The sequence below is a fragment of the Zea mays genome, chromosome 5 (genome assembly GCF_902167145.1).
Source record: "Zea mays cultivar B73 chromosome 5, Zm-B73-REFERENCE-NAM-5.0, whole genome shotgun sequence".
Classification (NCBI taxonomy): domain Eukaryota; kingdom Viridiplantae; phylum Streptophyta; class Magnoliopsida; order Poales; family Poaceae; genus Zea; species Zea mays.
The window spans coordinates 30,406,693-30,478,781 of NC_050100.1; the positions used below are offsets into that span (position 1 = coordinate 30,406,693).

Consider the following 72,089-nt stretch of genomic DNA (forward strand, 5'->3'; position numbering starts at 1 on the left):
GTCGGCCACAAGTGCCTCATGGCAAAGGACGGCAAAAAGACGGTAAAATCTAGAGCCTCTACTAAATATACAACATCTAGTGATGAGGATAACTCTAGTGATGATGAGGATAATTTGCTTGTTCTTTTTGCGAACCTCAACATGCAACAAAAGGAAAAATTAAATGAATTAATAGGAGCTATTCATGAGAAGGATGAACTCTTGGATAGCCAAGAGGACTTCCTAATTAAATAAAATAAGAAGCATGTTAAGGTTAAAAATGCTTATGCTCAGGAAGTAGAAAAGTGTGAAAATTTGACTAGTGAGCTAAGCACTTGCCATGATGTTATCTCAAACCTTAGAAATGAAAATGCAAAATTAATTGCTAAGGTTGAGAAGTTAAATATTTGTGATGATTCAATTGTTAGTCTTAAAAATGATAATGATAGCTTGATTACTAAGATTGACAAATTGAATGCATCTCTCTCTAGCCTTAAAATTGAGAATGAAAAATTAATTGCTAAGGCTAAAGAATTAAATGTTTGCAATGATGTTATTTCCAATCTTAGAAATGAAAATGTCATGTTACATGCTAAGATTGATGAATTAAATGTTTGCAAACCCTCTACATCTACCATTGAGCATGTTACTATTTGTACTAGATGTAGAGATATTAAAGTTGATGCTATTCATGATCACCTAGCTTTAATTAAACAACAAAATGATCATATAGCTCAACTTAGTGCTAAGATTAATGAGCATGACTTAGAAAATAAAAATTTAAATTTGCCATAAGACATACTCACCAAGTTTGGGATGAAGGATGCCAAGTCCATCAAGACACCAATGGGAACCAATGGGCATCTCGACCTCGACACGGGAGGTAAATCTGTAGATCAAAAGATATACCGGTCGATGATAGAATCTTTACTCTATTTATGTGCATCTCGACCGGATATTATGCTTTCCGTATGCATGTGTGCAAGATTCCAAGCCGATCCTAAAGAAGTTCACCTTAGGGCCGTAAAACGAATCTTGAGATATTTAGTTCATACTCCTAAGTTTGGTCTTTGGTACCCCAAGGGATCCATTTTTGATTTGATTGGTTATTCAGATGCTGATTGGGCAGGGTGTAAAATTGATAGAAAGAGCACATCAGGGACTTGTCAGTTCTTGGGAAGATCCCTGGTGTCTTGGGCTTCAAAGAAACAAAATTATGTACCTCTTTCTACCGCCGAAGCCGAGTACACTGCTACAGGCCATTGTTGCGTGCAATTGCTTTGGATGAGGCAAACCCTTAGGGACTATGGTTACAAATTAACCAAAGTTCCTCTCCTATGTGATAATGAGAGTGTAATCCGCATGGCAGATAATCCCGTTGAACACAGTCGCACTAAGCACATAGCCATTCGGTATCACTTTTTGAGGGACCACCAACAAAGGGGGGATATCGAGATTGCATATATTAGCACCAAAGAACAATTAGCCGATATCTTTACCAAGCCATTAGATGAGAAAACTTTTACCAAACTTAGGCATGAGCTAAACATTCTTGATTCTAGGGATTTTGATTGATATTTTGCACACACAGATCATTTATATACCTTTGATCATCTCTCTTTCATGTGTTATGACTAATGTGGTTTTCAAGTGTATTACATGCTAAGTCATAGATTGAAAGGGAAATGGATTCTTCGGCGAAGACAAGGCTTCCACTCCACTCCATTGAATTATTCATCCTTCGTCGTCACTCTGCACCGCTCTCCAAAATTGGTATAATCCTCCACTCATATATTATTTGCCAAAAGGGAGAGAGTTTGAAAAGGGGCTTATATTTCACTCACAAGTATCTGTTTTTGGCGATTCATGCCAAAGGGGGAGAAAGTATTAGCCCAAAGCAAAAGGACCGCACCACCACCAATTTCAAAAATTATGTTCTTTCAATTTGTATTAAAGAAGTTTTTCAAATGGGTATCTTATTTTTTATATAATTTCAAATTGGTATGACCCCTTTCAAAATTAGTATCTAAAACCCTCTTGAACACTAAGAGGAGAATTTCATTGAGGGGGAGTTTTGTTTAGTCAATGGAAAAGCATTTGAAACAGGGGGCGACAATTTCAAATCTTGAAAATGCTTCTCGAAATCTTATTCATATACCTTTGACTATTTGAAAAAGAATTTCCAAAAGATCTTGTAAAAACAAAACAAGTGGTGCAAGTGTGTTCCAAAATGTTAAATATGAAGAAAGCAATCCATGCATATCTTATGAAATTAAACCAATTTAATTCCAAGCAACCTTTGCACTTACCTTATGCAAACTAGTTCAATTACTGCACTTATATATTTGCTTTGGTTTGTGTTGGCGTCAATCACCAAAAAGGGGGAGATTGAAAGGGAAATAGGCTCACACCTTTTCCTAAATGATTTTGGTGGTTGAATTGCCCAACACAAATAATTGGAATAACTAGTTTGCTCTAGATTATAAGTTCTACAGGTGCCAAAGGTTCAACACAAACCAATAAAAAGTCCAAGAAAGGGTTCAAATAAAAAGAGCAAAAGACAACCGAAGGCAGCCCTAGTCTGGCGCACCGGACTGTCCGGTGTGCCACTGGACAGTGTCTGGTGCACCACCGGACAGTGTGTGGTGCACTAGGGAGATCAACTCCAAACTTGCCACCTTTGGGTTTCTGGGATTGCCTCTTCGTTATAATTCACCGGACTGTCCGGTGTGCCAGCGGAGTAACGGCTAACAGCGCCAACGGTCGTCTGCAAAAGGTGAACTGTGAGCTACAGTGCGCGGATTGCACGCGCAGAGTCAGAGCAGGCGCCAGAAGGCGCACCGGATAGTGAACAGTGACTGTCCGGTGCACCACCGGACTGTCCGGTGGCCCCACATGTCAGAGCTCCAACGGTCGAACCCTAACGGTTGGGTGACGTGGCTGGCGCACCGGTCCGGTGCGCCCTTCGACAGCAGCCTTCCCCAACGGCCACTTTGGTGGTTGGGGCTATAAATACCCCCAACCACCACACTTCAAGGCATCCAAGTTTTCAGCCAACGCATTTAATACAAGAGCTAGTGCATTCAATACAAGACACAATTAGAGTGAATCAAAATCTCTCCAAGTCCCAATTCCACTCAAAGCAATAGTGACTAGAAGAGAGAGTTTTGCCATGTTCTTTTGAGCTCTCGCGCTTGGATCGCTTTTCTTCTTCCTCTATTCTTGTTCCCAAGTTCTTTGTAATCAAAGCAAGAGACACCAATTGTGTGGTGGTCCTTGTGGGGACTAAGTGTCCCAAATGATTGAGAAGAGAAGCTCACTTGGTCTAAGTGATCGTTTGAGAGAGGGAAAGGGTTGAAAGAGACCCGGTCTTTGTGACCACCTCAATAGGGAGTAGGTTTGCAAGAACCGAACCTCGGTGAAACAAATCACCGTGTCACACTCTTCATTTGCTTGTGATTTTTTTCGCCCTCTCTTTCGGACTCGACTTTATTTCTAACGCTAACCCCGACTTGTAGTTGTGCTTAAAGTTTATAAATTTCAGATTTGCCTATTCACCCCCCCTCTAGGCGACTTTCAACTATGCACTTATGAAAGCATGTTGGAAACATTTTAAGCAATTACCCTTAAGGATTTCAAAGGGACTTAAGGACCCTCCACCTTTGAAACAAAGGTAGCTTATCCTCGTTACAAGGTTAAGCTTTAAGCTCTTTGACAATAAAATCACTTCACCTAGTTTTAACAAAAATGCATTAATGCTGGAATGAAATGTTTGAGAGGTTAAACTAGGTATGGAGCAGGGATATGCATAGACATGCTTTCTCTTCCTTTTATACAAGATATACAAGGAATGTATAGAAGATGAAGATTTAGGTACATGTGTAAATGAGAGAAAGTAGTTTTACCCTTTTGTACCTTCACATAGAGATGCTCTCTTCATTGTGCTTTTGTCCTTAGTCTTAGTTACTTAAGACCTATATTCAAGACAATGTATGGAAATATTTTGCACAAGAGAGGGTTCTACAACTAGTGATCCTTTTCTAAGTCATTGTTATTATATATCAAGTAGATCACAAATTGCATAAATGTATCATGAATTCTCCTTTTAACTTAGTGCATATCAAGAGAGATATCGATTGAAATTATATGAGGCACTAAGAAACATAAGTGTTAATTGAAGTTATTCAATGATCAAACAAATAACAAATGCGATCAAAAGAACAACATATGCATTAGATTATCAAACAAGCTTAAATTAGGATAATCCAGTAAATATGCTACTTTAACAGTGAAATTTACAATCCTTGATAAAGGTGACATTACTTAACCAAGTTGGATTGAAATGGATAGGGAGAAGCATTATTCATCTTGATCAAAGCTTATAAAATTTGCAATAAACAACTTATGCCTAGTATTCTCACAATGAAAAAGATTTAGAATGCTTACAACCACACCATTGATTGTTTTTAAGATCTTATTGTCCAAGTAGGTGTTGTTGTTCTTGATGTCTTCCTCTTTCATTTGAGTGTCCTCCCTTTGTAGTTGTCTCTTTTTCCTTCCAAACTTATTGAAAATACTCAAGAGAGATGTTAATAGCACAAGGGAGTATATGATGAACGATGATTTCTTTAGAAATATAAACAATTCATCATCCATAAGTTACACAGACATGAAGTAAAATCCTTAACATTAGTGCACATCATTAGAAAAGAGGAATATGCACCTTTAAAACATTTTGATCAATCATAGGAAATTTACTTCTTCATATTGAATTTATTATCACAGCTTAAAAGCATATCAATATGAGAACAGATATAGCAAAGGCATGAATTAGATTCTAATGGACAAGTGCATTTATGAGAACGAGATTGAATGCACATCTAGCTAATTTAAGTCCAATAAAGAATATATTCTTCACATAGGTAGAATATGATAAGTTAGAGTAAATAACCATTGATGGGAACTATATTTGTTTAAGAAGATGAGTTCCCATACCTTTGCTTTTACCTTTCTTCCTTTGGGTGAAGAGTAACTCTTGAGGCTTGTGGCTTGCACTTACTCTCTTGTAGATTTTCATAAGTAAGCTCAAGAGATATGTCATTAGTAACACAAGCACTAGTTTCCCTTTTTGTAATCATTTTTTACAAGGAATGAAAAGTGGATTACTGAAGCACAAAAACTTTATAATAAGAACTAGATTATTCCATGATGTATGCTCAGTTTTAACTTATAAAACAAGCATAGTTAATTTTTTAAGATTATGAGAATAAATCTAATTCATAACATGGAGAGCGATTAATGTAGAAGAATCATATCCAATTTAAGCAAGAGGCAAAACAACATTAATCATTGGATTGATTTTCTTTGACATGTTGGATTACACATTACCATAGAGAAACTTATTCTCTATATGTGAGACTATTTAGATCAATTGGGAAAAAGCATTAGTCTCATTATTCTAGTTATAAAGAGAGATTCCCATTATAAGTGTCCTAAGGATTTGAATTCCTTACATGACACCTTATTCTTTTAAGAGCTTGGAATATCTCTCTATATCTAGAACAAGGCAATAATAGGATAATTAGTGTAAAGCATGCCATGAGGTACTTACAATAATTTAAAGCATGTAGATTGCCATAGTATAGAAATGATGAATATGCAATCTACCATATGAGAGGAATTTCTTCAAAGAATGGTGACATAATTTAAAAACATTTGGAGTGCTTCCTTTTTCTATGTGACTACACAAGACACATATGAAATGATAATTTAAGATACTTGCACTTAAAAGCATAAATGTTACCATCCTTTGGCTTTCCTCCATGTTGTAGGCCTTGATTTTTCCGCACATGATAATTCTTTATTTCCTACAACATCAATATCTTCCCCGAGACGATATGAGTTTTAGACATAATAATTCAAAACAACTTTGGGTCAATCTTGGATATATAGATCATTGAAGATTGATAGCTTGAGTTAATAAGAATTGAATTGACTCTCTCAAGCACCCCAAAGCTTCATATCATCTCCTTCTTCTGCAAAGCTTGTCAAGCATATTTTGGTACCCATCGATTGATGGGTTCATCAAGGTTAGTCAACAAAGATCTAGGAACCCAAAATTCCTTTGTGTTAGCACTTGATAAACTCATTACCTTTCTAGCACAAGTTGCAATTTTGGGTTGCCTAGTTACATGTGAAATAATTGACAAGATAGAAGTGGGATAGTTACCAATGGGACAATGCTTGCATTGATGTCCCTTCTTTCGGCATATGTAGCAAAGGCGGTCTTCAAGTCTTGAAGATTTCTTCTTTTGTTCCTTCCTCTTGGCAATCCTCAAGTCCTTGACATTTTCTTCAAGGGATTTAGTGCATGCCACGGTTGATCCCGTCTCAAGCTTCTTCACCATGTAATCACGGTTATCTTGAGAAGGTTGAGTAGTGCACTTCCCTTTTAGTTGTGTCAAGCTCATCTTAAGCCTCTCATTTTCTTCTTTGAGCTCTTGACATGTATCATCTTTTGTTCCTAGAAATCTTAGCTCAAAGGAGGATTTGCTTGTTGACGAGCAACAAGCATTAGCACATGGTAATATAGTTTCAATTTGATTACATGTGCATGAGTGAGGTTGTTGGGATTTAAAGTATTCTATCACAACCTCATGAGCAATGTTTAACATGATATGATCATCCATAAGATTTTCATGAGAACATAGAAGCATATCATATTTTTCTTGAAAAGCTCGATTTTTAACTTTTAGCTTTTCTACTTGGTCCTTAAGCAAGGCATTCCTATTTACTAATTGAGCGATATAAAATAAAGAGTTATCTTGCTCGATTGTAATAGATTCATACCTTTGGACCAAATCAACATGAGAGCACTTTAGCTCCTCATGTTCTTTAGTAAACTCATCAAAGCTTAGCATTTTTATGGAGAGAATATCTTCTAGCATTTGACGAGCTTTGCTTTGCTCTCTCGCTCTTTTTAGAAGTTTGAGCATGACCGCCTTATCTTCTAGGCTTAGATGAGCGTAGAGTTGCATAAAGCTTCTTTCATCCTCTTCATCCTCATTTGTGCTTCCGCTATCATTTTCATTAGCCACACAACATATGTGGGAATCAAAATGGGAAGACAAACCTTTTGGAGAGGTGGATTCATCATTTGGTCTCCAACATTCACTTTCTTCTTCTTCCTTCAAAGGGTTAGTTTCACAAGGACTAAAGGAAGTAGAAGCATAAAATGAACCATCATGTTTGGACTCATCAAATTTATTTTGAATTCTAGTCCAAATATCATGTGCATCATGAATAGATTCATTATAATTCATTATGAAGGCACGATAATCTTCTTTGCTAAGAGAATTACTTAAGATGTCATAAGCTAGGTAGTTTGAGCGTATACATCTTTGATCTTCCTCGGAAATATTTTCCCATTATAACTAGAGGGTATAATACTCTTGTCTAAAATTTGTTCTAATTGTGAATCTACGGTTCTAAAAGCATTTATCACACTAGTATACCATGAAACATAATTAGAACAATCCGAAAGTAATATCTCAAGAGTTACCTCATTGTTTTCCTTCGGAGGTGTCTTCTTGTTCTTTTGGGATCCTCTACGAGCCATCACTTTGAGTTGTTAGACTCAATATGAAGTGCCTAGCTCTGATACCAATTGAAAGTCGCCTAGAGGGGGTGGATAGGCGAAACCTGAAAATTATAATTCTAAATCCAAACTAGATCCCTTGAATAGTGGTTAGAACAAGATTCGCAATTATTAGAGTATAAAACTAAGTCATTTGCTTGCAACGAGTATTGTTTTCAAAGAGAGCGGAATTTAATCAGTAGCAATACTACTAGAAATGTTGGTGGAGAAAAATGCAAGAGGGCTTAGATAAGAAGAGGAAAAACACAAGTTCTTTCTTGCAAGGAGTTGCTTCTCTAAATGTAAATTTAACTTGAAGCAACACAAAATAATATTAGCAAAGAGTAGCACAAGAGAACTTAGAAAGGGAGAGAACAAACAAATCACAAGCAATAAACACAAGAGACACGGGTGATTTGTTTTACCGAGGTTTGGCCCTCGAAGGCCTAGTCCCCGTTGAGGAGTCCACTAAGGACGGGTCTTTTCAACCCTTTCCCTCTCTTCACCGATCACCAAGACCGGCGAGCTCTTCTTCTTCTTTGTCAACAAGAGACCGAAGTCTCCACAAGGCCAACCACAAAGTTAAGGGGCTCTTGCTAGCTTTACAATGAATGGCAGTCAAAACTCCACGCTCAAATGATCACAAGATGTAGCACACACTTTCTCTCAATGATTCTCACAAGGCTCTATTGCTAAACTCACATGAGAATCTCTCTTTTGCTTGATCCCTCTTTTGTGGCACTTGTGTTGGTTGTAGTGGTCTAAATCTTGTGTATAGGATGGATCAATGAATAGAGGTGGTTGGGAGGGCTTGGATATGTCAACTATATAACTTGGAATGTTGCTTGGACTCCCACACCTTGAAGTGGCTGGTTGGGGTGGTATTTATAGCCACCAACCAAATTGTAGCCATTGGAGAAGGCTGCTAGCGATGGGCGCGTCGGACAGTCTGGTGCGCCACCGGACAGTGTCCGGTGCGCCGCCACGTCACCCTGTCGTTAGGGCTTGGAGCTGGTCGACCATTGGAGGCTTTGTCCTCATGCGGCACCAGACAGTCCGGTGCCCCTCTGACCTTCTGCTCTGACTTCTGTCGCATTACTGTGCTGCATTATTCATCCGTCAGAGTCGATCGTTGTGCGTAAATAGTCGTTGCTCTGCTGGTGCACCGGATAGTCCGGTGAATTATAGCGGAGCTGCGCCTGGAAACCCGAAGCTGAGGAGTTTGTAGTGTACGGCCCCTGATGCACCGGACAGTCCGGTGCGCCAGACCAGGGAACACTTTGGTTTCCTTTTTGCTCCTTTCTTTTGAACCTTAACTTGTTCTTTTTATTGGTTTGTGTTGAACCTTTGGCACCTGTAGAATATATAATCTAGAGCAAACTAGTTAGTCCAATTATTTGTGTTGGACATTCAACCACCAAAATCATTTAGAAAAGGTTTGACCCTATTTCCCTTTCAGCTATAAAGACTCCTATTTCGACCTCCACTATATACTAAGCACCCCAAGAGCTAGTACTTCACTTCTACACATTTGTGAGACACACCAAAGTGATCCGAGCGCCCTTTCTAGTGAGATAGTGATGTGCTGCAAATTTGTGTTTGTGTTGTTGTTTTGTGGTGATGTTCTTTTGCTCTTGTGTGTGTTCTACTCCTCCCTTTTTCCATTCTTGGAGATTGTGCTCCCATCTAACTTGTGTATGGCTACAAGAGACTCTAGTCTGTGGAGATCCTTGCGAGGATATAATATACGAAAAGAACTATAACCTCAAGTTGATCATTGGATCACTTGAGAAGGTTGGTTGCAACCCTCGTCCTTTGGGACACCACAACATGGAGTAGGCAGACATTTGAGGCTTGGCTAAACCATAGTAAAAATTGATGTGTCTTGTGTGATTGACCCATTGCGATTTGCACTTCCTCTCTCTTCTCAAGTTCTTGGTTGATTCTTCAATTGTAATATTGCTTAACTTAATTCTGCAATCTTGTGAGCAATCAAGTGCAAGAACTTCTCTCCTCTTTCTCACTCTCTTGGATCTAGTTTTGCACTAACTTATAATTTGTGATTCAAGTTTGTGTTTAAGTTGTGAATTTTAGGTGTCACCTATTCACCCCTTCTAGGTCACTATCAAGCACACATAAATAGTTAGTCAATATCTTCACCAAGCCCTTAGATGAGAAAATATTTCATGAGCTTAGGAGTGAGTTAAATATTCTTGATTCTCACAGCATGGATTGAAATATTGCACGCATTGCTTATTTTGCTATACCTTTGATCATGTTCTTTCAATTGGTACAATTTCATACTTGTTTATATTTTGCTTATACCAAGGTTCAAATTATAGAAAACCATCCTAGGGTCTCACAAGTCCAAGTGCATAGGTTAAAAAAGTATTCATCTCTTTTATGCATATTTTTAGGGGGAGGATGTTCTACATGTTGAACTTTTGATATTAATAATGTTTTCAAGCTTATTATGTGTGGTCTCAAATTGAAAGGGAAGTTGTGAATTTGGGCAATGACAAGCACTTGAACTGCACATTCATCGATATCAAAGACCCTTTACTCCAATTCTTGTTTTTGCATTGCTCCTATTCATGTTTTAGTATGCATATCTTTGGAGGAGTAATGTTAAAGGACACTTAAGTTTTTCTATTTCGGGCGCTTGATGCCAAAGAGGAAGAAATTATAAGCCAAAGCAAATGGACCGCACCAACACCTAAGTTTTCTTAAAAAAATTAAGTTAGGTGCTTTAGAATTTATTAAATTGGTATGAAAACCCTCTTGAAAGCTAAGAGGAGGGTCCCTTATGAAAGCTTTGCCAAAAGGGGAGAAGAGATTATGGCCAAGACAAATGTATTTGAAAAAGGGAGAATTTACCAAAAGAAAACTCTTCTATGCCAAATGGGGAGAAAATATTTTTTTAGTTTTAAATTTGCCTTAGGGGATAAAAAATTTTAAAACTTTGAAAAGGGGTTGATTTGCAAAATTAAAAGCAAGTGGTGGATTATATGGTCCAAACATGTTAAAATTGCTAAACACTTACATCCAACTTAGTCTAGATCTCAATTTTCATCTTATGAACTCATCTTGAATAACAAACAAGTTAGTGAGTTAGATTCTTCATATTAGCTTTGGTCGTGGTGGCATTAATCACAAAAAGGGAGACTGAAAGAGAAATGTGTTATATGCCATTTCTATAGTGGTTTTGGTGTTTGATGACCAACACAATATTATGATCTAACTAGTTTGCTAAGTGTATAAGTGAATGTTCATAAGAATCAAATTGAAGGATTCAATACAACATTTGGGACTTAGGCTGGCTCCAGCAAGAGCCGGTAAATGGTTCTCTACGCTAAATCTGGCGGTCAGCGACCTCCTGTATCCACCCAACAACGAACGGCAAAAGGTCCGGTAAATTTAGAGCGCGTGACCAGAGACTGTAAATGTGGCGAATCTCAGACGTCCGCTATACACTGTCTCTCTCCCTCCCGCGCGGAGACGGAAGCTTCCTCTCGCGCCCTCTTCCTGTAGCAAAGCTCTCGTCAACGACGCCGGTAGGATCCTGGCGGATGTACTCGGACACCTCTGCGAAGCTGGGATCCAAGGTCTCGAGGTTGGGCGGGTTCGGCGACGGACCACTCGCCGCCGGTGGAAGCTTGGAGACGAGAAAAGGAAGCGCAGAGATCCAGGGTCTCGAGGTTGTCGTCCTCTGTTTGGTGATTTTCCAGCGCGCGCAGCTCCGGCTCGTTCCCAATGGTGGTCGTGGTCGCCTCTCCCTGGCGCGCTCTGCCCCCATCGCCGCGCGCCCCTTGCTCCTCCAGCTCGGCGCCATCTCCATGGCTCGCCCTGCGCCCAGCCGCCGCCCGTGTGTACTTCTCTGCTCGCCGAAATTCCTTTGTCGTTGCCATGGCAGCCGTCCGGCCGAGCTCAACCCCTGCCCATCTCCTTGGTCGCGACACCCCCCCCCCCCCCTCAGCTTCTTCTCCGTGGAGCTCGCCTCTACGCCTGACTCCTGCTCGTTGAATCTCCAGCCGCGTCGTCGCCTTGCTGCTCGCCAGCGTCTTCTCTGCCCCTGCGCATCCATGGCGATGTCCCCTGCGGCAGCTTCCTCGGCGCGCAGCCTCCCTCCCAGCTCGACCTCTTCCCCGCGCCGGCTTGGAGCTTCCACGGCCGCACCAAATTCCCCATGCCCGCTGCCGTTCGCTGCTCGAAGCTTCCATGTCGCGCGTCGTGCTTCTCTGCTCGCCATGGTGGCGCGCTCTGCTCGCCCATGGAGTTGCCCAGCCCCTCTGCTCGTCGGTCGAATTCTCTGTGTCTGCGCCCATGGCCGAGCGGCTCCCATGGCGCGCTATCTGAACCTCCACGCTCGTTGACCAGATTGATTATGCCCCCAAAATTATCAAAGTGAAATTGTTAATTACATCTTTTTTGCATTAGTTTCATAAGTCATGTATTCAAATTATATGCAAAAGAGAGAATAAATATGGTAGTTTATGAAATCTGTTAACACTGTAGATATAGAGGATGAAATTTAGGGGATGTTGTTGGAGATGAAAAAAATATAGAGGACGAAATCTTTTAGAGGATGTTGTAAAGTACATGGAATATTCCTTTAGAGGACGAAATTTAGAGGATATTGCTGGAGACAGTCTTAGGCTAGGAAGGGCAAAACTTGGATAAGATGGACTATGAGTAGTCCAAGAGTTTGGATAATTTCTAAATGTCATTAGGAACCTATTTGAGCACCTTAGATAGTTTAGAAGTTCAGATTTTGGAAAAGGTGCATTTGGAGCCTAATTTGAGCCAAAATAGGAATGTGGCTTAAATGAAGCAAATAAAAGAACTATGACTTAGACTAGTTGGACAGACTCTAGATATGTTTGTCTAAGTCATAGGAATGCTCTCAAGGACAGTCGAATTAAATTGAAGAAGAATTTTCCAAGTTGGACTTCCACTACAACCTTTTATGCCTTCTATGACGAATATACAATGACACCGCACACATTCGTCATAAATTAGTTCTGTTTATGACATTTTCTGATAGCTAACCCCACATAGTGGCGCAAAAAATCTTCGTCATTAAAGTCGTCATAATTTGGAAGAATCGGATCTTTATGACGATAAGATTCATTAGCAAAAGCACCCGAAGCTTTGAAGCAGATGGATCAACATAACCACAATTGACCCTGTTTTCCACCTACTAGCAGCAGGAGTATTCATTTTGTTCTGGAACACTTCCCAAATCAATATACGAAAAAGGGCAATCTCAGTATTTAAGTAAGAGATTTATTATACGTATGCTAATCCATGCATCTGGAATGATACTTGCATAGGAAAGAAAGAAGTGTGTTTAGCGAGTAATAGGAGAAAGGAGTATGTATGGCTAGGTAATAGAGAACAATAAAGCAATCAACACCTGCGTATCGTTCCATTCACTAGTACTGTACAACTAATACTAGCTTGTAACACTCACTAGCAAAAGTAATCATAAAATTGAATCGTCATAATACCCTTTTATGCCATAATCGTGACGATATAGTGTGTCATATCATGTTTCATGATAACTTTTATTATTTTAATACAAATAATAATGTAAAATCGGTTTTTACATGCGCAGGTATTTATGTGCATATTTGCACACCTGTATCGGTGCTCTGTTTCAGAAAATACTTTAAAAAACAAAAATACTTTAAAAAACTTCAAGCCTCGAACCTGAGACATTTTAAAAAGGGAAAATGATCCAAACCACTACAGTAGTGTTGTACTTGTGATATGCTATTGAAGTTAGTCAACTAAGTGCTATTACGCAGACCCAATAGTCTCAACCTCTCGCCGGCCCAATTCGTGGTTGCCTGCTCGTTGCTACACGGTTTACAGGTTTAGCACCATCTCAATTGCTCAAGGAGGTGTTGTCAGATTAAAAACTCAAGGTCGCTTACCACTTCAAGCTTTTGTACACTACTTGTGCCTATTTATTTGGACAGTACAATGGGTTGTGTGGTTCTCTGTTGGGCTTGTCGTCGATTCCCAGGCCCATTTGGACCTTTTTTGTTTTTTGGTTAATTTTGCTAGCCGACCTTTTTTCTTATTTTTGTTAAGATTGCGGCACGGAGAAAATCTAGATCAAGAAAGAAAACCCTAGGAAAAAATGACACATCTTAATAAAGGAATAGGTAGATATGTATCTACCCATATTTCCTATTCTTTATATATAGACAGTTCTCTGAATTAGAAAAAACGATACATCTCAATAAAAGAATAGGTAGATATGTATCTATCCAGAATTTCTATTCTCTATACAAAGACAGGATAGGAGTGCATGTCACGTTTTTCACAAGAATCAGGCCCTGGTCGCTGCTGCACGTTGTCGCAGATATCTAAGCACGTCGACGTTAGCTTCCCCGAGCAAGGTAATTTAATAATCTAGTAAGATAAACAAATATAAGAAGTCGTAAAATTATTTATCTAATAATCTCACACGACGCCCTATCACTTAGGCTGGTGCTGCTATGGTTTTGAACACATCTTCAGCGCGGTAGCCGACATCGATCAAAGCCATTGTCCGTTCGTCTAGTTGTAATGAATTTGCAGTCTCAACTATTGATGGATGCGACATGTGAAAATAGTGGTAGGATCCACCAATTAATTCAAACTATATAATTCAATAGTAGGATTTCAAGCATAAATTTATCATACCTTGAGTCCCAAACTCTAATCTTCTCACCAAACAGTGTAGCTGAAGACCTTGGTGTTGGTCTACTAGACTGAGATGAAGTCATGGAGGACAACGGTTCAACAACCAAACCAAGATACTAACACATAAAAGAAAGGAATATAATTTTTTTAAAACCTAGCATTGATTGTTTTACCTGGTTATCATATAACCTTAAAAAGGTAAAGTATAAGTAGCAAAATTTTATAACATTAAAAATTGATCTAACTCTACAGAAGCTACTATATGCAGCAACAAGGGTATAAATTGATCTAACTGAAACAATAACAAAACATCGATTATATCATGATCAAAAGGAGAGGTTGTATTGTATAATACTCTAAGTAGCCCAAGTAAATAAAAAGAGATGAGATCTAATGAAGTTGCTCTAAGAGAAATTCTGCCAGATTGACTAAAGGCAATCCCATTTCCCTATACCAAACAATAAAGGAGGGTTGATGCCAAAAAAAATATGTTTCAGCAGATCCTCTTTCCAATTCTCTTTTCCTAAAAGGTTTTTCGATCCTTTAAAATTATGCCACGATCCCCCAATCAAAGGGAACAACCAAAGTTTTTTTTCTCAATCCACTTCCATCTTGTCCTATCATTGATAGCTTGTGTCCACCAGTGAAAGGCCCTAGTTTGATTTTAGTAATTGAGTGACAACCTTAGGTTGACTAATTTTTTCTATATCAAGAAACATGGGTGATTAGTCCTCAAGTGTACTAGTTTGAGAAATTGCTTGGTTATTTTGCAAGTGCTCAACTAGTGCTTTGGAAGAGGTTGTTACATATGAGACATGTCGGCGTTTCGACCCCGGGGGGTCCCTGGACCGACGAGTAAATTGTCGCTGCGTGTCCCAGCCCAGATGGGTCGGCGCGAGATGGAACACAAGGGGGGAAAAGGGGAACCGCGGCTCGTGTTATCCTGCGCTCAGGACGGATGCGCTTGCAGTAGGGGGTTACAAGCGCTCGCGAGGGAGAGAGAGAGAGAGAGAGAGAGAGAGAGAGAGAGAGAGAGAGAGAGAGAGCCTGTCCGTCAGCCCGTCCTCCCGCGCGGCCACCTTCTCGTACAAGGGCCCTGGACCTTCCTTTTATAGATGTAAGGAGAGGGCCCAGGTGTACAATGGGGGGTGTAGCAACGTGCTAACGTGTCCGGCAGAGAGGAGCCAGAGCCCTATGTACATGCCGACGTGGCTGTCGGAGAGGTGTTAGTGCCCTGTTCATGTGATGTCGTGGTCGTCGGAGGAGCGCTTGAGCCCTATAGAAGCACAGCTGTCGGGGCTGTCGGGTCCTTGCTGACGTCTCCTTGCTTCCGTAGGGGGCTGAGAACCGCCGTCGTCATGGGAGCACGCGGGGTGCCATCATTACTTGTTTACCGGGGCGAGCCAGATGGGACACCGGTCTTGTTCCCCGTAGCCTGAGCTAGCTAGAGGTAGGGTAATGATGTGCCCCCTGTAACATGGTCGGTCCGAGCCCAAGGTCGGGCGAGGCGGTGACTCTTCCGAGGTCGAGGTTGAGTCCGAGCCCTGGGGTCGGGCGAGGCGGAGCTTCCTATGGCGCCTGAGGCTGGACTCGGCTGCTGTCAGCCTCACCCTAGCGGGTGGCACAGCAGTCGGAGCAGGGCAGGCGGCGCTGTTTTCCTGTCAGGTCAGTCAGTGGAGGGGCGAAGTGACTGCGGTCACTTCGGCCCTATCGACTGAGGAACGCGCGTCAGGATAAGGTGTCAGGCGATCCTTGCATTGAATGCTCCTACGATACGGTCGGTTGGCGAGGCGATCTAGCCAAGGTTGCTTCACTGCGAAGCCTGCCCGAGCTGGACCTCGGGCGAGTCAAAGGTGCGCCCGTTGCTTGAGGAGGCCCTCGGGCGTGGCGTGAATCCACCTGGGTCTACTGTTCCTGCCAGAGGCTGGGCTTGGGCGAGGCGAGATCGTGTCCCTTGAGTGGACGGAGCTTTTACCTGTATTGCGCCCATCAGGCCTTTGCAGCTTGTGCTGATGGTGGTTACCAGCCGAGTTTAGGAGTCTTGGGGGTACCCCTAATTATGGACCCCGACAGTAGCCCCCGAGCCTCAAAGGGAGTGTTGGTACTCGCTTGGAGGCTTTGTCGCACTTTTTTGCAAGGGGACCGGCCTTTCTCGGTTGCATTTTGTTCCGGTGGGTGCGCGCGAGCGCACCCGCCGGGTGTAGCCCCCGAGGCCTCGGAGGAGTGGTTTGACTCCTCCGAGGTCTTAGTGCCTTTTGTGACGCCTCGGCCGGTCTGGTTGTTCCCTCATGCGATCTGATCGTAGCCCGGGTGCATGGTCAGGTTTCGAGTTCTCGGGCTGGTATGTTGACGTTGTCAACGGTTTGCCCGGAGCCGGGTTTGCGAGAGCAGCCCCCGAGCCTCTGCACAGAGCGAGAGGACGGTCAAGGACTGACTCGGCTTTTATCATACGCCCCTTCGTCGCCTTTCTGCAAGGAGGAGGGGGGAAAGCGCCATGTTGCCCTCGGAGGGCGCCGAACATGGTGTCTCCAGTGAGTTGCTAACGGGTGATCTGAGTGGACGCCCATGCCCCGTTCGATAAGGGTCGGCTAGTGGCCCAGAGGCGCGCTCCAAAAGTACCTGCAGGTGATTTGCGGGACCCGGTCCCGTTTGATAGGGTCCGAGAGCTCGATGCCTCCCTCTGCTGGGATTTCGTTACAGAATCGCTCCTGCTGGTCTCGGAAATGTCCTAGGGTACCTCGGGAGCGTAGCTCGAGCCTCGGCCATGTATCGGACGTACCCAGAGTCATCCCTCGCTCTGCGTGTTCTGGGGCGGCTGTCGAACCCTTTGGGGGGCCAGCCTGCGAACCCCTGATCAGTAGTGGGCGTGGAGCCCGAGTGGTCTGAGGCGACTGTCGAACCCTTTCGAGGGGCCAGCCTTCGAACCTCTGATCAGTAATGGGCGCGGAGCCCGAGTGCTCTGGGGCGGCTGTCGAACCCTTCCGAGGGGCCAGTCTTCGAACCCCTGATCAGTAGGAGGGCTCGGGGCCCGCTTCCTTCGCGGAGAAGGATCCCTTTCGGAGTATCCCCTTTCCCAGTCCCTGTAGCAAGAGAGAGAAAGGGGAAGGAGAAAAGGATACGAATTTAAACGATGTGGCGCACCTTTTTTGACGTTGTCATCATGGTCAAGGTGAAGCGTCGCCCGCTTCGCCTGCCAAAGGTGTCGCCTGCCCTGCTGCGAAGTTAATGCGATGGGATGGGTGGTTCGTGGGGCAGCCGTTGCGCGAGCCGTTCGAGGGACGGAACATGGGCGCGTCGTCTTCACGCCGTGGGAGAGGGCTCCCCTGCTGCTCCAGGAGGGGACATGAGCCTGCAGACGATTTGACTGCTGCTTCCGCCCGCCTGCTGCCGCCATTACTGTCGGCCCACTTTTGGCCATATCGACCGTCGCGCCTCCTCCCGCGGCTGACTGACCTATGACCGATGTGCTTGGTTGGCACTGTCGGGCCATGTACAGGGTTGCCTCGAGTCGCGGCACCGGTTCCGCAGTCGAGAAGGCGCGACATTGGCGTAAGTGGCGGTGCAGTTTTTCGCACGTAGTAACCGGCGCGCCGGTTACATGACGTGTGGGCCTAGGCCTCCATGCTGGATGCGTCAAAGTCGAAAGGGTGCATCCCCGTGGTGCAGTTGCATGCTGCCTGCATGGCGGTCCGCCCTTTCACCCGCTGGTTTAGGCGAAGGTGGAGGAGTGCTTGTAACCGATGGGCGGTTACATGCTCCGCGCATGGCGGTCTGGTTGCTTCTGTCCTAGACCAGCTTGCATGTCGTGTGGGACCCAGCCCCCATGTCGTAGGGGGAGGACCCTGGAGCGCGTTGGTGAAGACTTAGTCCGCGACGCCTGAGGACGCGAGCGGGGAGAGTCGCCTTTAAAAAGGGATCGACCCCCTGAGTGGTAGCCATGCCTTTGCACTATCCTCATGCATTGTGTCCTTCCACCTTTCGAGCCCCCGGATGGGGAGCGCCCGCGTTGCCTTCATATCATTGTGGGAGGAGCGCAACCTCGTGGAGGTTGGCACCTTTCAGCCATCGCTTGGCTTCAAGGATTTTCATCAGGCAGCCCGGCTGCATCCCCTCACCAATGGTCACCCAAGACGGTGACCACCAGTTCGATGGTGGGGAGAAGCAAGCCGGGCTGCGGCCTCTGCCCCGCCCTCAGCTTCAAGGATCTTCATCATCCTTGTTGGGGAGGAGGGCGAGGCGAGCCAGGGCCTGCCTTCGCGTGGGCTGGCGTCCCGCTTCTTCCTCCGGCTTCTGGGGGTGGAAACCACCCTCTAGCTTTGTGGAGGAGGCGTCCTCTAGCCATGTCGGGGAAGGCGAACTGCTGCTGCCCAGCCAGGGTGCAACATTCTGTCCTCTGTCCGAGCGACGGTGGCCAGCCGCACCGGAGGGTCTCACAACACGTCGTACGCCGTGAGGGCGGTACTCGTGTTCTGGGACGGTCCCGTTCTTGTTTTCGTGGCGAGAACGGGGGTGAGGACCTGCCGGTGCACTTTGGGCGGGCGGCGTTCGCTGGTGCGGTGTTGGTGGGCAGGTGGATGCCGCCGTCGGTGCTGAGGTGGTGGCAGCTGGAGAAAGCTTCTCCGCCGACGAGACCGTCAGTGCCACCTGCGGACCGACCTTCGGCTCTTTGGCTTTGATAGCTTATCCTCACCCCTCGAGTGGGGACACGGGCGAGGGCCTTGTCGCAGCAGCGTCTGCCCAGAGGTCATCGCTGCTGCTGTTTGGTCGCCCGGAGCGGAGGTCGTTGTCGCTGCTGCAGTGGTTGGCGGCGAGCCAACTGGAGTTTGCCGTCCCGCAGGCCCCCCGATGTGGAGGTTGTTCATACCCGCGGGAGTGGAACCGGAGTTCCGTTTGTAATGGCACCTTGAGTGCCGGTGTTTGTTCATTGTGGCTGTCGGGGCCTGAACATCTCGGTATTTTGGGTGCGATACCGTGTTTCTTCCTCATTTCGAGCACCAGGACTCACCTGTCGGCTAGCTGAACTGCTTAACCGAGTGTGAGTTGCCCTGTGCGGAAGGTGACGAGTGAGGTATCCGTATCCCGGAGGCGTAGGAGTCCCTCGGCTCGGTCGGCCTTGCCACCCAAGGCTTCTCTTGCTCAGTTAAAGAAACCCTCGGCTGCTCTGCGATGAGCTGGAGCCGGAGGCAGCGGTGTCAGCATGGACAGAGGTGGAGTTGGCTCGAGAAGAAACTTCATCGGCCTAGGAGCAGGTGACTTCCCAGGCCGAGGAGGCGTAGCAGCGGCGGCTGGAACCTGGCCAGGTCGTCCACTGGCGGGACCGATGCCGGAGTCGGGCTGTCGAGGCCATGAGCCGGGCTGATGTCCTCGGGGGACAGCTGGCTGAGGCTACGGAGCGGCTAGTCAAGTTGTCTGCTCGGGCCGGGTTTTTGGAGGAGACCCTGGCGGCGATGGCCCAGGCGCGGTGCTGACATCTTCCTTCGAGGTGGAGATCCTTCGCCCGTGTCGCCGTCTGAGGCTGGGCCAGATTTCGCCGAAGGTGGAGACGATGCCGAGGGTGCTGCTGCTCCCCCTATTGATGTCTGAACCTGCAGGAACAGTTTGTCTGTAGTGTGCGTATGTTTTTTGCGGCCACCGAGGCCCAAACATATCATTGTCACGTTATAAAGCTGTGTTTCTTTTCCTCCTGTTTTGAGTATTCGGACTTGTTCGTCAGTAGCAGAATTGCTTATCCGAGTAAGAGTTATTTTTCGCGGAGGGTGACGAGTCCTCGGCTCGGTCGGCCTTGCCGCTTACATGCGCTCTTATTCGTTTCGCGGGGTTCTGTTACTGATATAGCCGGAAAACACGAAAGTCGTTTTGGTGGAAAGACTTTTTCCGAGGAAAATTTTGACGCAGAGGGGGTTCCCCCCTTCTAGCCCCCGAAGGAGGGTCGGGCTTTGCCGAGGCAAGGCTGACCCTTCCTTGATGGTTAGACTTTATTTGTGTATGTAAAGAGAACGAGGCATATGAACGACTTGAAAACATCTTAAGGGTAAAAGCGACGTAGCTGTCGTATGTTCCAAGCGTTGTTGTAGACCTCGCCTTGACTGTTGGCCAGCTTGTATGTTCCGGGCTTCAAAATCTTGGTGATGATGAACAACCCTTCCCAGGGAGGAGTGAGCTTGTGGCGCCCTCGGGCGTCTTGTCGTAGCCGAAGCACCAAGTCGCCCACCTGGAGGTCTCGGGACCGAACCCCTCGGGTGTGGTAGCGTCGCAGAGACTGCTGGTACCGCGCCGAGTGTAGTAAGGCCATGTCCCGAGCCCCTTCTAGCTGGTCCAGTGAGTCTTCTTGGCTGGTCTAGTTGCTTCGGTCGTCGTACGCCCTTGTCCTCGGGGAACCGTATTCTAAGTATGTGGGCAAGATAGCCTCGACCCCATAGACTAGAAAAAACGGCGTGAAGCCCGTGGCTCGGCTTGGCGTCGTCCTCAGACTCCAGACCACCGAGGGGAGTTCCTTCATCCATCGCTTGCCGAACTTGTTGAGGTCGTTGTAGATCCTCGGCTTAAGTCCCTGCAGAATCATGTCGTTGGCACGCTCTACCTGCCCATTCGTCATGGGGTGAGCTACGGCGGCCCAGTCCACCCGGATGTGGTGGTCCTCGCAGAAGTCCAGGAACTTCTTGCCACTGAACTGGGTGCCGTTGTCGGTGATGATGGAGTTCGGGACCCCAAGCGATGGATGATGTTGGTGAAGAACGCCACCGCCTGCTCGGACCTGATGCTATTTAGGGGTCGAACCTCGATCCACTTGGAGAATTTGTCGATGGCGACCAGCAGGTGCGTGAAGCTCCCGGGTGCCTTCTGCAAGGGACCGACGAGGTCCAGACCCCACACAGCAAACGGCCAGGTGATGGGTATTGTTTGCAGGGCCTGAGCGGGCAGGTGTGTCTGTCTTGCGTAGAATTGACACCCTTGGCAGGTGCGTACAATCCTAGTGGCATCGGCCACCGTGGTTGGCCAGTAGAAACCTTGTCGGAAGGCGTTTCCAACGAGGGCTCGAGGTGCTGCGTGATGACCGCAAGCCCCCGAGTGTATTTCTTGCAGTAGCTTCTGACCTTCGGCGATGGATATGCATCGTTGAAGGATGCCTGAGGGGCTGCGGTGGTAGAGCTCCTTTCTGTCACCCAGCAAGACGAACGACTTGGCGCGCCGCGCCAGTCGCCGAGCTTCGGCTCTGTCGAGGGGTAGCTCTCCTCGGTGGAGATATTGCAGGTATGGGGTTTGCCAGTTTCGATTAGGCGTGACCCCATTCCGCTCTTCCTCGACGTGCAGTGCCTCACCTTCGGGGGCCGAGGGTGCCTCGGGCTGGGCTGAGGCCTCTCCGGGCTCGGGCGTGTCGTCGGTCTTGACGGAGGGTTGATGTAGGTCTCGGGAGAAGACGTCCGGGGGAACTGTTGTCCGTCCCGAGGCTATCTTAGCCAGCTCGTCCGCGGTCTCGTTGTATCATCGAGCGACGTGGTTGAGCTCGAGCCCGTAGAACTTGTCTTCCAGGCGCCGAACCTCGTCGCAGTAGGCTTCCATCTTCGGGTCGCGGCAGTGGGAGTTCTTCATGACTTGGTCGATGACAAGCTGCGAATCGCCATGAGCGTCGAGGCGCCGAACCCCTAGCTCGATGGCGATGTGCAACCCGTCAACCAGAGCCTCGTACTCGGCCGTTGTTTGACGCCGAAAAATGGAGGCACAGCACGTAGCGGAGGTGCTTCCCGAGGGGTGAGATGAAGAGCAGGCCCGCACCCGCTCCTTTTTTCATCAGCGTCCCGTCGAAAAACATGGTCCAGAGTTCCGGTTGGATCGGAGCTGCTGGAAGCTGGGTGTCAACCCATTCAGCCACAACGTCCGCCGAGACTTGGGACTTGATGGCCTTCCGTGGAGCGAATGAGATCGTCTTGCCCATGATCTCCACCGCCCATTTTGCGATCCTACCCGAGGCCTCTCGGCACTGGATGATCTCCCCCAGGGAGAAGGATGACACCACAGTCACCGGATGAGACTCGAAGTAGTGTCGCAACTTTCGCCGCGTCAGAATTACCGCGTACAGTAGCTTCTAAATTTACGGGTAGCGGATTTTGGTCTCGGACAGTACTTCACTGATGAAGTAGACCAGCCTCTAGATGAGAAATGTATGCCCTTCTTCTCGTCTCTCGACCACGATCGTGGTGCTAACCACCTGAGTGGTTGCGGCTACGTAGATCAAGAGGGCTTCTCCGGCAGCGGGGGGCACCAAGATGGGCGCGCTTGTAAGGAGCGCCTTTAAGTTCCCGAGGGCTTCCTCGGCCTCGGGGGTCCAAGTGAAGCGCTCGGTCTTCCTTAAGAGGTGGTACAGGGGTAGGCCTCTTTCGCCGAGGCGCGAGATGAAGCGGCTCAGAGCCGCAAGGCATCCCATGACCCTCTGTACTCCTTTCAAGTCCTTGATAGGCCCCATATTGGTGATGGCCGTGATTTTCTCCGGGTTGGCCTCGATGCCCCGATCAGAGACGATGAACCCCAGGAGCATGCCTCGGGGGACTCCGAAGACACACTTCTCGGGATTGAGTTTCACGCCCTTTGCTCGCAGACACTTGAATGTTGTTTCAAGGTCAGCGAGGAGGTCGGAGGTTTTCCTCGTCTTGACTACGATGTCATCGACGTAAGCCTCGACCGTTCGGCCAATGTGCTCTCTGAACACGTGGTTCATGCACCTTTGGTATGTCGCGCCTGCATTCCTCAAACCAAATGGCATAGTAATATAGCAGTACATGCCAAAGGGTGTGATGAAAGAGGTCGCGAGCTGGTCGGACTCTTTCATCCTGATTTGGTGATACCCTGAGTAGGCATCAAGGAATGACAGGGTTTCGCACCCAGCAGTGGAATCCACGATTTGATCGATGCGAGGCAGAGGGTAGGGAACCTTCGGACATGCTTTGTTTAGACCAGTGTAGTCTACACACATCCTCCATTTCCCACCTTTCTTTTTCACAAGCACAGGGTTGGCTAGCCATTCGGGATGGAATACCTCTTTGATGAACCCTGCAGCCATCAGCTTGTGGATCTCCTCGCCTATGGCTCTGCATTTTTCTTCGTCGAATCGGCGCAGAGGCTGCTTCACGGGTCGGACTCCAGCTCGGATATCCAGCGAGTGCTCGACGACATCCCTCGGTATGCCATGCATGTCTGAGGGACTCCACACAAAAACCTAGACGTTCGCGCGAAGAAAGTCGACGAGCACTGCTTCTTATTTGGGGTTGAGCTCGGAGCCGATTCGGACTTGCTTGGAGGCGTCGTTGCTGGGGTCGAGAGGGACGGACTTAACCGCCTCTGCTGGCTCGAAGTTGCCGGCGTGGCGCTTCGCATCTGGCACCTCCTTGGAAAGACTCTCCAGGTCGGTGATGAGGGCCTCAGATTCGGCGAGGGCCTAAGCGTACTCCATGCACTCCACGTCGCATTCGTACGCGTGTCGGTACGTGGATCCGACGGTGATGACCCCGTTGGGGCCCGACATCTTGAGCTTGAGGTAAGTGTAGTTGGGGACGGCCATGAACTTGGCGTAGCATGGTCTCCCCAGCACTGCGTGGTAGGTTCCTCGGAACCCGACCACCTCGAACGTGAGAGTTTCCTTTCGGAAGTTGGAGGGAGTCCCGAAGCAGACGGGAAGATCGAGTTGCCCAAGGGGTTGGACGCGCTTCCCGGGGATGATCCCGTGAAAGGGCGCCGCACCGGCCTGGATCGTGGACAGATCGATCTGTAAGAGCCCGAGGGTCTCGGCGTAGATGATGTTGAGGCTGCTGCCTCCGTCCATGAGGACCTTGGTAAGCCTGACGTTGCCGATGACGGGATCGACAACGAGCGGGTACTTCCCCGGGCTCGGCACGCGGTCGGGGTGGTCGCCTTGGTCGAAGGTGATGGGCTTGTCGGACCAGTCTAGGTAGACTGGCGCAGCTACCTTCACCGAGCAGACCTCCCGGCGCTCCTGCTTGCGGTGTGGTGCCGAGCCGAGGCGTTCGCCACTTGCCCACCGTAGATCATGAAGCAGTCGTGGACCTCGGGGAACTCCTCTGCTTTGTGGCCCTCCTTCTTGTCGTTGTCATGGCCTTTGCCACCTTCCGCCGGGGGCCCGGCCTTATGGAAGTAGCGCCGAAGCATGACGCACTCCTCAAGGGTGTGCTTGACGGGACCCTGATGATAGGGGCACGACTCCTTGAGCATCTTGTTGAACATGTTGGCCCCTCCGGGAGGCTTCCGAGGGTTCCTGTGCTCGGCGGCGGCGACAAGATCTGCATCGGCGGTGTCGCGTTTCGCTTGCGACTTCTTCTTGCCCTTCTTCTTCATGCCGCACTGAGCGGACGCCTCGGGGACGTCTTCCTGCTGGCGTCCCTAAGGCTGCTTGTCCTTCCGGAAGATGGCCTCGACCGCCTCCTGACCAGAGGCAAACTTGGTGGCGATGTCCATCAGCTCGCTCGCCCTGGTGGGAGTCTTGCGACCCAGCTTGCTCACAAGGTCGCGGCAAGTGGTGCCGGCGAGGAACGCGCCGATGACATCTGAGTCGGTGATGTTGGGCAGCTCGGTGCGCTGCTTCGAAAATCGCTGGATGTAGTCCCGCAGGGATTCTGCTGGCTGCTGGTGGCAGCTTCGAAGATCCCAGGAGTTCTCAGGGCGCACGTATGTGCCCTAGAAGTTTCCGGCGAAGGCCTTGACCAGGTCGTCCCAGTTGGAGATCTGCGCAGGAGGCAGATGCTCCAGCCAAGCTCGGGTGGCGTCGGAGAGGAACAAGGGGAGGTTGTGAACGATGAGGTTGTCATCGTCCATTCCACCCAGCTGGCAGGCCAGCCGGTAGTCCGCGAGCCACAGTTCTGGCCTTGTTTCCCCCGAGTACTTGGTGATGGTAGTCGGGGCTCAGAACCGGGTCGGGAACGGTGCCCGTCGTATGGCCCGGCTGAAAGCTTGCGGACCGGGTGGTTCGGGCGAGGGACTCCGATCCTCCCCACTGTCGTAGCGTCCCCCACGCCTGGGGTGGTAGCCTCGGCGCACCTTGTCGTCGAGGTGGGCTCGACGGTCGCGGCGGTGGTGGTCGTTGCCGAGGCGACCCGGGGCTGCAGACGTTGCGTCCCGCGTGCGCCCGGTGTGGACCGATGCTTCCCGCATGAATCGGGAAGTCGCGGCGCGATGCTCTGGGGGGTACCCTTGCCTTTGGGAGGCAGATCTTTCGGCCCGTCGGACCGCGGCATCCTCCAGGAGATTCTTGAGTTCTCCCTGGATACGCCGCCCCACGGTGGTGGATGGCTCCGGCGTCGCTCGGAGTAGTATTGCTGCTGCAGCCAGGTTCTGGCCGACTCCACTGGAAGCCGAGGGCAGCCTTGCCCTGGCATCGTCAGCGACGCGGTGCTGGGCGTCCTGGGCCAGATGACGCGCTTCTCCGGCTGGTGCTCGGTCTACCCACTCCTGCCCGATGTTCTGCCGGAGCTGCACAAGTTGTCCTGCTTCCTCGTCGAGCCTGGCCTGCATCTCGCGGATTTGCTCGAGCTGTGTGTCCTGACCCCCGCAGGGACTGAGACCACAGCTAGCTCTCGAAGGATGTCAACGCGAGGCGCAGGCCTAGGGGGATCGCCGTCCTCCGGCATACCAAGGTGGTTGCCTTCGTCGAGACCCCCTAGATCGACGTGGAAACATTCGTGACTTGGGCCACAGTCCTCGTCGTCAAGGCTGTGGCCATCATCGGAGCAATCGGAGAGGCAGTAGTCACATGCGGTCATGAAGTCCCGCATGGCGCTAGGATTACCAAACCCAGAGAAATCCCAACCAGAGTCGGGCTCGTCATCTTCCTCGGATCCCGAGGGCCCATAGGTCGAGACGGCCGTCAGTCGGTCCCAGGTTGACCACATATGGTACCCCGGAAGGTTAGGATATGCCTTTATGAAAGCGTCCACCGAAGCGGGGTCGCTTGGTGGGTCGAAGCTGAATCTAAAAGGCACAGGGTGGAAAACAAACGGTACCTCTTGATCGACGGATGGTGACGAAGTCGCGTCAGGGACGGACTGCACCGTCATCTCAGGTACGAGGCTAACGCCCAGCAAGTCCTTCGCGAGCATGCTGGCGTCATCCATCCGCTTGGGGCTGGCGTATTGCGGGGAAACGACGCTCGTCTTCGTCTCAGACGCGAGGTCAACGCCCGACGTGTCCCCCACTGGGGCGCCGGCGTCGTCGACTCGCTCGACAGCCAACGAGGTGCCGCCTCCTGCTTGGCCATGGTTGCCCTGCCTCCTCCTGCGGCGGGGAAGGTGACGGGACAGACCCGGATGCCGCTCTTCAGCCACGCGGGGAAGACGTCGTCGATTCCGCCGCCGTCGGGCGGGCTGACGGTCGTCGTTGTCGTTGTCGCACGGCGGAGGAAGGAGTACCATGTCGTAGCTGCCGTCGAGGGACATGAACTCGAGACTCCCAAAACGGAGCAGCGTCCCGGGCTGGAGAGGTTGCTGGAGACTACCCATCTGGAGCTTGACAGGAAGCTGTTCGTCAACACGCAGCAGGCCCCTACCTGGCGCGCCAACTGTCGGTGTTTCGACCCCGGGGGGTCCCTGGACAGACGAGTAAATTGTCACTGCGTGTCCCAGCCCAGATGGGTCGGCGAGAGAGAGAGCCTTTCCGTCAGCCCGTCCTCCCGCGCGGCCACCTTCTCGTACAAGGGCCCTGGACCTTCCTTTTATAGATGTAAGTAGAGGACCCAGGTGTACAATGGGGGTGTAGCAACGTGCTAATGTGTCCGGCAGAGAGGAGCCAGAGCCCTATGTACATGCCGACGTGACTGTCGGAGAGGTGTTAGTGCCATGTTCATGTGATGTTGTGGCCGTCGGAGGAGCGCTTGAGCCCTGTAGAAGCACAGTTGTCGGGGCTGTCGGGTCCTTGCTGACGTCTCCTTGCTTTCGTAGGGGGCTGAGAACCGTCGTCGTCATGGGAGCACGCGGGGTGCCATCATTACTTGTTTACTGGGGCGAGCCAGATGGGACGCCGGTCTTGTTCCCCATAGCCTGAGCTAGCTAGGGGTAGGGTAATGATGTGCCCCCTGTAACGTGGTCGGTCCGAGCCCAAGGTCGGGCGAGGCGGTGACTCTTCCGAGGTCGAGGTTGAGTCTGAGCCCTGGGGTCGGGCGAGGCGGAGCTTCCTATGGCGCCTGAGGCTGGACTCGACTGCTGTCAGCCTCACCCTGGTGGGTGGCACAGCAGTCGGAGCAGGGCAGGCGGCGCTGTTTTCCTGTCAGGTCAGTCAGTGGAGGGGCGAAGTGACTGCGGTCACTTCGGCCCTGCCGATAGAGGAACGCGCGTCAGGATAAGGTGTCAAGCGATCCTTGCATTGAATGCTCCTGCGATACGGTCGGTTGGCGAGGCGATCTGGCCAAGGTTGCTTCACTGCGAAGCCTGCCCGAGCTGGGCCTCGGGCGAGTCGAAGGTGCGCCCGTTGCTTGAGGAGGCCCTCGGGCGAGGCGTGAATCCACTTGGGTCTACTGTTCCTGCCCGAGGCTGGGCTCGGGCGAGGCGAGATCGTGTCCCTTGAGTGGATGGAGCTTTGACCTGTATTGCGCCCATCAGGCCTTTGCAGCTTGTGCTGATGGTGGTTACCAGCCGAGTTTAGGAGTCTTGGGGGTACCCCTAATTATGGTCCCCGACAAGACATGATATAAAGTCATGTGGCTAGATGGAGAAGATCAAGAGACGTCGCTTGGCTACGATGGACTTGTTATAAGAATGAAGGGCGAGCTAGATGCTCAATGGTGATGGGTCGTGTGGTGGTGAAGCACAAGTAGAGAGCTTAGCATCAATGTACCAATGTAGTGGTGAAGAACAAGCGAAGTTGATATTAATGAACCAATAAGGCCACATGATGACATGAAGTGGATCATATTATTCAAGGAAGATCAAGTGTTGTTTTGTGTTGATGGTGAAGTGGATTGATAGAGAGTGATGGAGGAGCTGCATCCTATGTGCAATAATCAAAGGTAGCATGGTTGGCTACACCCGTGGATCATCATTGTTCATCGTTTGGTGAATATAAAAAGTTGGATGCTTGTGTGACATCACCAATGGAGGAGTCTATACCACCATAATTGGTCATTCGAGACGTGTGAGAGTTGAGGAAGATATCAAGTGAGTTAAGACTCATACACAATAGCTCTAGACACCCAAGTGCTTGCAAAATCACTTAGTCATTAGTGTAGGTGCTTTGCAAAGTGCTTACATTAATTAGACTGCTTCATGTAGCACTTGCTCTAAGTTTTGTCCTAGTGTTAGAACTAACGAAGAGACGCTCTTATTTCTTGGTGTTTACACGCACCATTATATTAATTATACCAGAGAGACTTGTAATCTTGTGACATTACACCAACTACATTTGTGGTGTAGCCACCACCACGTATTGAAGGAAACAAGATACAGTGTTTTAGCCAAAAACTCAATAGTGAAGACAACGAAGAGCATCCAACGAAGACCACACCAGAGCCCTAATTGCACATGAATGCCTAAGGCTATCTACAAAATTATCTAACTAAAAAATAGTCCCTACCTTTATTTGTGTGTGACTACAATAAAGGTTAAGGGCTAGTTTGAAAACTCAAATCCTCTTTGAAATTGGAGGGAGATAGGGAAAAAACTTTGCACGCTTCTCAATACCTAAGTAAGAATAACAATCAAAGTCACCAACAAAAGTTTGTATATCTATCACACTTAAAACTTCGAGTTTCTGTATTTATACCTTCTATCGCATTTAAAGCTTCCAATTTATATTGTATATGTTATGTATTTACCTTCCTAGCTTAGTTAATAGTCTAATGGATGTGTTTAAAAACTAAGTTGCATAACCCTGTAGTAGGGATAGGTTTGAAAACTAAAACTAAATTACATAACTCTTCATGATAGACGTAACTCTTCGAGAGGCATAGCACCTGATCACATATAAGATAATTTATTTATTATATAGATTTTAACTAGACAAAAAAAGGGTTGTTTAAGTTTCAACTAGGCAAGAAACTAACACCTCAATTTAAGAGCGAAATAGATTACCTAAATCTTTCTAAGAATGTATTTAGTTGAACGTACAAGAAGAGATAGGAGATGACTTGTTTCACTCCTGGCTCATCCTAGTTTGACTTAAATCAAACACATCCTAAGACGAGCACGAAAACATTGATAGAAATGAGCCGACAAATGAAAAGTATAGCCAAGTAAGACTCGTCTTTAAAGGGAAAGGTGAGATAACACACATACGAAATTTCCGCTCATCACGACATAAGTAGCTCAATAGGGAAAGCACTTTCAGATAAGAGATCGAACCCAACGAATAGTACTTGAAACCTAAAACTTCTCTGAATTTACACCTTAACAAAAATTGGATTGACAATGTTATCTACCTTTGTGTTACTATGCACCCAATCCACAGCTTCTCGGTGATGTTACAAAATGACAACAGTATCCATCCGCCCAAGATGCACCAAGAATTACAGAACAACACGCTGATGATAAAGCAGAACTGGAAAGCTACATGCCACGATCTTAGTTTGATGGAAGTGCTAGCCCACGCTTCCAAGATTAACAAAGAAAATGCAGGCAAACATTAACAGTTCAGCTCCAAAATTTTAGCACAACAATTGAATTAACAGATATCCACCCTAAGGACCAATCAGAACACAAATGCAACTAGTCGACCAGGAAGGGTCCATCACTATATTATCATTTGCGACTGCTGAGGGTGTTGACTTGAAACTGCAGGGCGCCCACCAACCTCCCCAATTTTCCAGCCAAAAATATCGAATCAGATCTGCACAGTAAAACTTGTAAGTAGTCTTCAGTGTCACTGAATCTGCTGTGAGCCTACAATGGCCTCAGCACTGTAGCCACCGACTTTACAATTCTTCCGCTTCACAACCATAATCACCCATGTTCAACCAAATTCGTGCAGCAAGATCTGTAAACAGAAAATTCAAAAACATACTAAAAAACTAGGAACATGACCACAAGTATATTTATACTTAAAAACATCTCAGATTTGCAACTTTGTTATCCTATTATAGTCCAGGGAAACAAAATGCAAGAAATAAGCAAGGAAGCACCTCTCCAACGCTCATGTATTCAACCAGCAAACCATTGGGTGACAGTTCTGGTTTTAACACCACCCCCCCCCCCCCCCCCCCGGCAAAACTCCATGTTATTTCTAGTCTTGGCAACGACTAATATGCAAGCAATTATTAGGTGCAAGCGTGCAAATAGCTCTTTTGGTCCGTTGGATCTAGATCCAACCGTATGTGTAATCGTGGTTTGTTAGGGGCTTTTTTATAAATCCACACGAGGTGGTGGTGGGAGGATTTAAATGCTAAATATAGCATACGTTTAGATCTAGATCTAACGGACCAAAAGAGCTGCTTGCACGCTTGCACCAAATGATTACTTGCATATTAGTCGTTGCCTCTAGTCTTAAACCCTATTATTGAAGTCTAAAGGCATCAAACCTTATATAAATTAGGCAAACCTTCCGGTTAGGAATCGTTCCCGGTGTCTGCTCCCTAGGAACCGAACAGACCCTAAGGTGTACAGAAGACATGAACAGGTCACAGGGTTTAATTACAAGAGAAAGTAAGAGAATAATATTCCCTCCATTGCACAAAAGATATATGCCCATTGACAAAAGAAATAAGGATGTCCTATATATTCTGCAAAAACTTCATGGTGTCTATCATTTCATGGTGTAGCCTTACAAAACTAATTTAGCAATCTTATCGTGCTGTGTTATTAGATTCATTAGACAATACTTAGTACACACTTACACCATTCAGAATGGAGCCTCAAGTGATTCGTCCCACACATCACCACTTCCATTTGAAGCATCTTCACCATCTTCTTCCATGGACAATCTAATATATTCTCTATGCGCAAACCGATCCCACTCAGTCAGCGTTGGATTTTCACGTTCCTACAATTAAACATTATCGGATTATTTAACTTAATACTTGGCAGCAAATTTGAAATATATTAAGGGTTATAATCACCTGGCGAATGAGGAATGGATCACGAGTTTCAAATGCCATGAACTTGTTCAGATTGAAAAGAATATTGAATATATTTCCTGAGAGTTTACACCGTTTTAAGTCCCGTAGAGTAAAATAGCTCTCATTCTGTAGAAAGGAAAAATAGTTATCAAGCCCAGATAAAATGTTTGCCGGATATGTATGAGAATCTACCTCTGGTCCAATCATATCAATCATCTGGCATAATATGTCCCCAAAAACCACAGGTTCCTGTGCCATGCACTCCATTCGGTGCAATTGCTCCTCATAGAAAAATTGCATTTCATTGTAAGTTAAAATACCATTACCATCAAGATCGATGCACTTAAACCTGCAAATTTTAACATATTTCAATAACAAACAATTACAATATTTTAAAGAAAATGCAACTACAAGCTGAGTTATACAATATGTACAACAAATACAGAATACGCTAATCAGAACTCCTCCCTCCAATACCAAACATATGTCCATTCAGCCATCTCACAAATGCATCATGCAACAAATGTAAGTTTGTGATAACTAAGATGCACCTTTTTGCTTCGTTCTTCCGTGTCTACCACTACTGAAATGCACACTGATCAATGTGATACACTTACTAACCATCTTAGGTGCTGTTTCGTTGTAGGATAGGCAATGCAAACATAAAGGAATCAAGTTGCAGCAGTATCCAAAATGGAATAAGTGAGCATGGTTTGTTTGGTTCACTCTGCATCTGTGGCGTTATCTGATCCCGCTAGATGGAGAGTGTAGTCACAATTCTATTAAGCCAGTGTTTGTTTGCATGGCACCTTATCCCAGCACATCATAAGCAAACACAACCTAACGTGTTTCGTTGACACTGATCGGATCCCACACCAAATGTCCAACCAAACAGCACCTTAAACTCAACCAATGATATGAGACTAAATGGGCAATGTAGTCATTGTACCCCTCACCTTAATTCTTGTGCCGAAATCTAAATGTATTTGAGAGTGAAGGGAGTGCGAAATAATGTACTCCCTCCGTCCCAAAATGGTATTCGTTTTAGGGTGTTAATGGATTCATACAATATTTGATGTATGTGTATTATATATGTGTCTAGATTCATTGTCATCTATTTGAATATGGACACAAAAGTAAAGTGCTAAAAGCCTAAAACGAACAATATATTGGGACAGAGGGAGTATATGTGTACATATAGTACAAAAGCAATGCATTCCTAAATAAGATAAAAAAAACTGGATCCTATCTTTTTATAAAGAGAGAGAGATAGAGGAAACAGAAGTACATGTTTCGCAAATTTGGAGTAACATCTGTCAAGATTATAAAAATTTTGTGGTAGTTCACAAGACCAACGTCAATTGTGAGCATTTGGTAGGGCATAGACATGAAAAAAAAATATGCTGGGCGCCCCAGCCTTGGGAAAAGGATTGCATGCTTCCACTACACATTATTATATTGTGTTTGATTTGGGGAACCACCTCATACTACATGAATCGCATCATGAGTTCATCCCATGAATTTTGGTGGAGTCAACCCATTCCTCATGCATATACTAATTATTAGTTTGTGAGGAATGAGGTGGTGGTGGATCAACCATTCTATTAGACAAATCAAAAAAATGGAGTGGCATGAAAACGGATCAATTTGTTCCTCAAACCACACACCCGATGATTATAAATTGTAAGGTGAAATTATCTGATCACATTAAGACAAAAGGAACAGTTCTACAAAAAAAACACATATAACTATTCAGAACACAGCTACCACCTACCAGTATTCAAGACTAGGCTCAGATGATTTGTCTTCCTCTGATAATATAAAATAAACAAAGTCTTCATAGCCCATCTTCCCTTCTGTCATGCTTGTGAATTTCCTTGGTATCTAATAACAGTAAAAGAGCTAATATAAGAACATGTTTGGTAATAAAGAGCTATGGTTTGAATGCCAAAATGAAATGACTAACCTGTGTGAAAATTCTATCAACTATCCTATAGGTCAACGAATGATTTCCATATTTGATGAGGTTCTCCTTATCAATCAAAAAATCGTGGTCTGCATCCAGCTCCCAGAATTTGCAATAGATCACATAAAAGTGCTCATATGAGAAGTATCTGCATCAGATCACGAGCCAAGATTATCAATTTGGCAAACATTATACAAAGAATACTGTTAAGACTATATAAAGAAAACAGCGTGAACAAATGTAATCCGCACAAAAACGAATGGAAGCACAGGAAAGATACTCCCTAGTCCCTCCGTTCCAAACTGTAGGTTGTTTTGGCTTTTCTAGGTACATTGCTTTACTGTTAAGACTATATAAAGAAAACAGCGTGAACAAATGTAATCCGCACAAAAACGAATGGAAGCACAGGAAAGATACTCCCTAGTCCCTCCGTTCCAAACTGTAGGTTGTTTTGGCTTTTCTAGGTACATTGCTTTTGCTATGCACAGAAACATATGTGCTATGTCTAGATGCATAATAAAAACCATGTATTTAAAAGAGGCAAACAATTTGGAACAGAGGGAATGCAAAAATACATGTAAGCAACTGCATCATGATAAATAGTGTGATGACTGATGAAACCCTCAGTTCTGCTCAGAACTAATATGCTACTACCTCCGTTCACAAATATATGACACCGTTGATTTTTTTCGAAAATTTTGACCACTCGTTTTATTCAAAATATGTATTCAAAAATGAAAAATTTTAAGTCAAGCACAAACTACCTTAAGTGATAAAACAAATCACAAAAAAATAAATGATAACTCATTATTTTTTGAATAAGACGAGTGGTCAGTTTTTTAAAAAAGTCAACAGTGTCATATATTTATGAACGGAGGGATAATGGATAGGCAGCGGCAATCTGTTAGCAAGTCATATATTAATTACCTCAACACTTTGTTGATATCTTCTTCCTCATCTAACTGCTGAAGTGCAGCAATTAAATTTCCACGTTTGAGCTCTCTGAGAGTCAGATGGCCATTCCCAGATCTATTTATGGAGTAAAAGATTCTGTATATTACAGTCTCCGCTGAAGAAAACATCAAGAAATGAATGTGACACAGCAAACGTTAAAAACAGTCCAAACTATTCAGCAAATCTGATCTTAAAAACAAAAATAGTTGAGTTAGTTTTAGTGATGGTTGGTAATGCTCCAAACTTGATGCAACCAACACTTGTTACCTACCAGCATTTTCCAATGGCTAAGGGAAAGAATTCAAATCAGGGGTGTTATTATTGCCTGTAAATTCCTATGGCAAAAACCACGAAGTGCAAGACAAGCCTGTCCGGCTACTACTTTCGAATTTCGATGAAAACATACCATACTATGTGTCCATGTCTTTGTGAAAGACAAGCTTACTGCAAAAACATATGAGAGCCCACAAAATCATATTTAAAATATGTCTAGCAATGGGGCCGACACGGCGTTTGGGACCGTTTTTCTAGCCATAGTTCATGAGTGTTTTATGGTGTGATGCTAAAGCCGTAGGGCTTCAGGATCTGAGTAAGAGGGGATCCCTGAGTGCTCCCCAACCTAGTCCGGTTATGTTTTAGAGTGGGGGTCATAACCCTAGGTTGTACTATCTTCTTTTAATGAATTTATGTGCAACTCTCTTGCATGTTCGAGAAAAAAATATGTCTAGCAAAAGACCGAACAGTTGTAAACACCTAAGCCCCCCTTTCAAAGAGCTCCCGGAGCTAATTCTCTGCTGAATCCAGCAAGAGCTCTGCCAAACAGTTTTTCAGAGAGAAGTGATTCTCTGCTGATTCTGTGAAGTGATTCTCTGAAATAAACTAAGAGGCTGGGAGCTGAAAAAAGTAGCTTTTCCTGATTTTGTGAAGTGATTTTCAGAGTTTATGCTAAAAAAACAAAGAGATCACTTTTAGCCACAAAATCAGTTCTCTCAGAGAATCAGCTTCCATGGAGAATCAGAATCAGATGGAGCACTACCAAACTGGCCCTAACACTATAAGGGCTTGTTCGGTTATTTGTGATCCACATGGATTGGAGGGATGGATTGAGAGGGCTTTTGACTTACTAGGGATTTAAACCGACCCAATCCCCTCCAATCCATATGGTTTATGATGAAAACGAACATACCCTAAGGATGCTGCTCTACTGCCAAGTAAAGGGCTTGTCTTCATATGTTCATTTCTCAAGGAATAGAAGAATAAAAAAGCATGGAAAAGCACATCTATTGATCTATGAAGTATAATTAGAGTGAAGAATTAATTCTCAAATTTGCCAATTTACATGGATTTTGGATAGCAAGAATTACCATATCTCTCCTGAAACTCGGGGGTCCCTTGTAAAAACTCTAAGCCAGGGTGAGTTGCAAGTAGTTCTTTCAGGACAGGCTTGAAGTCATCCTGTACATATTACATGGAATAAAAAATTTCCCCATAAGTATAAAAGAAGTCACACAGAATGACAACTAAAATTTCTCCTAGATTCATCTACGCCCACGTTAGCACTGAGAACATTCGGAAGAATATAACTGACCTGAGTGAGATATGTGCAACCTGGTTTTCTTAAAATTTCAAATATTTGACTAGCCATATCCATTGTAATCTTATTGTCATCCATCCAGTACTCAACAAATGCATCCCTGTGGTTAGATAGAGTTAGACTACCATACTTAAATCTGATATGCACTATCGATGTTCCTCAGAACAATCAGATAAAACAGACTGCAATTTTACATAGAATCACTAGTACAATTTATGACATGTAGAGATGCAAGTTTGATGAGAAGCGGGTCAGCCCGAAACCCACTTTTCCACACTGAACTCTACCTAATAGTGTTTTGTTTTTTTTTCTTTTTTCCTCGAACTACAAACCCTTGCAAAAAGAGTTATAACTTATAAGCCTCTGTTGCTCGGCCTCTGATTGTGAGAGAAACTGGAGTGAATTTTCAGCAGTAAGTGTCTCTACTTTGTTGTTTGTTCAATGTTCATATGCAGTAACTGAAATATGCAGTAAGTGTTTGATGACTTCTTGAATTTGCATGTGTAGATCCACACCAAGAAGAGGAACCGGCTAGAGCATCAAAGGTTATGCAAGTTGGTCTATGTGAGCTACAACAGGAAGATGAACAACAGATTTACAAAGATAAGAGAGCAAGGTTCAAAGGGAAAGAAAAGCAACCCACTAGTGCTTGAAGAGCTTTTGTGGGAAAATGAGTGGGTTCAGGAGTCTGAAGAAGGTGAGGAGCTTTGGAGTGCAGTAGATGAAGTTTTAGGTGCAACTCAAGCTACCCAGGGCAGAAACTTGCCTAGGGCAGCAGCTACACGTGGTGGGAGGACCTACTCCGAGACCTATGTTAGGAGTAGGAAGCGCCAAAAAGTTACAGTAGCTCAGGACTTGCAGCAAGGAGATGGCAGTGGCAGTGACAGTCACAACGAAAATGATCATCAAGAGCCAACTCAAAATGACCAAGATGCTGCAGAAAAAGCAATTGATGATGAAGAAGAATCTGGAGCTGCTGGTGATCAATTCAAGCTGGATGATGATCTCATATAGGTGTTGCCTTCTTGGACCTTGGCCATAGTCTACTACTCTACTGGTCTAGTAAGTTGTAGACTTGCAGTTTCATAGTCTTATATAAATAATAAACTTGTTGCTGTTGTGCTGTTATGGACTATTTAAGTATTTATACTGCTGCAAGCCTCTATACTATAAAATTATATATCCATATATAGTGTTATATATGACTATATATATATATATCATATATGTCCTGGAATACACAGGACGACCAGGAGGACGATTAGGGTCGATCAGGGGCGACTAATCGCCCTGATCGACGCCTAATCACCCAGTGGCTTCGATCAGGCGATCTGAAAACTATGCTGTGCGCCATTGGGTTAATTAACACATTTGTTTCCCTAATTGTTCTTTGCTCATAGTAAAGAAACATTACTTAACAAAATTCGCATTCCTAACTGATAATTAAGAAACTATGAAACAAAGCAGAAGTTGAGTGATGCCAAAATTTACCATCAAAAGCTACAGTGCATGTTAGATGATCTGGCACACTAGCAGGGGAAAGTAAGCTAGAAGCTGCAATACTTCTCTTAATGAATAAATTCAGCAAATCATGAAGCCTGCAACCCAAAAGGTTCCGAACCAGTGGCTACGGTATGGCCTAGCATTACAGGTATGAACGAAATCAAAGAAAAGCTAGCATTAGTGATCCAAGGACGAAGCGGGGATAACGGGCCTGTTTGGTTCAGCTTTTTCTGATGAGCTTTTTTGAGAAACTAGTTGTGGGGAGAATCTGGCTGTGGAGAGAATGAGTATTGTGGAGACTACATGCGGAGGAAGATAAAAAAGTCTATATGTTTAGGATGTAGAAAGTGACGGTTTCCTACTATCGCAAGTTCGCAACGACTCGGTCGATTCTGTGTTCACGTTGATTTTGAACGGTTTTGACTAAATTGATTATTATAGAAGCGGGCTGAAAAGTTGTGCGCTTGGCAGTCTGCAGCAGCTTCTAGTGGCCAGAAGCTGAAACAAAAACAAAAACCACTTCTGCATGTATCAATGTTTTTGCAATGGCAATGTTGCTAGACCTTGTAACCACTAACCAGTAACCTATACAATTCCTTTAAGAGAAATATGCATATGGATGCAGCTTTCAGCCAAAAGGCTGAAGCCATTTGTGTGATGGAGAACATATCACCTTGAAACGTCATGCCCAAATAGTTCAGGTACCAGCCAAGCATGATACACCGCTAAAAACTGTAAGCATTTGCATGAACAAGATAAAACTAACTGACCAAAATGTATACTCCATTTCCAAAACATCAGGTGTTTTAGTTTTGTCAAGTCAAATTTCTCTAACTTATGAGAAATTTATGGAAAATGTAGTACCACCCACCCCCAAAAAGGAAAATTTACAAATGTAGGTCTTTCTAGCCCTCCCAACTATTCTCAAAATGCAAGTCAGCCTAAAACTTCTATGCATCTTTTACCCCTTCTCTTCCCTACTTAATAAATGCCAATACTCTCACAGATGAATGAGCCCTCTTTCCAAATGCAGAATAATGAAGAGTAACAAGGCCATTTGACCCACATTCTTAATCCTTGTGCACAAGTCTTAAACAACATTTGGAATAGGAGGGGTCTAGCATCTAGCCATCTACTATACCAAATAAATGCAGTATCATGGTGGACTTGATGAAACCAACTTGATGTTGTACATGTTGGTGCGTTTTTTCTATAAACTTCGGCAAAGCAAAGTTTGACTTAGGTTAAAACAAAAAAGAACACCTTACATTTTGGTGTTTGTATGTGTGTGTTTTTGGGCAGAGAGGGTAAGGTAGCAACATCATTATTATCTTAATAGACCTTTGAACAGCCCATGGTCAAGTAAGGAACCATGTGATGGCTTAAAAAAATGGTCAACATGTGATATCCAACTAAAGTGCTAAAAACCAATGATAAGTTGTGGGCTTGTGGCAAAAGCTAAGATGATGTTGTCTTCAGGTGGCGAAGGTAAAAGGCATAAACACACATGATCATAATCAAATAGAACTGCCATTTAACATGCTTACAAGCTTCAGCAAGGACGCAGAAGAAAGCAACACCCCAAAGAATAAAGAACAAACTGAAATAGGATAAAAGAGACACTGGCCTGACATCTAAAAGTAACTAGAGTTCCTCAACCGGATCTTTACATCATTACATGGGCGTCACCATAGACCTTGGGCTCAGATGTCGAACATCATACCTCGAGACAGTTCCAGTGCATGCAACATCGATTTTCTTGAAAAGGGCACTAGAGAAGAATGAAGGAAGTCTACATATGTCCTTTGTGACCGATCTGAATTCTGGTATGGACAAGTAAAAGTACATGAGCTTCAGAAGCCACTGCAATGGCAGAAAATAAGCTGTGAAGCAATACTCACCTTGAATCTGAAGTCCCTCCCCACCAAAAAATAGGTGATCTGTTCTTGATAAGCACTGCTCCTTCAGATCTTTTGTAGGAGGACGCCCATTCTTGAAGTAAAACTATAAAAACATATTGGTACAGGAAAATATTATGCTTAAACAATGACTGTAGCAACAAAAACTTCAATAACAGCTATAAGGACAGGTGTGAAATACCTGAGGTATAACTTCTCTCACTGGTTCACTAACTAATTTTAATGGAGAACCCAAGGACGATGGTCCAGCTCCAGATCCTCGTCTCATAACACGGGGAGAACCAGAAGTGCTCCTAGGAGAAAGTGGTGGAGCACTACCAGCAGGAAACATCGATGGTAGAGAACTACTTGAAGCAGCATTTGTGCTAGTAGAGCTTCCAGCAACATTAAGCACAGCACCAGTCTTTGCATCCTCAATCAAAGACTTTACCTAAGGTACATGAAAATAAACACTGTAAGAAACCATGCATCTGACTTCCTATCTACTCCCTCGTTCCAAATTGCAAGTTGTTTTGGCTTTTCTAGATACATAGCTTTTGCTATGTATCAAGATATACACTATGTCTAGAACTCTAGATACATCTCTACTCCTTTTACGTGGGAATAATCTTCCTCCGAGCGTCGTCCTACTGACTCGACCGCGCCGCGAAAATTTGCTGCCTCCCGCCTGCGCACACGCGATTGCCGCACCAGCCAGCACCGTGAAAATTTGTCGCCCCCCGCCTGCGCGCACACTTCCCCAGACAGCCAGCATTGGATGATTGCAGTGTTTCAGCTCTAACGGTGCTAGTGGTGGCAAAGGAGAATTAATATTGTAGCACCATTGGACGAATAAGTATCAGTATCCTCCTATTTCATAAAGCCTAAATCTGTAGGCAACACTACTGTAGGTTTCATAAAGCATCATATTGCCGATAAAAAATTTCCATTTTCACCCCTAGGTATCATGCATTTATTCAACCAATTCAAGCCTTAAACTCATCCACTTATATCTGCAATTGGCCATCCTTATTTCCCAATGGAAAATCTTATGGGCAACCAGATATATTTAGAAACCAAACATACCAGGCCACAGAAAGAGTTATAGCTTCCAATATATCTATGTTATTAAGTACATATCAAGGCCTATTCTATATGCACATATGGCCCATGAGGCTCTCTATATAATGTCATATCCACTAATGGAGACATTGTCTTTTAAAATCTTTGAGATTAGTAACATGGTATCTCAGCCAGTCAGCCATGGATTAGGGGTAGGGGTAGTGATAATCCAATGTTTTAACTTTTAACCCACCCACAATCCACTCTTCCTGCAGGTGTCTTCATCCTCCGTTCAGCCGGAGCATTGTTCATCCGCTCGCTGTTGTGCCATAGAACAAAAATAACCTACTGTAGTGGTAGCACCAGTCGTCGTTACATGGTATACTGCTGCAGCACCACAAACCAGATACTATTTTGAAACAATAATAAGGTTCATATATATCCACACAAGCATGCATAAACTAAGCTAGTTGAGAACAATCAAAGCAACAGCACACACTCTCTGAACTCAAAAGTCATTGCACTCAGCATCAAATATAAATGAATGCAGTTGCACTCGCCACAAACCAGAAATGAGCTATGAATCAAAATCAGCCTCACAGCTGTAATGTTAATATAGCATAGCGAACTCAAAATTTTCTGAGTGCCTCTACCGTAACGCTATTGCAAAGAGAAAACATAAAGTTCAAATTTCATGTCCATGAGAAGGTAGAGCCAATCCATGTACTAGGCCCCCAATCAGCACTTTGCAAAACTGATGTACAACACAACTTAACTCAAGTTGGAGACAGACACAGGTAACCATCTTAAGCTAGTGCTCCTAGTGTCCTTATAGTGTAGCACCACAAAATTGGCATTAATAGGAATATATATGTTTGCATACCCAACAGATATGATCTTCTCATAAAGCTCAGATCACCTCACTACTCAACCATAAATCAACCACCAGCTACTCTCTTATATAGCAATCAGGCCCGTCCCTAGGGCATGCGGCCGGTGGGAGTGGGACCCAAATTGAGGGGGCCCACAAGAAGTGTCACACCAGTGACCCGATTAAAGTCGGCCGACTAATCACGATTAGTCGGCCTTATCGCCTGGCAGAGCACGATCAGCAGGGACAACGCGATCAGGGCGACTAGGTGACGACTAATCGTCCTAGTCGCCGACTAATCGCGATTAGTCGGCCGACTAGGTGCCATGTCCGACTAGCTTGTGCCAGGTTTGGGCCTGCGTCCTCCTCTGTGATATGGGCTAGCGGCTGGCGGCCCACTATCTCCAGTCCACAGTAGAAGAAGTTGTGCCGCACAGTAGAACCCAATGCCGCGGCCTCTGCCGGTCTGCCCCCTCTCACACTCTGTTGTCTGCTCCATTGCTGCCCTGCCCTCTGCTCCGGTGGTCCTCAGCTCCGGTGGTCCTCAACTCCGGCGACCCTCTGCTCACTGCTTAGCTCCGGCGCTCGCCTCTGCTTACTGCCCAGCTCCGGCGACCGTCTGCACCAGTCTGTTCAGTGTTCAGTGCTCACTTCAGAGTTCAGTGCTCACTTCAGTGCACACTTCACTAGTCTCTTCTGAACTTAACCGGCATGAGCACCTCTTCACATGGTAATCTCTTTGTTCTTTTGGTTCTTCAATTGTTCATTTGATGTTGCACCTCTTGAGTTGTTATTCACACTACAGATGAGACTAGGAGGCGGCATAATAATGTTCAGGTTCTCTTCCCAGAATTTGTGTTGCAGAAAGCCCAGAACGATGGCAGTGGCACCGGCACAGTTCAAGCCATGCGTGAATCAGTTGCATCGGCTTCATCTGATGTTGCAGTCGGTTCTTCCATACAGGATAAAGCAATTGCTGCGCTACCCACAGAAATGGCTGAGATGGCTAAGGATACTAAGAGAAAGGCTCGATCTTCGGACCCAGGGTGGAAATATGGATTTTGGCTAGACATTGCAAAGAAGGAGATGGTTCAGTGTATTTTTTGCCAAAAAGTTGTACCAGCAGGAATCAAAAGGTTCAAGCAACATATTGCTGGAGGGTTTGGTGATGTAGGGAAGTGCCCAAGAGCGCCTGAAGTGGTTAGGAAGGAGATGGCAGACTACTTGAAGAAGAATGCAAGGAATAAGAGTGTTTTTAGATAATGAAGAGGAGGATGTAGAAGGGGGTGAGGGACATCAGGAAGATGGTGATGCAAGAGAAGTACCAAGTTCTAGCACAGCAGGAAAACAAGTAAATAGGAAATTAGCTCAATCTGCTATTAACCTTACCCACCTTTTGTTTGCATATTTTTTCTTCTCAAAATTGCTGTACTTAGGTAGCTAGGTTACCTTTTCGTCGTTATGCAGGTCCATACCAAGAAAAGAACGGTTAGAACATAAAAGGCTAGACAAATTGGTGTATGTTAGCTACAACCGAAAGATGGCAAATAGATTTCAAAGAATTAGAGAGCTGGGCTCAAAGGGAAAGAAAAGCAACCCCTTGATCCTACAAGAGTTCCAATGGGAAAATGAGTGGGTTCATGAAAATGTAGAGGACAATAACGATGAAAATTCTCTTTGGAGGGGTGTTGATGAAGCTGTTGGTGCAACTGAGCATCTAAGGGGTAGAAATCTCCCTAGAGCTGCTGCTGGGACTGTTAACAAAACATACACTAGAACAAGGAAGCGTGTTGCTCGTCCTCCACAGTTTGGTGAATCTGATTCTGATGAAGAAATGCAAGAACAAGGAGAAGAACTTGCTGTTGCATCCACTGAAGATCCAACTGAAGATGGAACAGGCTTTGAACTAGCTGATGAAATGCTTGGTTAGCAGTTTAGCATTTATTTAATCTAGTTCTAGTGTCTTGCTGTCCTGCAAAACAATATTGTGAATTATCTTATTTTAATCTTATCAGTTATCATCTTATGACCTGCATTTTAGTCCTGACCCCCTAACCTCTTGTTATAGTCACTGACAGCAGCCTACAAATTTGGCATTCTAATAATTCCTGGAGTTCAAAACTTGAAATCAATGTGCTGCACTGCTGCTTTGCTGTTTAATCCAAGGTAAGTGATCTTTACCTTTTACTTTTTTGTGGAAACATGCTTGATTTTGATTGCTTGTACTGCTGTCCTGCTAGACAGCTATATTATATATATATATACACACACACACACACAGGATCCTGTTATAGGTGGACGACTAGAAGTCGACTAGGCTCGACTAATCGAGTAAATCGACGACTCATCGCGATTAGTCACCTTATCGGTGCTCAGGCGACTAGAGTCGACTAGCCGACTTTGAAACCTTGATTCCATGGCCAAATTGCTCTTTTGACCAACCAACACAAATGCAGCAACTCCCAAAGACCCAGCATTCCATTTACTCGTGGCTTGTGCCTGTTATATCCTGTCCTGCCGTCTCGAATGGTCAGAGAGGCGCTTGTTCCGTTGTTCATCTCAAGGAGAAAGGCCAAACACCAACAGGCAGTGCCAGCCATGGATGTGCACTGGTGCATGTGCCTGCAGCCTGCCAGAAGCTGCACAGCTTGATCTGCATGGCTGCAGGATGCAGATCTGTAGACTCTAGTGCTTAGCGACAAGCAAATAAGGGCGCATTGGCACACGGGAACATCTCGGCAATTTAGAAGTCAGGTAGTTTCTTCTCTTAATCTTTTTTCTTCTTCAAATGCTTCAGATGATAGATGAACTATAGAAATCAGTGAACTATTTTTGTGGTTTGCCATATATCTCATAATTTTATTATTTTCATCTTTTGTGTACCTGTGCATCAATTGATAAAGGCATCGATATGATTCTGATTACCAAAAGCGTAAATAGAAAAAATAATAAAAATAAAGGATCTAACTCAATCTCAAAAAGGAGACATATGATAGGTTTATTATAAAATAGAATCACAAGTCATCTGAAACCATAAGTTTATTGTTCTATTTAGCAAGGCTGCCAAGGCCTCACTTTAGAATTTGGCACAGGCCCTGATTTATGCCACAACGGCTCTGACAGCGCTGAAAATAAGAATTCATCAATTCAGACTAAGACAAGCTTCACATGCACCAGACTAGTTCCTATATCATTGTTGTCGTGAAACACAGCTCAGATGATACTAATAAGATCACTGTATATGGCACATATAAGTTACTAAAATTCAAAAAACAATAGTAGTGTTGATAACCATTGTTTTCGGACGACTTGTTGGTCGTTCTGGCTGGCCAACTTGGGCGATTAGTCGTAATTGGTCAAAACCGACTTGAATGATTAATCGTGACTAATCGGGACGACTTGAAAACAGTCCTGATAACAATGAAGTAACTTAATGAGACTAAATATCACTACCAGATTCCCGACCTAAGTTGCTTTGAGTCTGGTAGTAATCTATAGCCTCATATGGTACTATACTCAAATTTACCCTTCTGCCCAGTTACACTGAAATTTACATTGGCGAGTTTCTGATAACAAGAATACAAGATCATAGACAGAGAAACACAAGTACGAACAAAGACAAACCAAGCCACTAAATGAACCCTGCACTTTGGTCTACCAAACTCCATCATCATACTTTATCGAAGTCATAAGCTGGTAAATGTGATACAAAATAACAACCTAACCAGTACTCGCCGCAGCATAAAGGGCACCAACCAAAACGTAGAAACGATGTTTCTAACTTATCTGAGCCTTCCAGGGAAATGTAAGCACAAACTAAAGCAACAAGCAAGGAAGGCGAGAGGACGCGTTGAAGGGGTACCAGCTTGGTCGTCTCAGGTAGCACGAGCCACTGCGCGTACAGTGCATCAGCTATGGAGTTCTCACGAAGCGCGCCCGGCGCGAGCTCCGCCAGCTGCAGCAGCTCCAGGTCCAGCGCTGCCGCGTCCCTCCTCGCTGGCTCCACCTCCATTGCTCCCAAGCTTTAGAGGCCTTCTCATACAACAAGCGGGCCACCAAAACCCAGATCTGCGCCCGCGCGTCCGGACGCTGTTCCGGCGGGGAGGAAGGGCGAAAATCCGAGCTCAGCAGGATCAGTGAGGAACAACGAAGGAGGATCGAGTGGCGGCAGCGGCGAGATCTCAAGCGACGGCTGGAGGCGGGGCCGGGAGCAGGCGAAACCCTAGGCAAGCAGCCGAGCTAGGAGGTGGAGAGACCGGAAGACGGCGACGGCGATATAACAGCGGAGGGCAAAATACATTTGTCTTTCCGATGCCACTTTCGGTTTGAGATTAAGAATTGAGCAAAATAAATTTGTCTTTTAAAATACCATAGTTTTAGGGTCTCTTACTCTCTTTGACCGAATTTTTTACATTTTAAATCTTTTTAAAATTTATACGATTGATCTGGACAACGTAATTTCAACTTTAAACCCTTTTCTCGATGTCACAGTTCACGCCTCCACGGCATCGACGTAACACGTCTCGATGTCGCGACTTATGCAGCAAGGTACCGGGCGACCAGTGTTGCACTGGTGTCTACGTGGCGTCTAGCTCAAAAGTAAAAGTCGTGGTTGCGTCTTCTCTCGTCGCACCTTCTCTCGCTGCAGGGCCACCAGACCTCATCCCCACCTTCTCTCGCATATTTAGTTGGTAATTTATTGAGAAATTTAGTTAGGAACATTATTTAGTTAGAAAACTTGCTAGTTAGTGTCGGTGTTTCGAACTAGCTCTGATAAGTAAAGTTGTTTGTACGCGTTCCAGGGTCTAGATGGTGTGCTCATTTGGTGATCCTACCGGTGGTTTCTAGGTTACGGATCACCTCCCCCAGGGGAACGTCGTTACCACGGTGATGGAGTGCGATTCAAAATAATGTTTGAGCTTTCGCTTAGTAATGAGAACAGTGTACAAGAGCTTTTGTACCTAGGGTAGTGAGTCTTTGTGTCTGTTAAGACCTCACTTATGAAGTAGACGGGATGTAGGGGTGAAAACGGGCGGATACGGACGGATAGTAGGTCATCCCGTATCCTACCCTAATGTATTTCAATCGGATACGGGATCGGATACGGATAGTTAGAAACGGGACGGATACGGATATAGGGACCGGGTATTTAGTCGGGCGGATAAGGGACGGATACGGATGTTATGTAGCCGGATACATGCGGATACCGGGTACTTATCGGATAATGCATAAATTGATTATCATTCACTATAATTCAGTTGGTGCATAAAATAGTTACATCGTGCAACATAATAGTCCATCATGACAATATAACAATAAGTTTACATCATGGAATGTAATATTCTAACATGACAATATAGCAATAAGTTCACATCATACAACAGAATAGTCCAACATGATAATATAGCAGTAGGTTCTCATCATTCAACACATCATACAATATAGCATTACATAGACCATAGATCAACAAGACAATATAACAATAAGTTCATAGCATACAATAGTCTAACACAATAGTTCAAATATAATAGCGATAAGTTCACATCACACAAGAGTCTAACATAGCACAAGATAGTTCAACACAATAGACTATTACAATAAAAGGTAGTTTTCAAATGGCATAAAATAGTGGAAGCAATCCATGCTTGTTTAAAGATCTCAAGTCGCAACATCATGCTTGTTTTTTTTGTCTCATGGGGAACCAGACACAAGGCAGGTCACCTATAATAATACATGCATGGGATTATGAAACTGCAAAGGGAACAAACAAAAGTACTATAGCTACTAACAAGCATGGTTATGTGTGCAGTATGTGCTTTTAATCACATACCCCCTATCTTTTCAACAGGAAAACAGGGATCAACAATGCCCTTTCCCCACATAAAAGAATGTAGCATCTTCCATATACGTTGTGTGTGTGTGTTGTGTTACTCTGATGTAATGTAACCATTTCTTGCTGAATCATGGTGGTGTACAGCTGAAAAGACTGAAAGCAATGCTAATCCCCCTTTGACACGCAACAGTCGAGACAACATATGTTTATTGACGTCAAAGGAAGGAGATGCGAATTGACTGGACAACAACAGAAAAAAAACCATGTATTAGTACTAGCACCCTGTGTCTATTTGCTAGAAAGGTCCAAGAGAAAACGACGAGCAGCAGAAGGTCACCACCATGTCTATGCATGGCTCCATGCTTTGTCTCTGTGTGTGTATTAGTATATATATATTTCAATCTGTCTATTTCTCAAAGACTGAAACTTTGTCATGACCGGATCCCGAAGATGAGATGTCGGGGATGGAGAAGATGCCTTGGAAGAGATCAAGACCGCTTGAAGTGGCCGGTGGGAGCTCGGGCGGACGCGGTGCGGTGAGCAGGGAGCGAGGTGACCGAGCGGCGCCCGTCCGTGGTCCGTCCAGCGGCGGCGCGGTGAGCAGGGAGCGAGGTGACCGAGCTCGCCCGTCCGTGGTCCGTCCAGCGTTGGCGCGGTGCGGCCTCGGGCCTCGGGCGGGCGGACGACGGGGAGTCGGGGATCGCCGGATGGGAGCTCGGGCTCGCGGCTCACCCACTCGATCTGGGCGTGAGGCGGTGCCGCGGTGACGGCGTCTGGACTGGCGGCTGGACGCCTGGAAGGCTGGAACGCAGGTGGCCAGGGTAGCGGCGACGCGACGCTTGGAGGCCAAAGTGATTGGGCCTGGCCGCCTGGGCCGGTTTATGTCTATTGGGCCAAATATTACCGGGTACCCGGTAGCCGGGTACCCGTATCCGCCCGAGGCTGTCGGGTATTTACCGGGTACTGCTCGTCCCGTATCCGTCCCGTATCCGATACGATTCTATCCGGGTAGTACCTGTATCCGTCCCGGATATAAAATTACCCGTATCCGTATCCGAAAAACGTTCCGAATTAATATCCGTATCCGGTACCCGGTCCGGATACCCGACCCGTTTTCACCCCTAACGGGATGTTGGAGCGGGGGCACGCGTCCTTCCTCTTGCCTTTCGACGACAAGCACCGAACTGACCACATGTGTGGTTGTCGCTATGTAGATCAAGAGCGGCTCTATGTCTTCTAATGGGACTAGAATGGGGCCCTAGTCAAGAGGTTTTTTAGGCCGTTGAAAGCCTCCTGCGTCTCTGCCATCCATTCGAAGTGACCGGCCTTCCGCAACAATTTGTAGAGCCATAGTCCGCGCTCTCCGAGATGCGAGATAAAGCGATTGAGGGAGGCTAGGCACCCCATTTTGGTCCCATGTTCGAGATGGCAGCGACCTTTTTAGGGTTTGCCTTGATCCCTCGCTTAGAGACCAAGAAGCCCAGTAGCATGCCCAGAACGCTGAAGACACATTTCTTGAGATTTAGCTTAATTTTGTTACCTTTCAGCCTGTTGAATGTCAGCCTGAGATCTGATACAAGGCCTTTGGATCGCCTAGTTTTGACCATGATGTCATCGACGTACGCTTCCACAATCCTCCCAATCTGGTCGCCAAAGCATTTGATCATGCATCGCTGGTACGTTACTTTAGCGTTCTTTAGACCAAACGACATGGTCACATAACATGTACAAACCAAAAGGGGTGATGAAAGAGGTGGTCGGTTGGTCAGATTCCTTCATGGCGATCTAGTGATAGCCTGAGTAGGCATCAAGGAAGCTTAATACCTCACACCCTGAGGTGGAATCGACCACCTAGTTGATATGTGGCAAGGTAAATAGATTTTTTTGCATGCCTTGTTCATGTTGGTGTAATCAACGCACATCCTTTATTTCCCGATCTTCTTCCGAACCAATACCGGGTAGGCTAACCACTTGGGGTGGTGCATCTCTCTGATGAACTTGGTTGCAAGGAGGTTGCCGACCTCTTCTCCTATGGCTATGCGCTTTTCTTCATCAAAGCTAAGTAGTCGCTGCTTTATGGGTTTGGACCCAGCTTGACCCATAGAGAGTGCTTGACAACTTCCCTTTGGGATGCCCCTTATGTCAGAGGGTTTCCACACGAAGATGTCCTTTTTTGCACGGAGTAAGTCGACGAGCGTGCTTTCCTATTCGGGGGAGCTTGGCCTTGATGCGTATCATTCACCCGTAGGCATGATCGGGATCCAAGGGTACTTCCTTTGTGCCGTCCGTTGGTTTGAAGGTCATGTCCTCCATCTTCGCATGGTGTGCTTGTTCGTTGACAGCTTGGAGTACCTCCAAAAGCTCCTGGCTAGTCGTGGCTCCCTCGGCCAGGTCACAACATTCAACTTCGCACTCAGATGTGTGTTGCGTCGTGGTGCCCACGGTGATAGTGCCTGATGGGCCTAACATTTTGAGCTTTAGGTAGGTGTGATTGGGGACGACCATGAATTTGGTGTAGCATGACCTTCCAAGAATGGCGTGGTAAGTTCGCCGAACCCTAACTACTTTGAAGGTCAGTGTCTCTGTCCTAAAGTTGGACGGTGTCCCGAAGGCCGAAGGTAACAGGTAGTTCAACACCCAAGTGACATCGCTTGCCTCCTCGACACATGCCATGAAAATCCCCCCATTGATCGGAGGTGGTCTCGACCAAGGACAATGACATCAAACATGGCAGAGTAGATAATATTGAGCCTGCTTCCCCCGTCCATTAGCACTTTTGATAGCCACACTGATCCAACGATGGGATTCACGATAAGCGGGTATCGTCTGGGTCGCGAGACATGCTCGGGATGGTCAGAGCGACCGAAGGTGATGGTGTGGTCGGACCAGTCGAGGAAAGCTAGGACTACCTGCCGAACCTAGAAAACTTCATGTCGTTCGAGCTTTTGGTGTCTCTTTGACACGTAGTAGTCGGGCGCGGCAAAGATCAACAAACATTCGGTCTTATCAGAGAAAGCGAAGCATTTTCTTTCTTGCTCGTCGTCTCTCTAGGGCTCAGGGCCCCTCCCGGACGATGCCTCCTTGCTTAGGAACTTCTTGAAATGGTTGATGGCCTCTTCGGTAGCGGTGGTTCAGACATGGAACTTCTTTGTAGGCATACCGGATGGGGTAGCGGTGGTTCAGACATGGAGCCTCGAGCATCTTCTTGAAATGGTCGGTGGCCTCTTCGGTCGGAGGCTACCTCCCTTCCTGGCCCGCAGCGGCTACTAGCACATCATCGTGTCGCCGCCTGTCCTTCTCCTTTCTTTTCTCGAGCAGACCACTGGTGCCTCCACCGAGCTCCTTGTCGTGTTTGGACCCCTACTTGCGGTAATCGAAAATCTCCCCCACCACATCTTTTCTCGATGTGTGGCGAGTCACGATGTCCAGGAGTTCCTTTGTAGTTTGCAGGCTTTTACGCCCAACTTGTGCACCAAAGTCTCTCTCGTGGTTCTCGAAATGAAAGCATTGATAATGTCGGCATCGGCAAGGTGTGTCAGCTCGTTGCACTGCTGCGAGAAGCGTCGGATGCAGTCTCTCAAGGTCTCATTCAATTTTTGCAGGCAGTTCTTCAGGTCCCATGGGTTGCCAGGGGCACGTACGTACCTTAGAAATTTCCAACAAAAAATCCTCGAGATCGGCCCAACTCTAGATACATCCGGGCTTCAATGTTTTTCAGCCACACTTGGGTCAAGTCTGTCAAGTACAGGGGAGGTTTCGAATTATAAAATCGATGTCGGAGAGAAAATTCTCCGGCCGGGTGGCGGAACGCACCCACCCTAAATCCTAAGATGAGGAAGGGGCCTAAGCGTTTTGCCTGCTAGGTGGGTTCAGAATGAACACAAGAACACACAAGGATTTAGAGTGGTTCGGGCCGCCGGAGCGTAATACCCTACTCCACAGTGTTGTGTATTGAGTCTGTAAGCTTGAGAGCTTGTATGAACTTGTGAGTCCGAGTGTCTGAGTGAACTTGCCTCGTAACGTCGTGTGCCCTCCCTTTTATAGCTCAAGGGGGCACATACAAAAATATTGAGCACGACATGTGGGCCCAGGGGCAAAATGGAAGGAAGTAACTAATGCCTGTAACGCCGGGGCGATCTTCGAGCGCCATAATGTCCATAGTGCATACAATATTGATATGTCGCGGCTGCTTCCTCGGTAACACGCGAGTGATGATGAGCATAGTGTACGCCGCAGCACAGGCGTACTGCCTGCCAGTGGAATGGACAGGCACGCCTCCTATGGGATGGCCTGGTCGCCGCCCGTCAGCGGAGTGGACAGGGCTCATTAAATGCTGAGGCGGCACATCGCCTGCCAGCGGAGTGGACAGGGCTTATTAAATGCCGAGGCGGCACATCACTTGCTAGTGGAATGGACAGGCGGCGCGCCTTATCTGCAATAAATGTAGAGGTTGCGCGGCCCAGAAGCCTTACGTCATGCTCCGCCCGCTGGCTTACGTCACGGGTAGTAGGCCACGTGGCAGCATCGGGGCTCCGCCTGAGCGGGGAGCAGAGGCGTACACGGTATGGTCCGAACACGTGTCGGCTTCGGACCCCCGTTTGGCCTTGATTAAGGCCTGGGTATTCTTTGTCCCGAAATCCCGGGACCCTGCTGTGAGTGGCCCGGACCCTACACAGAGGGGTCTGTAACCCATCCTAGGGGTCCGGTTTTGCACCCGTGGAGGTTCTAGACCTTACCTGGAGGTCCGATCTGTATACACAGGGGTCCGGCACTTTCCCATGGGGGTCCGGACCCACAGTTGATACCTTGGAGTATATCATCTTCTCTGGCCACATGGCGGCCCTGGAGTTGTCCACGTGGTGGGGTCGGTCGCTGTTCACCATGAGACTAGAGATAGTCGCGTGGGTACCACGTCTTCATACTGTAGTAAGGGGTACCCCTGTTTCAGGGTACCGACAGTGGCCCCCGGACCCACCTCCGGGGAGGATACGAGCCTGCAGGTGGGGCCAAAGCTTGACTAGCGATTGGTGCGCCGCTTCCATGCTCTTGCTGACGTAATCACTGTCAATCCGCCTCCGGTCACGCCAACTGCCATGTCTGTCCCCGCGGCTGACTGACCCGTGGCCCCACGCCTGATGGTTTCATCGGGCCACGCACGAGGCGCCTCGATACCTCTGCATTGGTTTAAAAATTAACCTTCTCTATCTTCTGCGGCGGCCCCGAGGGGGCGCAGTACTGGCGCGAGCGGTGGTTCGTTCTTTCTGCACTCAGGAACCGATGCCCAAGGAGTATGACTTGTGGGCCTGGGCCCCCATGTCATAGACTGGGTCGTTGTTTTCGGTGGAGATGAAGAGGCGCACTATCGCGGGCGGTGGTTCGCTCCTTGCGTGGCGGTTCGCCTTCTTCACACTCGGAGACCAGCATACCATCTGTATGACTTGTGGACCCGGGCCCCCGTGTCATAGACTGGGTTGCTTTGGTGCGCGTCGGGCGAGATTTTCTGCGGCGTCTCGGGGCGCGAGCGGGAGAGTCTGCCTTAAAAAGGGATTCATCCCGCGTGCAGCCGATACGCTTTCGCATTCTCTCCCAACTGCTGCACCCTTTCGCCTTCGAGCTCTTTGCGCCCCTTTGCATTCGCACTCTTCTGCTTTCCGCCGCCGTAGTCGCCATGGCCTCGCTAGTCCATCTCGAGCGTTTCTAGTCCAAGGGGGCACTCAACCTGGTACGCAACCTGCTCGAATGGAGCGCGCAGGCGTTCGCCGAAAAGATCCACGCCGGTGCCACTCCTCTCGGCGATCTCGCCGCCGGGGAGTTCGTGCTCTTCGTCTCCTACCTCTCCTGCGGGTTGGCGCTGCCGATCTCGCCCTTCTTATTGCTGCTGTTGGAGGAGCTCAGCCTCCAGCTTCAGCACATCACGCCCCACTCCATCCTCCAGGCGGCCATCTTTGCCCACCTCTGCGAGATGTTCGTGGGGGTGGCGCTCTTCCGCCAGTGCTCAGATGAAAGGGTGTTGCGCAGCGTCCTTCCGGAGATGGAAAGCGAGTTGAGTTGCGACTCCACCCTTCGCATGAACCCCATCACCTCCCGCAGCGGCCTTATCAGCTCTTCCCTGAGCTTCACTAGCATCTCGTGGTACGCCTCCATGAACTAGTCCAGCTCCGGCTCCGTCGCAGTGGCCAGGCCGCCGAGCGCTGCCGCGCTTCCACCTCCAGTGTGTCCCCACCTTGATGCACTCAAGGTAGGCAGTGAGGAGCGAGTAGTAGTGTGGGTGCGAGATGATCTTGGTCTTGATGGCCTCGACGTCGCCTCCATATGGAGACGACGATGAGGGCTCCTTCGCACGCGTCGAGGAGGCCGCCGCCGTTGGCAAGCTGCAGCACCGGGTTGCCGCTAGCGCTGCTGTTCCCAGTGGTCGCCACCGTGTTCAGGGTGAGCGGCAGGCCTGTGCCCGGCGGTTGTGGCGGCAACGGCGCTACGATGGCGCTAAGGGAGGATGCCCATGGGTGGTGGTAGCAGTGCTGGTCGTGGCCATGGCCATGGATGCTTGCGCCAACCCCAAAGCCATGACCCGGCCATCTCCTTGGAGCCGGTGATCGCTGGTCCGGTTGCCGACACTGAAGACGCCGCCCGGGAGGTCGTACAAGATGCCGTGGAGACGGTGGCCACGCACTTCCAGCACGACCCTGTTGATGTCAAGTAGTTCATACCTGTAGAAATGAGGCTAGGGCTCCGCTTGAAGGCGGATGTAATAACTTTTGTTTTTGTAAGATACTTTTGGGAACTATCAATTAAATAGCTCTTATCTGTATGGTATTTGTTCTTGCTGTGTGTGGCGTTACCAACTCCTCTCCTGGTATTTGGCCCCCCTGGGATGTAGGCTCGACATGTCGAGGCTGGATACCAGCATACCTAAGAAAGAGTTGGTGACTCGGCCCCCAGGAGGTAGCCTCGACTGGGACCTGGACCTGTACACAGCTTTGGCTAGGAAGTGTTAGTAGCACACCCATAGGACCCATCGTCTGGTATCAGCTATCCTTTGATTCATGCAACAGGACCTGCAGGATTGAGTCTGGGAAGCCAAGCCGTATGCCCGGACCCCCTGAATCACAGCTCTAGATACTAGGACACCCATCGCAGAGTGGTGGAGCGTGCAGGCTTAGGGTACAGAACCAGGCTAAGCGGCTACATAGTTCCGGACCCCAGGTTGCTGGACCCACAGGGCTATAGTTCCAAATACTAGGATACCTGTCACAGAGTGGCAGAGCGTGCAGGCTTAGGGTATGGAACCAAGCTAAACGACTACACAGCTCCGGACCACCCTAGGAGACAAGTACCCGTTCTCTAGAACTGGCCCCCAGGCTGCCGGACCCCCCTACCGAGGGATCCCAAACTGCAAGCATGGCTACTCAATTCGGATGTCATTATACCAGCAAGGGTGGGAACTGTATGGGTGAGTTAGATAAAAAATAATATCCGGAAACTGTAGCAGAATAAAACCATCATAGAAGCACATCTGACGGGGTAAATCCTTTCTTTATAACTTGACATGCATGGGTACAGACCAACATGCCGGGCTTATGAGGGCGGACCTCACCGGGCTGGCGTACACATATGCACAACCTAGTCACAAAAAGAAGAAACCTTAACCCCTCAGACTTGCTCCTATGGGTAGAACTTATGGAGATGCTCTATGTTCCAGGGATTGGGAAGAGGCACCCCTTCAGTTGTGGCAAGGCAGACACACCCAGGTCGACATACTTCCATCATCTTGAAGGGTCCTTCCCAACTGGGGGAGAGTTTGTGGATCCCTTCTCGGTTTAGAATTCGCCTTAGGACCAGGTCCTCGACCCTGAGCTCCCTACTATGCACGAACCGCTGGTGGTGGCGCCTGAGCGCTTGGTTGTACCGTGCATTTCAAATCGCCGCTTGCCATCTGTGTTCGTCGATGAAGTCCACGTCCTCACGTCGTAGCTGTTCTTGCATAGACTCATCGAAAGCCTGGACCCATGGGGAGCCCATAATGATTTCCGGGGGAAGGCAGGCTTTGGCCCCGTAGACCAGGAAGAACGGGGTCTCCCCGGTAGCTCGACTGGGTGTGGTTCGGTTCCCCCACAACATCGACGGAAGTTCAATGACCCAATTTGCACCATGCTTTTTCAAGCAGTCGTAGGTGCGTGTCTTGAGTCCCCTGAGGATCTCTGTGTTTGCCCTCTCCACTTGGTCGTTGCTCCTTGGATGAGCCACGGACGCAAAGCAGAGCTGGGTGCCGATGTCCTCACAATACTCCTAGAAGATCCGACTTGTAAACTGGGTCCTGTTGTCCGTAATGATACGACTTGGGACCCCAAATCTACAGATGATCGACTTGAGGAAAGCGACAGCAGCACCCTGGGTGATATTGACCACAGGGGTGGCCTCTGGCCACTTTGTGAACTTGTCGATGGCGACGAAGAGGAACCGGTACCCACCGACGGCCCTGGGGAATGGTCCTAGGATATCCACCCCCCATACGGCGAATGGCCAGGAGGGTGGAATCATCTGCAGAGCCTGAGCTGGTGTGTGTATCTGCTTTGCGTGGAACTGGCACGCCTTGCAGGACTTTACCATCTCAGCTGCATCCTGGAGAGCGATTGGCCAGTAAAAGCCATGCCGGAAGGCCTTACCGACCAGCGTGCGGGATGATGAATGACTTCTGCACTCTCCTCCATGGATCTCCGTGCGCAACTCACGACCCTCCTCCTGGGTAATGCACCGCATGAGAATGCCGTTGGCGCCACGGTGGTAGAGATCCCCTTCCAACACCGCGTAGCATTTAGCGAGCCGCACTATGCGCTCTGCGGACACATGGTCTTCAGGAAGGATATTTTCCTTCAGGTAGTCCCAGATCTCAGAGATCCATGCTTCGGGACCACTCTGAGATATTGGCTGCGGCGCAAAGGGACTGGCAGGATCTCCTATAGCACACAATCTTTGGTGGGTTCTGTAGATGGGACGCCACCGGGACCGCTAGCTTCGAGGTGCTAGTCTCGCCCCCTTCGCCCAGTTCGGCCGGCTTGGCGGTGGGTCTCAACAGCCGTCTTTCGAAGATGCCCTCGGGCACGGGTGCCCAAGTTGATACCCTCACGGAGAGGTCATCTGCCGCTGAGTTGTCAGCCTGAGGAACGTGTTGCAGTTCCAGGGCAGTGAAATCCTTTTCCAGCTTCCTCACGTGAAGTAGGTACGCTGCGAGCCTGGGCTCGTTGCAGCTACACTCCCCACGGACTTGCTTGATGATCAGCTGGGAGTCCCCCTTCACCAGGAGCCGGCGGATCCCTAGGGATAGGGCCACCGACAAGCTGAAGATCAGTGCTTCGTACTCCGCCATGTTGTTGGTGGCCTTGAACTCAAGGTGCACCATGTACTTCACTTAATCTCCGCTTGGGTCGATGAGGACCACTCCAGCTCCGCCAACTTGCTGACGGGAGAATCCGTCAAAGAAGAGCGTCCAGTGGGGCTCGGTGAAGACCGGACCCCTGGTCTCCGCAGGTGTGGGGTCCGAATCGGGATCCGAACCCTAGGAGCGCTCGGGGGAGGTGTCCACTCCACGATGAAGTCAGCCAGGACCTGGCTCTTGACAGCGTGGCGAGGCTGGAGGTCCAGCTGGAACTCAGCGAGCTCCGCTGCCCACTTGGCGATGTTGCCTGTGGCGTTAGAGTTGTGGAGGATGGCCCTTAACGGAAAGGAGGTCACCACCACGACCCTGTGTGCCTGTGGTGTTAGAGCTGTGGAGCCTCCTCTGTCGCACGCCTGCGGTTGAGCTCCACCCGCAGGTCCTCAGTCGGTGCGGCCCTCACCGAGGGTGAGCGCACTAACGCCGACGCCTCATGTTGACGCCGGGACGACCGAGGCCTGGGCCTGGCTGAGCCAGAATGCGCCATGCCGAGCAGACGGTCGACATCGTCACGCCACTGCTTCATGGCCCCCGGCGAGGCCGTGGAGCTAGGAGGGTGGCGCAACAATTCCCTGGCCACAGACAGCGCCCCAGGCACAGCCCTCGACGCTTTGGACGTTTGCGTAGGAGTGTGCTGCCGCGCAGGGTGCACACACAACAGCAGCAGGCGCAGGGCGGTTGGTGGGTCGTGGTGTGGAAGACGCAGCCTCTTCCTCCACCAGGAAGTCCTCGGGCATGAAATCATGGTGCTCGACGATGTGGACCATGGTGTCGAGCAGAAAAACAAGCAAAAACCTAAAGCCTAATGCCCCTACCTGGCACGCCAAATGTCGGAGAGGAAATTCTCGGTCGGGTGGCGGAACGCACCCGCCCTAAATCCTAAGATGAGGAAGGGGCCTAAGCGTTTTGCCTGCTAGGTGGGTTCGGAATGAACACAAGAACACACAAGGATTTAGAGTGGTTCGGGCCGCCGGAGCGTAATACCCTACTCCACTGTGTGTTGTATTGAGTCTGTAAGCTTGAGAGCTTGTATGAACTTGTGAGTCCGAGTGTCTGAGTAAACTTGCCTCGTAACGTCGTGTGCCCTCCCTTTTATAGCTCAAGGGGGGCACATACAAGGATATTGAGCCCCGACATGTGGGCCCAGGGGCAAAATGGAAGGAAGTAACTAATGCCTGTAACACCGGGGCGATCTCCGAGCGCCATAATGTCCGTAGTGCATACAATATTGATATGTCGTAACTGCTTCCTCGGTAACACGCGAGTGATGATGAGCATAGTGTACGCCGTAGCACAGGCGTACTGCCTGCCAGTGGAATGGATAGGCACAACGCCTGCGGGATGGCCTGGTCGCCGCCCATCAGCGGAGTGGATAGGGCTCATTAAATGCTGAGGCGGCACATCACCTGCTAGCGGAGTGGACAGGTCTCATTAAATGCCGAGGCGGCACATCACCTGCCAGTGGAATGGACAGGCGACACGCCTTATCCGCAATAAATGCAGAGACCGCACGGCCCAGAGGCCTTACATCATGCTCCGCTCGCTGGCTTACGTCACGGGTAGTAGGCCATGTGGCAGCATCGGGGCTCCGCCTGAGCGGGGAGCAGAGGCGTACACGGTATGGTCCGGACACGTGTCGGCTCCGGACCCCCGCCTGGCCTTGATTAAGGCCTGGGTATTCTTTGTCCCAGAATCCCGGGACCCTGCTGTGAGTGGCCCAGACCCTACACAGAGGGGTCCGGAACCCATCCTAGGGGTCCGGTTTGCAGCCCTGGAGGTTCTAGACCTTACCCGGAGGTCCGGTCTGTATACACAGGGGTCCGACACTTTCCCATGGGGGTCCGGACCCACTGTTGATACCTTGGATTATATCGTCTTCTCTAGCCACATGGCGGCCCTGGAGCCGTCCACGTGGTGGGGTCGGTCGCTGTTCACCACGCGACTAGATATAGCCACGTGGGTACCGCGTCTTCATACTATAGTAAGGGGTACCCCTGTTTCCGGGTACCGACAATTGCCATGGTTTGCCCCTCCCACTTGGCACGTCGGTCGATAATCTCCTAGTCAGAGGCTGGGCCTCGATTCTCCTGAATACTTTACGATTTTGGTGGGTGCCCTGTATCGTTGTGGTACTCGCGCTCGGAGGATGTGGCGGGCGAAGGCTCGTGGTCTCGACGAAGGGAGGCTCAAACTTCGATCCTCATCGGGGTCAAAGCAAAATCCGCGGTGTTGATCATACCGATGGTCAGTGCCTGGCCCCTCTTGTTCCTTCTCCAGGGCCCTAGGTTGGGCATGCTCCACGCATTCCTTTTCCGACCTCAGGCGCCAATGGGGTGGAACGTGCCTCATGCCTTTCTCCTCATACTCGAGCAATTGTCCCGACGAAACGTCGTTTTCTAATGGCACAGATACGATATGCTAGTCGACCTCCGACTCTCGGCACCGCGATATGGAACTCTCGGTCTATTGCTGTGCAGCGAGGTCGAGAAGGCCCCAGATCTCATGATTGGTCCTCCGTTCGCCCGTAGTCTCAACTTTAGGGAGCCCGTCAAGGAGCGTCGCGGTGGCCACGATATTCTGGCTTACCTTAGAGAATCAAGGTGGTCTGCTCCCATCATAGATTATGCGGCAGCAGACGTTCATCATTGTAGCATGCGCTCGTCCAACATTCTGTCATGGCCGAGCTGATCGCTACCATGGTGTCCCTCATTTACCAGTCAGGACGTACTGGTTGCTCAGGGAAGGACTCGGTCCTAGTGACAGCCTTTGGCAAGGTAGGTCGAGTCGAGGCAGATTGGACACCACCACTCACATCGTGATGCTAGCGAGTGTTCCCTCAAGGCTTCTCACAAGCAGGGAGCAGTCTTCCGAAGTGCTAGCTATGAAGCTCTCCTGGGCCGGGTCATGACTTGCTCCACTAGACGGGGGGCCATGTCCGTATTCTGATTGTGATAGGAGAAGGTCGTGGAATGAATCCCTGGTAGGGTCCGTCATTCCCATGAACTCAACACAAGCGGATCTTGTATTGCACCGCCGCCCATCGTTCTCCTAAGGGGAGCTGAGCTGGAGGCCTCCGAGCCCCCCAACAATATCGACCAATTCCTTCATTGAGGGGGATTGAGCTTTCGGGGCCCTTATTATTATTCCCTCGCTGTCAACGATGAAGTTGAGTCTTCCAAAATGAATGGTCATGCCGGGGACCCAAACTACACCATGGCTGACAATCTAGAGCCTAGAGAAGTCGCCGAGACTATGTAAGGCCCCCACCTGGCACGCTAACTATCGGTGTTTCGAACCAACTCCGACAACTAAATTTGTTTGTGCGTGTTTTATCGGTGTTTATGGGTCGACTGTGAACCATGGGGTATCCCACGTGATGCTTATGGGCAGGACGACATCGTTGATCCTAACTTCATGGTACGTGCGGATGCACGTCAGAACACAAAAGAGTTATATATGTTCGGGCCGCTGGAATGCATAATACCCTATGTCCTGTTGGTGCTGAGTATTGAGTTTTGCTGGTGAACACAGGTTACAGATGAGTTGAGGCGGTGATGGATGGATTCTCCTATCAATCTAATGACTGTGTGGTTGCTAAAAGAGGGATGACGAGATGAGATGGGATCGATTTGTAGGGGTACCCTCTCGGCCTTATATAGGAGACTGGAGGGATATCCCTTTATAAGCCATGAAGTCTATCTGATCCTATCTAAGTCTATCTTTGACGCGGCAAGTGCTCCTTCTCATCCGGAGTTTGGTCGTCTTTCCTCCAAGTTATCTCCCGAGTATCTAGCTCTTTAGGTACATGCGAACTATGCGCTTCAGGCATTAGCGCTCCTTCTATGTCAATCGTGTATAACTCGGTTTTTTAGTTGTCACCCTTCTTGGTCAAACTCATTCAGTCTAGTCACGGCCCAACGGTATGCCTTGCTAGGCAAACCGTCAAGGGCCCATCAGGCATCCAATGGAACATTTACGTGCTTATAAGGATCCATGGGATGGATATCTATCTCCCACATACCCCCGAGGCTCAAGCCAAATTTTGAGGGTAATTGGCTCGAGACTCCAAGAATGGATCATGCTATTTGACTATTCTATGCTTTTGAGTGCAGCTTTGTTCCGCATTTGGATCCATTGGGTGCATCGCAGCTGCATCCAATGGGTGTAGCCCCCAAGCTTTGAGCTAATTTGAGTATCAATCAACTCAAAGGTCCTCATGACCTTGCTCTTGAAGGGTTTTCATTTGCCGTCTTGAATGTGATTCACTCGACTAAAACCTGTCTGACTAAAGTCTGGCCGAGGTGCGCTCGGTCAGGGTTTGTCAAAGCAGCCGACTGAACTCAACCGATAGAGCTCCGGTTGACTCTAGTTTGACCAATCTTGAGTTGATCATTTTGTAGGATTTGTCAATATCTCACTGATCATATTTTTCAGAAAATCTGATCTGGGCACCCAATGGGTGCACCCAATGGGTATGTACATTGTCTTGTCCTCAAAATTGCAACCTAAAGCGACAGGGCACAATAATGCGCCTGAGCGGTTGGTTTAGTTTGTTCTGGTGCCGTGTTACACCAAGGGTGGTAGGGGCATGAAATCTTCTTGGAAATCTACATGATGAATTGGTGATGTGGACAACATTTCTATACATACAGTTCATGGACCAATAACATGATCGTGTGCACGACAGCTAAATCTTTAGGTATGTTCTACCCTTGTCAATTGTGTTTTAGAGCTTACGCTTGGGGGCCATGGATGTTTTGATGATTAGGAACCTTGGAGAGGACCAGCAAGGACTTGGGAAAAGCCAAGGGCGTCCACAACAGGAAGGAGATCAAGTTTGACTCGGTTGCGACTCCATCTCGGGTTCCAGGACCCTTCTGCACTAAAATGGACGCCCAAAACGCATTCGAACTCCGATCGCGATGGACTTGATATGGTTGGAAAGATAAAGAGATTATATAACCAACCCAACTAATCCCACCTTAAAATTCATCTAGAGTCAATGGGAATCATCGAAACAATTCAGCATTCAAATTCTGTTTTGGTGTCGCGACACCGTCTGTTGGACCGTTGGGTCGTGTATCATGTCAGAGCCCATTAGGGGCGAGACCAGGGTCACACATGCCATAATGCCCTATTTATTCAACAATCACCACCACATTAGGGTTGGGTTTTTCTTAAATTATTCTGTCATCAAATAGTATCGACTTCATCGGCTTGTGAGACCCCATCTCGTAATCAACATGGTTTTGCTTGCGTTCTTCCTGGTCTTGCTTGTGTTTTTTATTGCGTTTGTAGGGATGAGCCTTCGTGGCGAGCACTACTACAGGGATCCTCTGTACAGGCGGTCCGGTTAGCCTCTACACAGGCGGTTCCAGGAACCGCTTGTGGTGCACCGCCTGTGATGTAAAACAACATCACAGGCGGTCAATCAAAAACTGCCTGTGATAGACACACATCACAGGCGGTCCGGTTTAAAAGAACCGCCTGTGATAGACACACATCACAGGCGGTCCGGTTTAAAAGAACCGCCTGTGATAGACACACATCACAGGCGGTTTTAATTATAAGTCCGCCTGTATTCCAGATTCATATTTTCCAGATTCATATACAGAAACAGAATTAATAACAGATTCAAACACAGATTCAAACACATATTCCATACACATATTCATCATACAAAGATTCCATACACAGATTCAAACAAGTTCTATAGCAGGTTCCATACACAGATTCATCCACATATATATCAAGTTCCATCATACACAGATTTATACACATCAAGTTGCATAACAACTCAACATCTCAAAGTTCCATAGACAACTAAACATCTAAAGTTCCTAACTAAAGACCTAAACACTGTGTGATATTGTGTACAAACTTAGTTCTGGGAATTTTTGCAAATTTCCATTTACATTGTAGAATAGCCCTTGTTGATGAAGAACTTCACGGCGCATAAAGTAAAGCAAGTCTCTTACAACCTTAGCCACGCCGGTGGAAACCATATCTCTTTCTAACCATTCAGCATTGATCTTAGATTTAGGAACCTGCAATGAAAGCAAAAAGCAATCGGTGCTAAGAGTAATGTGATGAGCAACAATATAACATAAAAATTGCAACATAGACAATGATAGCGAACTTACATCCTCACGATTGACCATGTAATGGAAGGTGACACGACACCATTCGCATACATAATAACCGCACAGAACAGTACCCGGAGGTTGTTTGTCACCATATGGAAATAATGATATTGACAAATTAGGCTTGTCCTCTGGATGTTCGCTGCCAAGATCTTTCCAATAAAAACGGTATGCACTGCATATAAGAATAGCACTGTGAGATTAAGAATACATTTGTTAAGTTGTAATAAGTACAAGTGTGCAATAATAATCATACTTCTATAAAATCTTCAAGAAGTCATTATACGTAGCCTTTTCCATTCTCAGTGAGTCGAAGACCACGACTTTACCATCCTTTGGCCAGATCATGATACAAATGTAGTGGTCACTATATAGACATAGACGAAAACACATGTTAATATCACGATTGCCATAATTTATAGTTCAAAATTAAACCATGTCGATAACTTACTTAAAGTGGTGCGGAGCTATTATTAAGTCCTTGCCATGTTGTACATGATTATACATGGCTCGTCCAATGTATGCCGCCATTACCTTCATTTTCTTTCTCTGATTCTGTTTGACGGCTTTCTCAAATTCAGCATCGTCCAAGTCTTTGTATTCTTCTCCTTGCCTCCGAGCAACTACTTTGTAGCGAGCTTGGGATATCATCAACGGGTCAAGAAACCCTGTCTTAAGTTGTTTCTTCTTATCATCCATGTATTGCATCCTACGTGTAATAGTGTTAATCGATAGACTCTCGTTTATGTGTGCGTGTACAAAACTAACAAATATGAAAGTTTAGAGGTACTTACAAGCAAAAGAGGGTTAAGTAGTTGGTTTCCATCCTTTGTCGGTGGTACAACGACCAGAGATCGTCAAAGAATAAATGCCGCACAGGATCTATATGATCATTGCTCCAAAATGCATCTTCTGGCACAACAAATGTGAATTCCTCGAGTTTGTATTTGTTGCTAGCCACCATGTACCACTCATGCATTCTAATCTCCGGAGTCGACAACTTAGAAAGTTGCACCGTCGTTAAGAACGGCCTCCCATTCACAAATTTAGGAGGAACATCCTCCTTCTTGTATACCGAGATATTGGTTTTAAGACGTAATGATTCTCGAGTATGAATCATTCCATCTTCTTCCCATACTTCGAAATTGTCTATTTGGGTCGACCGTGTGCCTACTCCATGAGATGCTGATACCGCTTTTGATTGATTAGTCATAACTCTCTGCAATTTATGCAGGTAGCGTGCCACTGATTCTGACGGTTTCTTGACATCGTCAGTGGCGATTCGCTTATGAATTTTCTTTGAAATAGTTGGCCCTTCAACATTGGTGCCAACCTTTGGTTCCTTTTTGATGTTGACGTCGACATTCTGAGGAACAATTTTGTCTACGTCCCCCTCGTCGAGTTCCTTCGCAAGAGGCGATATGATTGTTTCAACGATTTTTTTGGAGGTCGGTGTCATATTTTCCTGCACCATGGGGTGTGGAATGATCGAACTAGCTTTTTGTTGCATTGGTGCTGAATTCGGCTCATCACCAAACTTGATGTCGCGTCGATGCCAAAGGACCAACTCGTTCATTGCCTCCTGCAAAGTTATGATCCCCTCAACTGGAAAATCTATCTCCCAATCTTCACAACCACTGTCTGTGATTTCTAGAACTTGGACCACAGCATAGTGTGGCGGGACAGGATTGTCCTTGTAGTTAACAAGTCCTGGTTTTACCATACCAGTAGCAGCTTGCTTTGTTTTTGTCCCAGATCGATTGATTGGAATATGAAGAAAGCAAGGCTTGTCCTCAACAATATCGTCTACAGGGTACTTGGTCAAGTCTTGCACAGATCCAACGCTGCTAGGGACTATAGGTGGACTCATGTGGCTTGGCTTGAGTTCAAATGATATGCATTCTGTTTTCTTCATTTTGTTCATCACGTCATTAATAGCCTTTTGTACCCTTTCATCAATAGTCTCTTCAAGGGTCCTTTTTGACTTCTCGTGTTTCCTATATGACGACGCATACTCTGGAAACGCCTCTCTCCAGGAAATCTTAGAAGAGATTCCCCGAGCCCGTCCAGTGTGTTCAGGATTGCCTAGTGCTGCAGTTAGTATGTCATTCTCCCTCCTAGGCTTAAATTCTCCTTTTTTTCTCTTATCTGCATATTCTTGAATTTTTGTCGAAACTTCGCCTACCAATTCTGGATGCAAAAGTTTGCCGTCCTCACTCAAACCTGCCCGACCTAAGATCCAACGAATAGCTCTCTCATCCATATCTTTTAATATTGGGTCCAAAGTGCCGTTAGTTATAGCTTCCTCGATAATCCTGTTCCACTGCACAACTTTATGGTGATATCCGCTTGACCCCAGGCGATGGGGGTGTTTGTTCATCTTCGCTCTCTGAGAATTAGTTTTGCCCAGTTCTTTGGCCTTCAGTTTGGTCTTCTGACGAACAAATTCCTCCCACTGAGCTTGAGTGATTTTCCCCATTTTCTTGGGCGGAGGAACCTTATTCTTCTTAACAAAGTCCCTATTCATCTCGGCCTTCCACCCACGAAACATCTTGGCCATAGCAAAGAGCATCGACTTCCTTACTGCATCCTCTGTGCCTTTTGGGAACTTGAATGACTCAGACAACTTAGCCCATAGCTTGTTGCGGGTGTCTTCATCTAAATCCTTCCATTTTTGAAGTGTGATTGGCACTATATCTCTAACAGTAGACCCGCAGGAATTTCGAAACTTTGTAACCACGTCAAGTGGTTCTTCAGGAAACCCCTCTGCATTTAGTTTTGTTACGTACATAACTGCACCTTCTTTCATCTGATTTGGACCTCGTCGCCCTCGTTTCCGCTTATGTGAAACGGATGATTCAGGCATCGGAGCATCCTCCGTGTTTCGTGTAGAAGATGCATCCTCTTTCTTCTCTTCATTTGAAATCTATATAGTGAAAAAATTAATGGCCTTTCATATATGAACATTATTTTACAATATAGTCGACATATTTCTATTTACCTCTTCATCGTTGGGAATATAGTCGGCATCAAGCTCATATGATGTTTTTTTCTTCCTTGGAGGTATAGGAGTACAAGGATTGTCGTCACTAGAACTATCCTCCCCGCTCCCTTCACCGGAGCTGCTCGTTGTCTGCCATTCAAGTTTGGTCGCGTCTTCATCAACTTTGTTAGACGCACCGGTGCAGACCACATCCATACTAGGCTGCTCGTTGTCTGCCATTCAAGCTGGTTCCATCAATAAAGGGATATACCGTTAGTCTGATATACTGGTTCCATCAATAAGGGAACTTGGAGAAAAGGTGATTCAAAAGAAATCGAGCCCAAACCCCCCTACGGGGCAGGATCAGGTCGGGAATCAAGCTCGCAGATAGAAGGGCACTTTCCAATGTAGTTAGACAGAGAAGGCATGGCTGTGATGTTATAATGCTGAAGGACCCCAAGAAGAGATTATGCCCTATAGTCTACCACCTCTCGTTATTTGTGGGCTTCACCGAGGGCGGGAAACATTTGGTGACATCAAACGACCTTCGGGCTGGGGACATCTGCGAGCTTGTTAAGGGGCCAGACGATGGTGAGCCGGTGTACTCTGTCCGGATGTGTGGTCACAAAATTTAAAGCCGCCCCGACTTCATCTGTGCGCTTCTCTTCTCTTATGTCGGCTACTAAGATCACTTAGCACCCCACCTAAGAGAAGAGAAGCACACACATGCAGCCGGGGCGGCTTTTAATTTTGTGACCACACATCCGGACATAGTACACCGGCTCAACATCGTCTGGCCCCTTAACAAGCTCGCAGGCGTCTTCAGCCCGAAGGTCGTTTGCTATCACCAAATGTTTCCAGCCATCGGTGAAGCCCACAAATAACGGGAGGTGGTAGACTACAGGGCTTAATCTCTTCTTGGGGTCCTTCAGCATTATAACATCACAACCATGCCTTCTCTGTCTAACTGCATTGGAAAGTGCACTTTTATCTGCGAGCTTGCTTCCCGACCCGATTCAGGCATTCCGCCGATGCCATTCTCCATATAAGTCCCAAACAGAGAATAGGGATGAGGTAGTCAAGATTGTAGGTTCCATCAATAAGGGAACTTGGAGAAAAGGTGATTCAAAAGAAATCGAGCCCAAACCCCCCTACGGGGCAGGATCGGGTTGGGAAGCAAGCTCGCAGATAGAAGGGCACTTTCCAATGCAGTTAGACAGAGAAGGCATGGCTGTGATGTTATAATGCTGAAGGACCCCAAGAAGAGATTAAGCCCTGTAGTCTACCACCTCCCATTATTTGTGGGCTTCACCGAGGGCGGGAAACATTTGGTGACATCAAACGACCTTCGGGCTGGGGACGTCTGCGAGCTTGTTAAGGGGCCAGACGATGGTGAGCCGGTGTACTCTGTCCGGATGTGTGGTCACAAAATTTAAAGCCGCCCCGGCTTCATCTGTGCGCTTCTCTTCTCTTATGTCGGCTACTAAGATCACTTAGCACCCCACCTAAGAGAAGAGAAGCACACACATGCAGCCGGGGCGGCTTTTAATTTTGTGACCACACATCCGGACATAGTACACCGGCTCAACATCGTCTGGCCCCTTAACAAGCTCGCAGACGTCTTCAGCCCGAAGGTCGTTTGCTATCACCAAATGTTTCCAGCCATCGGTGAAGCCCACAAATAACGGGAGGTGGTAGACTACAGGACTTAATCTCTTCTTGGGGTCCTTCAGCATTATAACATCACAGCCATGCCTTCTCTGTCTAACTGCATTGGAAAGTGCACTTCTATCTACGAGCTTGCTTCCCGACCCGATTCAGACATTCTCCATATAAGTCCCAAACAGATAATAGGGATGAGGTAGTCAAGATTGTAGGTGCTAGTGCTCAACTACTAGCATCTATAGATATGGACACAAGTCCAAATTTGGTGCTACTCGGCACCATCGATATCACTAGAAAAAAAATACATCAAAGAGATCCACTTCCCAATAGTACTCGAAGATAGTTCATTGACTTGACACTCTCTAAGAGGTTCATACAAAATACATTATCTCTAAGAGTGAAACCTACGATACTCATATCGTGTTGTTTAGGACTAAACATCAACAACCCCTTGACTGGTCGCTATCATACTCAATTCCAAATTATTTTTCCAATATGTCGGCTTGAGTAAGGAGATCTGGGCTTGGGAGTTCCTCCAAATCATCTGCAGCTTCATCATCTTCAGCATATTGCAGGGCTTCATCTTGAATAATTTTAGCCCTCTTGGAGTCAGCATACTTTTTGATGGACAGAGCACACTTCTCAAGCATGTCGCATACATCTCCAATTTGAAACAAAGTGGTCTTAAGTGTGTACACTGATTCTGGTTCACTAGTATCCACAACCCCATCAGTCACTAGACTGCGAATGATGTCAACATGTGTCTCGATGACTCGAACTGAGCTCTCAACCATGTCAAGTGGCTCTTTTTCCATCTCTAAAACTGAAAATGGCCAAGTCTCACAATCAAAATTGAGATCGCAACAAAGGCAGGGATCAGAGGGAAAACAAGGATGTGGCTTATAGGGCAAAAAGAGGGGTCCAAATAACATTGTCATGGCTATGAACAAGTCAAAGATGGGAGATAAGAACAAGTCTTATAACATAGGGTTGGGAAGCAAATATAGGTAGTCAAAAAACTAAGAAGGGAGATAAGAACAAGTCTTATAACATAGGGAGATAATAACATTGTCATGGCTATGTACTTCCATGATGTATGTGGCCATAAGCACATTTGCCCTAATGATTATCAAACAAAGATAGGTAGTCAAAAAACACTAAAAATAGACTTGTTGCCCCAATCACTATGGAGATTTTCTACCAAGAAGGGGTCCCAGTAGTTGCATCAACTATCCATGACAAGATCAAACAACTGACATCGATGGAGGGACACAAAATTCTTCATTTGAAGGATACTAACATCTTAATGGTATACAAACATTTAATCACAAGGGATACAAGCTACTAAAGCAAAAATGGTGACCTTAACAAAATATGTAAGTGAAAACACCAACAATATAAGCATAATGACCAACACTAACAATATAAGATTAACAATAATTAATCTAAGCACTGATAATTAATCTAATGTACACTATCTGCAATGTAGTGCACCATGATCAAGGAGTGCACTGAGGAATCAAGGCATGACTAGCAGAAACAAGTAATCAAGGCATGAATTTGTAACAAGTAATCAAGGCATGATCAAGGAGTGCACCGAGGAATCAAGGCATGACTAGCAAAAACAAGTAATCAAGGCATGAATTTGTAACAAGTAATTAAGGCATGATCAAGGAGTGCACCGAGGGCTCGGAGATGGGCACGGCGGCGCACTCGGCGCTCGGGCTCGGCGGCGCTCGGGCTCGGGGACGGGGACGGCGACGCTTGGCCTCGGGGACGGGGACAGAGGCGCTCGGGCTCGGAGATGGAGACGGCGACGCTCGGGCTCGGAGATGGAGACGGCGACGCTCGGGCTCGGAGATGGGGACGGGGACAGCGGAGTTGGGCTCGGGGACGGTGGCGCTTGGGCTCGGGCTCGGCGACGGCGTGGCGGGCGCTCACGGCTCGGAGACGGGGACGGGAACGGCGGCGCAGTATCAGCCTGGCGGCGTAGTATCAGCTCCGGGCGAAACCTAAACCCTAAACCACCGTACCGAGGCTTTTATATTGTAAACACATCATAGGCGGATTTTTAGAAAAACCGCTTGTGATGTATAACATCACAAGCGCTTTTCTATTTCGACCGCCTGTGATATGTAAACTTCACAGGCGGTCGAAATAGAAAAGCGCTTGTGATGTTAAACATCACAAGCGGTTTTTCTAAAAATCCGCCTATGATGTGTATGTAGTATAAAAGAATCGATGGTTCCAGCGCAGGAACCCTAACTTCCGGAGCCCGACACGCCGCTAGGCTGCGCACTGTAGCGGCGGCGGATTTTTTTGATCTACGGGGAGAAGGTTTTGTTTTTGATTTTCGGGCTTGATTTCAAGAGTTTATGCATATATATGATCTCCGTTTGTTTTCTTTCTCATTTTGATACGATTTTTTGCCTCAATTTTGTAATATAGACCGGAATTGAAGAAAAACTCAGGAATTCCAAGATTTGGACTTGTAGTTGATCTAATTTAAAGAATTTTTATGAAGAGTTGTCTCACCTCAAGGTACCTATATTGCTGCAATCTTGTTTCATTTTCATGCACATTAATTCGTTCATGATTTAGGGATTAAATTCAATTAATTAGGGATATTTTAAAATTTTTTTGTCTCATGTGCTAGGTACATCTCGATATGATCTTGTTTCACTTTCATGAACATTTATTTTTTCATGTTACATCTCGATATTAACGTTAATCAATATAGGGATAGGTAATGGACCGAGGTTGGATGTACAATGTGCCAAGACCACATCCGTCGTACATTCGAAATTTGAGAAGCTTTATTGAAGCGGCCAACAAGCACGCGAATTTGCGAAAGAGCAAGGAGATATTATGTCCGTGCATCGATTGTGATAATAAGATAGCTTGGAGAGATATAGGAGTAATCCAATCACATCTGCTAAAAAGAGGGTTTAAAAACAATTACACGATATGGTCAGAACATGGTGAGTTGGATCCGTGTGAAGTGCCTGGTAATGACGAGAGAGTTGTCGGAATTTTAGATCTTAAAGTTGATGGTAAAGTGGATAATGTGGATGCTAATCAAGATTTTGAAGAATTTGATTGTGAAGAGATGTTGCGCCATATGGAACCAGAAATGTTAAGTTCTGTGGGATCGCAGAAAGGGCTATCTAAAATGGAGGGACTGGAAAGTGCCTCAAAAGAACCTTTATATGATGAATCAAAGGGTTGTGACAAAGAGTTTACTACACTGCGTACAGTTCTAGAACTTCTGAAGTTGAAGGCTAGCGCCGGATGGTCTGATACTAGCTTCACAGATCTTTTGAATTTTCTGTCTCAGTTACTACCAAAACCCAACAAACTACCAACAAGCACTTATAAAGCGAAGAAGCTTATATCTCCCATAGCTCTGGGTGTGCAAAAAATTCATGCATGTCCGAACCATTGTATTCTGTATCGTGGCGATTTTGAGAACGCATCAAGATGCCCAGTTTGCAATGTCAGTCGATACAAGAAGAGCTACAATCAAGACTGTGTAAAAAAATTCCCGAAGAAAAATAAAAACAAGAAATCCACTATTGGACCTGAAAGTGACGATGACACTTTTGATGACATGGATGGGAAAAAGAAGTCAAAGAACCCAGCTTTGGTGATGTGGTATCTTCCAGTAATTGATCGCTTAAAACGTTTGTTCTCAAATCCTAGGGAGGCTGAGCTTATGCGTTGGCATGCTGAAAATCGCAAGCAGAATAACAAACAGATTCGACACCCTGCTGATGCATCACAATGGAAAAATTTCGATCTTATGTATCCTGAGTTTGCCAAAGAAACCAGAAATGTAAGATTTGCTTTGGGTACAGACAGAATGAATCCATTTGGTGAAAAAAGAAGTGTACATAGCACCTGGCCCGTGACTTTAACGATGTACAACCTTCCATCATGGCTGTGTCACAAAAGAAAGTATATTATGTTGACTATTCTTATTCAAGGTCCGAAATCAGCTGGTGTTGATATTGATGTGTTCCTAGAACCTCTTATGGAAGATATGACAAAGCTCTGGAATGAAGGAGTTAGAATATGGGATGAGTATTGCCGTGAGTATTTCAACTTAAGAGCAATTATATTTGTTACCATCCATGATTCTCCCGGTGGCGCCACACTATCAGGGCAAAAGACTAAAGGAAAGAATGGTTGTGTAGTGTGCGTCGATGGAACTGCTTCCATGTACCTTAAATCATCCAAGAAGCTGGTGTTCATGGGACACAGACGGTTCTTGATGAAGCAGCATAAGTACCGAAAGATGAAAGAGGAATTTAACAATCAACTGGAAAGTGAAGGTGCACCAAAGCCTTATAGTGGGAAACTTGTTTTTGAAATTGTAAAGAACATTCATGTTGTATTCGGAAAGGGAAAAAACAAAGGAGAAAAGAGAAAGAGAACTGACCCTTCAACTTACACAACTTTCAAGAAGCAATCAATATTTTTCAAGTACCTCCCATACTGGAAGGATATGGAAATTTGCCACAGCATTGATTTGATGCATGTAACAAAAAATGTTTTTGACAGCATCATTGGAACCTTGCTGGGCATGCCGAGTAAGACAAAAGACGGACTTAAATCACGCAATGATCTAGTAGATCTTCAAATCAGACCGGAACTTCATCCAGTGGATAGTGGCAAAGGGAAGCCTTACCTCCCCCCCAGCTAGCTACAACTTGTCAGTTGAGGAGAGAACAAAGATTTGCAAATGTTTGCGTGGGGTCAAAGTGCCCACAGGTTTCTCATCCAATATCAGCAGACTAGTCAGGATGAAGGACTTGTCTCTATTTGGCTACAAC

General features: G+C 46.9%; 1 protein-coding gene and 1 pseudogene across 1 annotated transcript; both read right to left on the bottom strand.

Annotated features, from left to right (window-relative positions):
• Positions 1-29,630: 29,630 nt before the first annotated feature.
• LOC103626168 (probable serine/threonine protein phosphatase 2A regulatory subunit B''delta) lies at positions 29,631-45,651 on the bottom strand. The gene is made up of 13 exons (XM_020538292.3): positions 45,063-45,651; positions 39,470-39,718; positions 39,271-39,373; positions 39,093-39,192; positions 35,861-35,966; positions 35,637-35,727; positions 34,246-34,387; positions 33,319-33,466; positions 33,127-33,236; positions 31,545-31,701; positions 31,353-31,478; positions 31,131-31,276; positions 29,631-30,274 (listed from the first exon to the last, which is right to left on the bottom strand). The coding sequence occupies exons 1-12, from the start codon at positions 45,210-45,212 to the stop codon at positions 31,136-31,138; spliced, it is 1,623 nt and encodes a 540-aa protein (XP_020393881.1). The 5' UTR covers positions 45,213-45,651; the 3' UTR covers positions 29,631-30,274; positions 31,131-31,135.
• Positions 45,652-52,710: 7,059 nt separating this feature from the next.
• On the bottom strand, positions 52,711-53,738 carry LOC109939658 (homeotic protein knotted-1-like; annotated as a pseudogene).
• Between the last annotated feature and the right edge of the window lie 18,351 nt (positions 53,739-72,089).

What these genes read in the sequence shown, in the direction of transcription:
- LOC103626168 (XM_020538292.3), bottom strand. Translation starts at nt 45,212, where the DNA reads ATGGAGGTGGAGCCAGCGAGGAGGGACGCGGCAGCGCTGGACCTGGAG. An exon ending in CGAGTTTCAGGAGAGATATG is followed by an intron (nt 34,388 to 35,636) that starts GTAATTCTTGCT and finishes TGTTTTCTTCAG; the next exon opens with CGGAGACTGTAATATACAGA. An exon ending in GATATCAACAAAGTGTTGAG is followed by an intron (nt 33,467 to 34,245) that starts GTAATTAATATA and finishes GATCTGATGCAG; the next exon opens with ATACTTCTCATATGAGCACT.